The 67,824-nt window shown below is 37.6% G+C and overlaps 2 protein-coding genes across 7 annotated transcripts; one reads left to right on the top strand and one right to left on the bottom strand.

The window, feature by feature from the left end:
- Positions 1-7,820: 7,820 nt before the first annotated feature.
- Positions 7,821-8,952, top strand: LOC120079968 (uncharacterized). The gene has a single exon (XM_039034459.2). The coding sequence runs from the start codon at positions 7,821-7,823 to the stop codon at positions 8,433-8,435; it is 615 nt and encodes a 204-aa protein (XP_038890387.1). The 3' UTR covers positions 8,436-8,952.
- On the bottom strand, positions 8,868-17,764 carry LOC120079966 (adenylate kinase family protein). 6 transcript variants are annotated; one of them, XR_016530017.1, is made up of 20 exons: positions 17,396-17,764; positions 17,209-17,310; positions 15,664-15,792; positions 15,443-15,577; positions 14,577-14,723; positions 14,369-14,443; positions 14,145-14,232; positions 13,864-13,901; positions 13,532-13,660; positions 12,946-12,981; positions 12,801-12,881; positions 12,596-12,734; positions 10,512-10,636; positions 10,338-10,403; positions 10,023-10,196; positions 9,922-9,951; positions 9,740-9,849; positions 9,278-9,415; positions 9,143-9,172; positions 8,868-9,056 (listed from the first exon to the last, which is right to left on the bottom strand). XR_016530017.1 is itself a non-coding variant. In XM_039034456.2 (19 exons), the coding sequence occupies exons 1-19, from the start codon at positions 17,600-17,602 to the stop codon at positions 9,032-9,034; spliced, it is 1,830 nt and encodes a 609-aa protein (XP_038890384.1). In that variant the 5' UTR covers positions 17,603-17,764; the 3' UTR covers positions 8,868-9,031. The 6 variants fall into 6 exon arrangements, 3 of the variants coding, with proteins under 3 accessions (XP_038890384.1, XP_038890385.1, XP_038890386.1); XR_016530018.1 differs by having other exon boundaries at positions 10,512-10,591; XM_039034456.2 differs by lacking the exon at positions 10,023-10,196.
- Positions 17,765-67,824: the final 50,060 nt, after the last annotated feature.

The raw sequence follows: 67,824 nt of genomic DNA, 5'->3' as shown, positions 1-67,824 counted from the left end.
CCATTGGATAAAACCAATCATCAGTACGATAACCCTTCACAAATACTCGTAATTACAGTAGGCCAATTTACCGTTTTCCCTTGTAATTACATCTTACTCCTTAAGTACTACTGATCCCTATAATGAACAATACAACATAGTCCTGCTATGTGTGAACACCTCTTGGCCATGAGAAGGTGTGTGGCGCCACATCTTTCAAGCCCCGAGACCATCCCTTAAGAGAGCAATCTATCTACTTACCCCTGCTTCGAGGAAGGAGTGAACTCCATCTTGTGAAGTTGAGTTCCCAACTCCCAAATGGGACGAATTCCCAAAGTGGTAGGTTTGAGTCGGCGCTCTGGCCACTCGCACCCATGCAAATCAAAGGACCTCCCTCAATGGCAGGAGTTCCCAACTCACTCAAGATTGAGGTCATGTTACCTATGTCATCCTAGTGAAGTGAATTCTCAGCCATGAATGGAGTTATATGACGAGATATTAACACTACGAGGTCAGGTCTTATACAAACTCTTTCTAATAGGACGCCCCCGCTCGCATGCTCACTACACGAATGATCAGGATCAGACCATCTGTGACAAGTCACAACACTTGTAACAATTCCACAAAGCGTACCACGCCCGTAGTGTTACTAAGATAAGGTTTCTCTCCTTTATCCATATACTATAGACTCTTTTGCTTATCACTTAAGACATGATCTACTTGTATGTCACTACATACATGCTTAAGTTACATAAAGACAACTAGGGATATTAAGTTTATTGATTTGTGATAAAATAAAAACATTTAAATGTGCAAAGTCAAGCAGTGAAGTAAATATCATATATATTATACATCACAAGTGTTCTTACAAAGTTTTTTACAAACTACAGGACATGAGACTTTAGGGCACATACCCCAACACTTTCCTCTCTCATTGTGAAGCTTGTGGTTGACTCGTGCCCAAAAAGTTTCTTTTTCTCGTCCATTTCCAGACCATCCTATTTGTTCTAAGGTAATTTTTAATTTCTATTAGTTGACTTTGATCGAATCAAGCATCAATTCCCATATATTTTTCTAGTTTTTTATAATGGGTTCGTTTCAATTTTATGAAATTTGTAGTGATTTCAGTTTCTGAAGATGATTTTTAGTTGTTTTTGGTTTATGGGTTGGGTCTAAAACTGTAAGTTTCGATTTGTTTGATTTATGTTTCATAATCACCATGGTAAAGTGATACCCTGTTGTGAGTGAGAAATATCAGAAAGCCATCAAAAAGGGCAAGAGGAAGCTTAGAGAATTCATCGTGGAGAAGCAATGTGCTCCTCTAATTTTTTGTCTTGCGTATGTCCTTCTCTAAATCTGGAAGAGAGATGAAGGGGCGAAAGAGAAGAATGTGGTTGATGGATTGGAAGAGAATAATGAGAAGGCCAAAAAGTTGAAGAAGAAAAAGAATTAGCAGTAACAAAATAAGAAAAGTAATAAGAAGGCAAGAATGGCGATGAGGAGAAGGAGAAGTAGGGAGATGTAGGTGGGAATGAAGTGAAAAGGCAGATGGAAGCAACTTAATATAATAGGCAGGTAGTTCATTTAACCATTTGCCTCAGTTGTTATATATCTCAGTAGCTTAACATTTTCTTTTGAACTTTTAGATTGAATGATATTGATGAATTATGATTAATTGCTTGTGGAATTTTCTCTGAAGGACTATGCTTCTGATTGTTTTAGTCTGTTCATGTTTAACATTGATCTGAAAATTGTTTGCCTTTGATTATTTTCTATCAATGCTTGAGGAGGGATAAACTGCATTACTAATATCGTGTAGATCTAATAGTGTTTGATATATTGATCTGAGGAATTTTTAATGGTATTGCCCTAGTTCAATCTATATCATCTAAATTGATAGATGCTTTAGTGTTGCCCTCTCCCTCCCTATCTCTAAACCCTAAACCCTAAACCCTTTCCCTCCATTTTGATTGCTTACCAACAAAATATAGACTTTTTATTGGTAAAAGCCAACACATTTCAGGTTTTCAAAAGATGGACTCGTGGTGCTGCATGTCGTGTATGATCTACCACCTTTCCTGTCGTTCAATTTGTTGCTAGAAGATGCTGAATTTTCCTTTCTTCAGCTGTTATTTGTGGCATATTTTAAACTACTTTTGTGTTCTGTGCTTCACTCCTGGCATGCTACAAATATGTTTTTCTTGCAAGATCAAGGAAACATTCCTTCTTTAAATGGACATATTTCTTTCCATAGGTCTCTAGTTTTTGTATCAGTGTCGTGGTTTTGATTGCAAATATTCTGTCAGATGTACCTGATCTAGCCTTTGACTTGTCTCAGGGTAAGTTGAGTTCATTGTATTTTAATAATGAAATGATTTTGAGTGAAGTTTTTCATTTTGTTAGGTTCAAGTTTGACGTTTAAGGCTAAATTTTGATTCTTGCGGATTTGGAAGGAAGATAAGAAGATTGCATTGGACATGTTTTAAGAAGGTTGACAAGTGGAGAAGGTGTACCCAACACAAAAAGGACTTTATAACAACATTAATAACAAGTACAAGGTAATATTTATAAGATGCTTATCTTAAAAGTCTATTTGTTTTAAAGTTTTGAATTAGATTCAGTGTTGGAATGTTGTGACTATCCTGCAGTTATGTTAGTCATAGCTTAGTTGTTTATGACTTCCATTGAGTGGTTTATGGTAGTGGAACTTCTTAGGCATCCTTTGGTAGTTTATATTTATGCATTATTTGTCTAAATGAATCCGGTTGACATCCTTTGGTAGAATGTCATGATAATCTAGGATTGACCCTCGATAGCATCTTTTAGTTGGAGACATTTTTTGTGGTTTCATTTGATTGAATTATTGTATCCGTTTAGTGTGCTTTTTAGTTGATTGAAGTTTTGGTGTTGATTAGCATAGATAGGTTCAAGATTGTATGTGACTTGGGACATCTTATGGAGTTTCCCTAAGGTCGGATCCCTTTTGTTTTTTTTCCTTATTTCAATTAATCATAAAATAGTGTTTATATTGTGCTGTTAATTGATCATAAACTGATTAGTGCTTGATTATGGTAAGTGAGGAGACATATACTTGTTATCTCCTTGTTCATCAGCTGGTCTATCACTGAGGCAAGTACCCAAAACCCCATAGCTTGTCATCTTTCTTTGATTCCGAACTTTATCTATTCACTTTTTCTTTTAGTAATTATTGAGCTATTGTAACTTTGAGCATTTGTCTGAGATCTATTCAATATTTTTCTAAAAAGATATTTGCATATCATCTTTATGCGATTCAAATGGTGGATGATTTGTGATATGTTTCCATCTGTTAGATATTTTGTTCATTGTTAGCTTGTTTTTTTTCTTGTTAAGTGTGCCATTCATTTTGTGTTTTGTATCATAAAGCTTTATTTAATAGATGGTTTTGATAAATGGTTGTGGACTTATTCAACTTAACAAACTTAGATTGAGTTTGACGTGATTTGTAGAATAGTAAAAACTGCTTTTCTTGAAGTATTTATAGAAAGAGTCTAACTCTAAGGACATGTGTCTCAAAATATTCTCGAAATTAATCTTTAGAGTTCTACTTTCTTATTTGATAGATGGTTGTTAAGATTTCTCCTTTCTTATGCTAACTACTTGTGTTTGTTGGCTTTTGAAATCACTTCTTTATGTAGATTTTGTGGTTTATTGTGATATTTATTTGGATTGATGGAATTTTAAACATTGTTTAGTTATTGTTTTTTGGCTTTTCATTTCATTGATAGGAACTGAGTCCATGAATCTGGAGGTATAAGATCGAATGCCCATGTGACAACTTTTGAGATTTGAAGTCAAGTTAGTAATTAGATTTGAGTTTTTGTAAATTATTGTTGTTTATGTTGTTTGTTATGTTGAGAGAAGATTGTTGTTTGAATATTATTGGAAGTGTATTTCTTTGAACAAGTGTTAAAGTAAACTTTTTTTGTATTGTTGTGGTAGTGCTATCATGTTGCCGAAATTTTTCTAAAACATAAGAGTTATAAAGTTAGTTGTAGGTTAAAATATGGTAATGTTCCTTAGTTTAACATTGAAATTTGGGATCATTACAATGGCTATTGTGCAGCTATGGTAGTCGTTTATGGGTTGAGTTCATTTCTTTCGTTATTTATAAATTGTTTATATTGAGGCAACTTATATTTGTTTGTTTACACACTCTCATATGACATTGCTAGCACAAATACGGGGAGATTCTGGATAGAGGGCATAACAAACTCATCCATAGAATAGAGAAAAGAATAGCAAGTTTTACATTCATTCCTTTTGGTAAGTTTGTATAAATATAGTTTCTATACTTCATATAATTTCTTTTAGTATGATTCATTTATTTTTAAATTATTCTTGATTTTATATACTTAAGCAAGCATGTCTTCTTTGCAGATTTTTCGGGATAGTAATGACACTTCAAAGTAGACAACCAGCTCTCTCTCAATCTTTAGTTAATTTTTTGAATTTGTTGAAAGTTAAGTTATATATACAAAAGCAATTAATATTTTATCTTGGGACTTTTTTTATATGTAAGCAGCCAACTATTGCTTTGTAAGTATAAATTTTGTTATTCTCTTTGGGAGCTAACTATTATTCGTACTTTTTGAGCAAGACTTATATTTAAATTTTTGTGTTTGTTGAGATCTTAATATATACAAACAATTCTTGTTTGTGGATGAATTATTATAATGTTGTTTTTAACTTTTTAACCGACATTAAAAATGGATTGGACAATGACATTTAAAAAAAGGGACAAGAATTGAAAACATGGATAATAATTTTGAGCTTTAATGTCGGTTTAAAACTGACATTAAAAGGCTTTAATGTCAGTTGACAACGGACATTGAAGATCGTGTTATAAAAGGTCTTAAAACTGACATTGTACATCATCTTCAATGTCGGTTTAAAACCAACATTAAAGACAACCGACATTAAAGACCTTTTATAACACGATCTTTAATATCGATTGTCAACTGACATTAAAGCCTTTTAATGTTAGTTTTAAACTGACATTAAAACTCATAATTCTTGTAGTGAAATTATTACATATTAAAGTTCGAGAATTAAATTGTTATACAATTGAAAATATAGAGACTAATTCGTTACAAATCAAAGTTTATGGACTAAATTATTATTTTCATGAAAGTGAGAAGCCAAAAATATTTTTAACCTAAAAATAATATTTTTATTTCAAAATTTCAAAATCAATATTTTATGTTAAAAAACATCACAGCTACCTCTTTTAAGTACACCAAAGAAAAATTAAAAGAAAAAAACTAGAACTAAAACACAAAACTTAAGAATAAAATTATCTGAGTTTAAAAATAGGAACTCAAGTACAATCCAACTCAAAGTATAATTTTTTAATTAAAAATAATTAATAGGTGTTTCACCCATGAACTTCATAAGTCGTTATTAAATAACTCAATCACACCAATTTCAATAGTGTTCACTATCATTCATTAAATTTTGTACATTTATCCACGAATATCATCTTCTCCTCTTTCTTTCAGTTACATATTTATTCAATAACTTTATCTTCCAAATAAATTTTTTTAACTCCAACGTATTAAACTAATATTTATATCTCAAACTCGATTTAATATCATAAACTATCACCCATAATATCTCGTGGGGCGCTTGAAGTAAGGAATTAGTTATTATAGTAGGGTTTATAATAATTTATGTCTGAGATGTAGATTATTTTAATTTGAGATATAATAATATGTATTTGAGGTGTAAACTATTTTATTTTGAGAAGAAAATAATAAATACTGTAATAAAAATTAAGAAAATGATGAATATAAAATAATAAAAACTGTAGTAAATAGAAATACCGTAACAAATAAAGATTTAAAAATAGTATTGACTATAAAATAATATTTATTACAAAAAATGTATTTATTTTAATTTTAAGATAATTATTGTCCTAAAAGCCTAAGTAAAAGAAAGCCATCGGGTATGGAAAAAGCCAAGTCGGTTGACACACTCAACACGTGTCAAAATGAGGAGCTTTTTACAAAGATAAAAACATGCGAGGTTCTTTCCTTGCGCGTCGCTTTGTCTTGTTTCTCCATTTTGCAAATTGCCCTTCAATTTGCCCCTAAATTACACATGAGCCACACAATTACCACTGTCGACACGTTTGTAATCTTTTCTTTTTAGGCGTTGTAAAATAATCGCATTCTTTAAAACCCTCGTAATGATGCCAAGAATCAAGATTATGTGATTTAATTTTAATTTTAATTTCCGTCTTTATTCTATTTTACATTATTTTTAAACAATCGTTTTAATCTTTAAATATTATTTTAATTTATAAAATTATAAATTTGTTATATTAAAAATATTTAATAACTCATAAATTTTTAGTTTTACGACTAATATCTTTAAAAAAACTCTAGATTTTTTTTGTTATGGAACATGTTAGATTTTATTTATTTATTATAATGATTGATTGAACATAAATTTAAATTCTATGTTTAATAATCAACAAACTTACTTTTATGTCTAGTAGATCACAGCATTTAAAAGTTAAAATAGACCTAAAACACTAGGTTTGTGATTTTAACTTATTTTAATTTAAAACATCAATGCCACTCTTTCTTTTTTTAAAATAACTATTTTAATATTTTCATAATTTGCTTAGTTAAATGTGCAATACGCCTTTCTATATTTTAGTTTTAAATATTAAAGATTAAGAGTAAGATATTCATTAACTTTTTTTATTGTTTAATAAGAAGTATCAATTCCAATCCATAAATTTAAAAAAGAAAAGGAATAATTAATGTCAAATTTTGATAATTTACTTAACTAAATAAATATATATTTTTATTCAAGATAAATGGAATCGGATTTTTTTTCCTTTTTTTAAAGACAAAATTCAAGATAAAATAAAAGGAAATAGAATTTTTTTTCCTTTCTAATACAACAATTACAAAAATGGGGAGTCGAGCCTCCTACTACAAGATGAAAAGTGCATACCAATTATCACCCATGTCTAAGTTTAATAAAGAAAGTAAAACTCGAAGTACCAACATTTTAGAGAAAAGTAATTTTTTTTATTTGAGGTATGATGGATCATTTACCCACCTTGTAATATAGCCATATCGGTCATCAAGGCAAATATTACGTGGCCAACCTATGCATAGCTTTACAAGTAAACTTATTCTTAACCAAAAGGTAAAAAATGCCAATTCTCATCCCCCACATTTTATTGACCTAAAAAAAAAATGCAAAAAGATGAACAACAAAGTAGTAATAAGGATAAAAAACATTATAATATTTTAAAATTTTAAATTCTAAAAATAAATATTGTGATTTTTCCCTTATCAAAAAATGGGCGATTTTCTCTCATATTAGTATAATATTAGAATAAAATAGTGTTCTAAAGGGAAAAAAAAATTTACATTCTAAAATATACCATTTTGGAAAGTTAAAAATACAAATAAAAAAGAAAGAAAGAAAGCCGCCTAGAAAAAGGAATTTCCAAAAGAAAATATCATAAATTACGGAGCAAGTAAAACGATCATGTAACTCCACCAATCAAATTCGTCCGTGACATGTTTTATATCAACAACGGGTAACCCACGTCATACCCCATGAGGCGGTTCACGATCACACGTGTGGTACGTGTGAAAACCCACCCGCGAAATCTCTATATAAACTCCCATTACAATCCTCAATTATTCATCCCTTAAAATTCTCCGTAGAAGAAAGAAGGCGACATTTTTTTTGTCTCTCTTCATCCTTTTATTCTCTCTCTTCATCTTTTTCTTCCTTTTTTTTCGTGTTCTGGCTTTTGTGAGGTTGAATCGATGGCAACCGTGATTCTTCCGCCGCAGGACTGCCTTGGTAAAGGCTTTCGCCACCAAGGTCTGGTTCTATCGCCTCCGTTGAAATCGCGGCGAAATTCTAACCCTAGTAGTACTAGTTCTTCTACAAACCCTAACTTCAATCACGATGATACGACTTGTTCCGGCAGACGGAGGAGGAGTGCAGCGGTGGGAGTCAAGGCTAACCGTCAAGTCAATAGAGGTCGGAGCCGGGCGGAAGAGCCGTCTACGTTGGCGAAGATTTCATCGAAGAATTTGATTATGGGACAGGTTAAGATCCTGAAGCGTGGAGAGACTTTGACTCCCGATCAAGGAGTTGGTGATGGTAATGATTCTTGTGGTAAGAGGAGATTGGAATCGAAGGGTGATGATGTGGATTTGGTTTTGGGATCCACTGATCGGTTGGGTCCAGACCCCGATTTGATGCAGAAGCAGGTTGTGTTAACGGAGTTCAAGGTTGTTGATGGTATCTATGCCGGATCGGGTGCGTTCTTCGCTTCGCCGCCTCCGAGTTCAGTGCCCTTGCCGTCTTTTCTAGGTAAGAACGGTACTGCAACAAGCGATCTTCGGCGGCTACTGCGACTTGATCTAGGCTGATCATGTCGATTCAAGTCAAAGAAATGAGCAGTCCTTATACGATTTGGGATGGACGATTGGGAGATTGGTTTGATTTGGTTGGTTTATCCAGAATTTAGTGATGAATGGAATACGATGTTGATGTTGGTGTGTTCTTACTTTTGATGGTGATTGTTCGGTTTTACCTCAGCATCTTCCTTTATTTTTTCAACAGGAAGATGTTTTGAGTTTGCGAGCAGATGAGCTGGCTGAAGTGAAGCAACATGACAGTTCTTCTAGGTTTCTATTACTCAGAACTATTAGGGTTTATAGGTGGGTTTTCTATATAGCTGTTTCAGTGTTTCATTGTAGTGGGTCTTTGTTGGTGGTGGCTTGGTGTGGGTTTTCCTTAGAAAGATGAGATAGCATTTACATTTGGGTGTGGGTATTAAAATTTAGGAGTTAGATATGATATAGTGTAATACTTTGCCATTCAGAATTTGAAGTTGTCTGTACCTTTATTGTGTCAATGTATAAATACATACAGAATTTGCTTTCATTCTCTGTCCATGATTGTGCCTATGAATTTGTGTTGTTTGCTTGCAGCTGATCTCTTGTCCCAACTGTTCATCATATGCTCAAAAGATTCCACTTAGGAAGCCCCTGATTTTGCATAAAAACTGAATGTGACTTGGCCTTCTCAACAAAGGCTATTAGTAAATTTGAGATTGGCGGGTTATTGTTCTTACCATATTCCTGACGATTTCTTCACTTCGTTTCTGCAAAAATAATTTCGAACGAAGAACAGCAGAAGATTTGAATCAGACGACAGATTTTGTAAATAAAAAGGTGAAGAATGAAAGTTTCGTTTTCTTCTATTTTACCTTTTGATTCCTTGAAAAGCATCATTAATATCATCTGTGGATGGCCTGTTGGGATACTTGGATAGTTCAATATATCTTTCCTTTCCCGAAGGTTCATCTACCCTTTTGTAGAGTTCATACCCATATGGGTAAGACATCCTAAAAACAAACAGTGGGAGGAAATCAATTCGAATACTGCTAGTAAATGTCATTTTTTTTCTTTCCATTGTAGATTCCAATGAGGAAGCCTTAAAAAACCACCTCCTAATATATAGGTCAAAATCAATCCTGATGTGAAAGAACATCATAGGGAACATCTTTGCATTAACCAGGTTCAATACATTCTAACTGATCCCGCATTTTCTTTGGGAATGCATACATTTGTGTTCCACACGAGTTATGCTACAGCAGTTGTCAGGTTCATGCTCTCATCTTGTTTTCGAAAGAAATGAAAAGAAAAGAACACTTTGTTTTTATTTTTACCTGAGTGCCCCCATGATTGGATACTGTGTTCCCGCATAATAGAGAAGCCGGAAGAAGTAGCAGATTTCAAATGATGCTGCATACTCCAGCCTTTTTTCACGCCCCATTGTCTAATAAGAATGTGAATCATCAGACATATATTCTGCTCAAAACTCATTCCGAACGATGTTTTTAATACTCACTTGCATTATTCCACTCGAACCAGGTAAGTCCTGAAAAATTCAAAGAAGTTTATCAAATTACACTATCAAAAAATACGGTGTAGCAGGGTCGATGAACTAACTCATAATGAATGTCTGCTCAAAACAGATACACCATGCCTTATTTTTTCTCCCCATTATTTCGTAACCTCAGGTGACGTTTCAAATGGCCTGCTACAATTCACCTAGATCCCCAGTGACTTCTTGCTCACAAATCATTGGTAGTAATAAAGCTTAATCACCCAACACTTTATATACTGTTTGGCAAGATGATCCCAATATAAATGAACAAGTACTGATGGATTCTAATTTCTAGTTCATTACCAAATGTACGATGTAGATCCCAATACAGATGAACAAAAATTGATGGATTCTAATTTTGGTCACTTAAAACAAACCTTGAGCCTGGGATTTACAAGAATAACAGGTCGGTCGCCAGCTGCATCTGTCATCGCTTTCATATCCTGCATTTACTTAACAAAGTGATCTTTACAGTTTACAAAGCTTCATACTAAATCAAAGAGTTCCATTTTCATATTAAATAGAGTTGAGAATGCCATTGTGTCGCTTACATCAATGATACAATTTCCAACAGCGTTTTGAGGGGCTACTAAGATAAACATGTCATCTTGCTGGTCAACTTCTTTTGCACCTTCAATTTCAAAATGAGCATGAATCAATTTGAAAGTCAAGTCTTCTGCAAACAGAATGAAATCCCGCAGTGGCTTGATTAATATTTGAATTAATGTACCGGGCTTGATTAATATTTGAATTAATGTACCCATAGTGTGTAGGGTTGGCAGACAGGGGTCAAACCAGGGAAATTTTTCGGGGCCCCGTCCCGGGATGGTATCCCCACCTCGACTCCGACCCCGATTTTATATATTTATAATATATAAAATAACTTATTTATATGTATGTTTATAATGTATACTATAGACTTATAGTGTTGTGAGTCTAATATTGAATATATAAATTCTAAATTTAAGCCCAAAGTCAAGCCCAAACTTAAAAAATTAAAAGAAAAAAAAGGGGAATCTCCACAGAGAAACGGGGAATGGGGCCCGCGGGGACCCCGTTTCCCCGACGGGGAATCCCCACCCCCGTCCCCGCCTTTCAATGGCAGGGATGGGGCGAATTTCCCCACGGGGCCGGGGATGGGGGACCCTCCCGGCCTCAGTGCATTAACCATTAAGTTGGGCCAGATAGTGTAAAATCGATATCAAATACAAAATCTTATAAAGAAGGATGAGGTAACGACCTTATACATTAAAGAATATTAAAGGTAAAGTTCTCAATTGGCTCATAGTTTCCGCGGGACATTTTAGTTCCAGTTTGTTCTTTGAATTGCTCACTTGGATCATCAGGGTATTTCAAACGGTTGGATGGGTTAACTACTGCAATGGCTTTATAAATGAGAAGAGAATTGCTTTCATAAATTTTTTGTTGGGAAGAGTGAGGTAGTGTGAGAGTACTTGTTAGGGGGTATATGAGAACGATTAGTAGTATATTAGTCAATTATGGGCAAGCAATTAGTGGACAAGTTTGGCACCTTAGGGGATGTGGATCATTCAGGCGAGAGTTTATATTATATTATAATTTCTTTAGTTTACTAGTATTTTTGGTGTTTGGGTACCTAAAAGATGGGTCCATCGTATCATCATTTTTGATAACCTCAGATCATGACAACCAAATAACAGAGCTGGGTTTCCTTGGAGAGGCTTTACACAAAGGATTCTGCAACAAAATTTATCCTAAAGGATCTCCTGGAATCCCATCCATTGTGCAGTCTTTGACTTGAAAAACCTTTTGAATCATAGGGAATTCACGAGGCTGTGAAAGATTTGGTTATTTTCTTCAAATGCATACGTCTTTTTGGGTTCTTAGCTGGATTGTTCAAGTTTAATAAGAACCTGCTTAATTCTAACCTCCTTAAGGTCTTGATTTTCACGAAATTTTCACGAGTTGTCTCTTTTCAGAGAAGGTGAGGTAAGAAATCTCCCTTTTCAAACTCTGTTGAGAAAGGGACTTACCAAGAAATATGGCACAGCCTTCCTACATAGTTCCCTCAACGATTTTCCTTTACAACTCCTCCACATTACATATTCATGTTGATTCTTGCCTACAAGAATTAAAAACTACCCTTACTACGCTTCTCAAGTTTTAGAATTTCACCAAAAAGAGACCTCTTTCTACTGGCTCTTGGAATCAAAAAAACATAAAGGAGGTTTGTCCAAAGAACTCAAAGAGGAAGAAAGGGAGTTTAAGCGAAACCAAAGACAGAATGCCTATGTTCTACTGATGGCTTTATTCCTGTTGAACTTAGAAAGTTTCGCCATACTTCTAAAAACAGAAAAAATCTTAGATTTTTCCTAACCTTCACAACTCAAATGATGGATGGAATACAGCTAAAAGAAACTGATGAGGGAGAACGAAATATGGAATTGAGAGAGAATCACGAAGCCTAGAATAGAAAATGAATAACGGAGTCGAAGCCACCCGACCTCTTTGTAGATCATTTTGTCATCGTCCTTGTGTTTTGACTTACCTTTCCATTGATGAAGGTCACAAAAGCACACACTCCAATCCTATGAGATTAACGTGCAGGTGCAAACTAAACTGCATAAACTAATCTTTCATATATTGAGTTCAGTACCAATTGAACCAATCTTGACAAAGGTCCCCAGAGCCCCATAGTCTCCCCAGTCCATGTATTCTAAGATTCTCCGAGTCCCAGCAAGCTGCAGTGGCATTCCAGAAAGTGCACCTTCCCCCATGGATCCTTGTATGCATACCTTGGAGATAAAATATCAGATGGTGGGTACCTGCACTCTGGTCTTGAGAGAAATCAGAGAAATTACCTTGATACGTCTTCCATCATCAGCAAATGAAAGGGCAATGGTCCGAATAAGTTCCATAAGTGTACCTATTCGATAAACATCCTGTGCATTGCAGAAGCGGTTAACTCAGATCATTTTTAGGGGAATCAGGAGGAAGGCTTCCTACCATTTCAGGATTAAGCTCAGGAATATTAATCTCCACCTGTTGATAAAGATTCAAAACAAACAAAAATGATCAGCCTCTGAAGGTATACATTTTGATGTCAAAGTGAAAGTCTGGTAAATCTGCAACTTATGGATGTCCAATATCATCTTTCAATTTCCTATAGTTTGGCACTTGCCGAAGTATACCATTTAAGACTTCCCGTCCTAGAGTCACACAATTTTATGAAATACATCCACTTCTTTCATATTGCTAAACTTGCAGTTAAGCATGCGATGCAATTCAAGCCCTTGAACTCCACCCACCAGAAACACAGAAAAGATATATTTCAGTACTGTAGACTACAAGACATGGAAAAAATAACAGGATCCAACTATAATTCAAAGAAACAATGAACTTGTTATGGCTAAAACGGTAAAGTCAAATTGCAACGTCAGAATTGACTCATTTAGAGCTTATGGGCAGGATATTACCTCAAATTTTACTACATAAGTCATATCTCTAATATTTCATTCAAAAGAATCCAAAGACGAAATCTATAACATAGGAAGATAAACTTGTCTGAATAAAAATAAGGTTAACACGAAACCTTTAATCTAGTTCTACCGCCTTGAACAGCACGTTTGGTGGCTTCAAGCACATCATCGTAAAAGTATTTCCTGATTTCTCTAGAATGAGGAATGTTATTCAATCTAGTTGGTATCCCTCTCCAGCTATCCTGTAAAAAGAGAATAGATAAATACGTACACATATATATCTATGTTAGAGAGATTCTTATTATGATATCAAATATAAGCTTATATGTTTTTTATAATTTTTTTTCCCTAATGAGAGAATCTTATTTTGATGTCTATAACAAACACATATTTCCGGAAAATATTGAACATTTCAAGTTTCATATTCTTAATCATACAGACATACCTGAGTTGAAGTACTTTTGAATCCGAGGGTTGATTTCCCTAATACACAGAAAACGTAGGGTGCGATTTGATAAATGTACAAATAATTAGCTTAGACATGTGACCATAAATGGCTTATCATATGAGGAAAAAATGTCCGAGTAAGATCAGATTAACATTTCAAAGAATCAGTGTCGACTGAATATCATTAAATATAAAATTGTAAATACAGGCTACCCTGCAGACGATTCCTCAATTATCTGGTAAAAGATGTAATGAAGTCCAAAGAACACAAAGAATTACCCGATTTTGTAGCCTTTTCTGTTTGTATCTGTGATAACAATGATGATATTTCTTCAAAAATTTCTTCTTTAGGACGGCTTCCATCAATCTGTATTCACAGGATTGTTAAGAAAGATCACTAAAACTTATATGCATGGAAGAAACAAAGTTCGGAAACAAACGCTGAAATTAAACAGAAGACACAGGCATGCATAAGTACGACAAGCACACACACAATTAACTACCTTCTTTGTAATATTTAAGTACACTGGGGCTATTGCTTCTGCATTACGCTTATAAATTTCCAAACGCTGCTTCACCTAAACAGAAATCACATCAAATAAATGTTAGAATGCCTAAAACGAGTGCATGATCAGTCACTTAGACATACGAAAACAAGCACACAGGACCGCATTCTAGAAACATTTAAACAATTTCTTAGAAGTAACTAACCTTTTCCTCACTGTCATCAGGCCGAATGACAAGTCTCCCTTTAATTTCCTCCGTTTCTGGGGGAAAATATTTCAGATGATAAATCTTCCCTGTCTCTGGGTCAAGCCTTCGACCAATGCATCTGTCGATTAGAATTTCATCAGGAACCTGAATATTAGAAATGTAAAATAAAACATAAATACGGAAACGGTTATCTAAACACCAAAACAAAATGTTCACTGGCATACTGATCACAAAGTTTCCATTTGCTCAAAATGAGAGCCGAACTATTGTGATTAACGTATAAAACATCCACCTCAAATACACTTGTGGCAAATTCACAATTTTATTGGGACAAGCATTCAACACCAAACACCCCCCCCCCCCCCCCCCCCCCCCCCAATAGGGGAAAAATATAAACACACATATACACAGTGAGAAGAGAGAGAGAGAGAAGGAACGTTTCCAGGTCCTATTATAATCAAGGCCCATGAGGCATCAAACTGAAATACAGATAGAGTACATTGTTGATAAAAATCAAAAGGTATGTATTTTGCTTTAAGAGGTTATCTTAAATGCTCTTTCTAGGTAGTATCACAATTTAAATGACAGGTTGTAAAAATGACCAAAAAGTACAATGGTTAGATCCACAAGTAGTATTATAAATGGGCAGCTATAGATATACACATGTTCTAAATTCTCTCCTAACTTTAAGATAGAACCATGATTGGAATACCATGATTGGAATACCAAGCCTGATAAAGATGATGATGATAATATTTAGAAGTCTTCGATATTTAGTTTAATTATTATTTCAAATGATGATGATGATGATGATGATCAAATGGATGCCCCAACAAATGGAGATTGGTACGTGAAGTACATACCTCTAAAATAAGATAAATATCTGGTCTAATCTGCAACTTCTGCAAACTTTCCGCTTGCAAAAGGGTCCGCGGATATCCATCTAAAAGCCATCCCTTTTCTGTTGCATCGTCACATGACAATCGTGTTGTCACCATCTATAAACCAAAAAAGCTCACATCATGAATACCATAAAGACAAAAACGTCCACTTAAGCTAGAAAGAGCTTATATTCACGTCTTACAGCAGTTACAATTTCATCAGGAACTAGCCGTCCAGAATTCATGAATTCTTTTGCTCTGTTTCCAATTTCTGACCCAGCTGAAATTTCTGCTCTTAATATGTCACCAGTTGATATGTGCACGAGACCAAACTGAAGAATGAGTAGAAAAAAATCAGTCAAGGAAGTAAATTTGATGCTATATAGAAACTTAGGGACTACGGTGGAATAGCTTTTTGACATTTTCATTAAGATAAATTAAGAATGATATAAACCAGTTTTCTGAACGAGTATTTTCCTTTTTCCTCTCCTTTCTCCTGTACTTGTATAAGTAATTGCTGAATTGCTAATAATCTCAGTTCTCAATACCCAGTTTGAATTATGCCAACATTATTGCGTAATAATAATTGCAACCTTTTACTCTCCACCAAAATATGAGAATATGGAAATATCATGCTTGTGCTAACACTAACATTATCAGCAATATAATTTTCAACCTAAAGAACAGAAATTCAACAAGACAACTCAGTCATCAATCAAACGTAATCAGACCAAGGCACAAATACGGAACACTGATAGAACACAACAGCCTGGCCTGAAAAAAAAGTGCATGTGCTTACCTCACTGCATTTAGTTGCCACGCTCACTTGTAGGATATGAAATTCTAAGTGCTGGGTTCTTGGCAAAATATTGAAATAGTGGTTGTCCCACAGCAGAAAGAAGGAAGTGATAGACTACCAACACTATAAAAAGACCCTGTGACTTTGGTTTCAAATTATCTCAGTTGGAAACACTTTAAACTTTGGTGAGCTAATTCTAGTTAAAACTTTCTTTTTTATTCTCTAATTTGAGAATGAGAATAAAGAGTGTAAGTAGTATAAAAGTTTTGAGTTTTATACTACTTATGTTTTAGAGTAGTATAAAACTGGGTTTGGAGTTTTCCACCTAAATTCTTGTGTTTCTTATTTTATTGCTTTATTTTAAATTTTCTGTTATTTTCTACTTAATTTTAGGTAGAGGTGTGAGTTCTTTCCCCCAACACTAAGTAGATGACCATGGCAACTTAAACTCCTTTCCTCCGAGCCCTTTATTATCACATTACATGGTCCTTATTGACCACTGGACCAACTCAATGGTGGTTGTATTTTTGTAAGTCAACAAATCATAATGGTGGTTGTACTTTTAAGTCTAACAAATCATAAAATCGATCGTGCCATAATTTATAACTTTCTCGTTAATTAATTTACTTGAAATTGGAATATCTTATTTGAATATTTTATATAGCTAACATACAAGCTTTAGACTACGTGAATAAAGATCGATCTAAAACATGGTTAACTAGAAGACAAATTGCACATGCAAGTTAGAACTACCATTTGCTTCAGATTCTACAACAAGATCCTCAGTGCAACTTTAACTTGTTTGTTCCAAATTAAGGGAAAACCCAAGCATTAAGTTTTCATTGTTCACATTGCGGAATACATATACTAAAACAAAGCATTTTTTAGTATGTTCTAGCAACTGATAGGATTTCCTTCTTGTCGGTTTATTCATGTGAATTCCGATTACCTTCTGAACTATCAACTCACACTGAGTTCCTTTACCGGATGCCGGCGCACCCGATATCATCACCTTCAGCGGCTCCCCAGATGCACAATTCACCTTCAGCCCCTAACAAACACAGAAGCTCAAATCACAAAACGAAACACACGAAGAACAACTATAATTCAGAAATCCGAAAACCCAGAAACCGAACCTTCAATTTAGGGCTTCGAGTCAAATGGGGGTGGGCAGAGATAGAGGAAGAGCGAAGGCGAGTAGGCCGAAGTGAGGATAATTGAAGAGAAAGAGACGAAGATGATGTTGAAGAAGAAGAAGATAGACAAGATATGGAAAGCGGCGAGATGGAGGGTGTGGAAGAGACATTGGTGGATTGTACGGAAGAAAGTGAAGTTGTCACCATTGTTGCTTGGGTTGAGCTCAGCAGATGGAAGTGGCTGAAGCTGAGGATAATGGTGGAAGGATTTTTAGTGGTCTATACTAAAAAGGACGAAGGATTGAGAAAATTCAACAAAACAAATTCCAAACGAAATTTTGAATTGAATTATTATTATCTTTTTTGGACAAATATCAGTTTACACTTTTTCAACTTGGGGTATAATATCAATTTAAATCATAAATCAATAGTTGTATTATTTAAAGTCTAAATTTGGAGATTGTATCAATTTAAATCCCAAACTAATATGGTATAATTTAACTCTAAACTTTTATAAATGTATCAATTTAAACCCTAAACTAACTAATAATTGTATTATTTAAAGGCTGAATTTGGAGATTGTATCAATTTAAATCTCAAACTAATATTAAACCAATTTAAACCCTAAACTTTTATAAATGTATCAATTCAGGGTTTAAATTGATATAATCTCTAAAATTTGAGGTTTAAATTGATACAATTCTTAGTTTAGGGTTTAAAAATTGATACAATCCCCAAAATTTAAAGACATAAATTGGTATTTGTCCCTTTTTTATTATTTAGATTAAAATAATATTTTGATCTCTATACTTCTTGTAATGTCCGAAATTTAGTTAAATTTAAATTAGTTTTCTAAAATTATTGGATTTTTTTATTTTATTTTGAGGCCAACACTTTGATAAGTGAATGATTTGATTGGTTTGGTTTTAATTTAGATTTTGTTTGGAGAAGATTTGAATTTTTTTTTATTTAAGTGAACCTTGGAATTTAATTTTGTTGGGATTGGTGTCCTAAATCTCCTGCAGTATCGTAGTTTGTAAACATTCTGTAAACATATTGTTATTAATAAAACAAAAGTTATTTTATAAGCTTTTACTTAATCCAATAAACTTAGATCCGAGGTTATTTTATATAATTTAAGCATATATGTGGAGATATAGAAGTGGATCATGTCTTAAGTAATAACCTAAATGGTCTATAGTAGATGGATAAAGGAGGGATACCTTATCCTTGTGACACTACGGATACGACATGCTTTGTAGATGTTACAGTATTGTAAAGTGCTATAAATGGTCAGATCCTAATCATTCATGTGGAGACATGTGAGTGAGGTATCCTATACAAAGAGTTTGTATAAGATCGGACCACAAAATGATTAGTCTCTTTATATAACACCATTCATAAATAAGACTTACATTTCATTAGAATGACCATAGGTGACATGACCTTAATCCTGAGTGAGCTGGGAACTCCTGCCTATGAGGGCGGTCCTTTGATTTGTATGGGTGAGAGTGGCCAGATTGCCAACTCAACAAGCCTACCATTTTGAGGATTCGTCTGATTGGGGAGCTGGGAACTCAGCTACACAAGATGAAATTCACTCCTTCCTCGAAGCTGGGGTAAATAGATAAATTGTTCCCATAAAGGCAAATACCGGGTCCTGAACATAGTGGCCACACCCTCTCTTGGGAAGAGAGAACTTAGTCATAGTAGGACTATAACTTATTGTTCATTAGAGGAACTAGTGGTATTTAAGGAGTTAGATGTAACTATAGGGGCAAAATGGTAAAATGGTCTAACTGTACTTACGAGCGATTTGTGAAGGGTCAACACACTATTGGTTGGTTGTATAGACACAAAAATATATCCGTATCGTGAAGAGTGCAACTATCGGTCTTTAGTGGAGTGCTGGGTAATTAACGGATGGTGAATATCGTGATTAAAGAGTTTAGTCAGTTATTCACGTACCGTTGGAGCTTCAAGCTACAGGTCCATAAGGTCTCCTTGGTAGCTCAATGGGTTCAATTTGAGAATCATATTTTTGGTTAGTTTGAATTGTTCAAATTAACAAGAGGAAATTTGATTATATGTGATATAATTAAATTGATTCAATTATATTTGATATAATTGATATGATATATTTGATGCATTATTAACTGGAAGAATTAATATAAATGTGATTTATATTAAATGCCATAAAAGAGAAAAAGAACTATGGTTTATATGTTGCATATGATGCAATATTGAAACTATAAGTTATAAATATAAGATGATAAGTTAGTTATTATATTTATTTATAATATATTAATTATATCATAATTAATTTTTTTTCTTTAACAACCGACTTGAGTAGGAGGTTATGCACGGTTTATGGTAACCTTGAGATAAAAAGGAAAATGGTTTTCCAAAATCAAAGGATGATTTATTATTATATCGTTTCACAAAAAGAAAAACTATCGAGTAAAAAAGTTTTACTAAACGATAGTATCGCACAAAACGATTAAGTACCGAGTTTACTACAATAGTTACTCGTTGCTACACGATTGAATAGCAAGTCTATACGATGGGCTTCTTCTTCTCACGATCGAGTATCAAGTCTACATGATAGACTTCCTTCCTCTGTCCCATACTCGATCGTATACCTCCTTCATTCCTCTATCCAAAGTCATATAGAGCCCATAACTCTTGGATTCTCACACCGAGAATACCAAGGTAACTCTTGTGGTGGTGTTCTTGTTCCGTTCGAGGGTCAAGGATCAAGTTGCACTCGATGGTGATCGAGGATTCTTCAGTTCATGTTGTTGGTTGTTCTGATTGTTGCGTTCAAGCTCTTATTTGGATGCGTTGCTGATTGATCAAGGGAATACTAGAAGAAGGAGTTCTTCAAAGGTATCATATACTCGATCCTTTATGTTTAATTAAAGAAGCATGCTTGTAATTTATTGTTTATGCATAATCTCTTCTGTTAGACTATAATGTTTTGTGTTCTTTTTCAATGGATTTTGGAAAGATCCGCTTCCGCTTACTGGTTCTCTATTTAGAGTTTCTTTAATTGGTATCAAAACCAGGTTGTTCTGATATTCCAAATTCCATTGTTGTATTGAACTTTATTTTACAGTCTTGTGGGTTTTAAGTGTTTTCTACAATGCATTTAAGTGTTAAGTGCGTTTGTGGATGGTTTGTTGGATGTTTCAGGATGATAAGCCTCTGTATTAAAGTTTTCTTTACATTTCAAGTATTAATTTGTAAGAGCCCCTGCGTGGGCATAATTAACTAGCAATCAAGTTTGTATTCAAGTTTTGTTTTTTTTGGTTGTTTGAGTTGTTCGTGATGAAGTTTCAAAGACACATGGAGATGCTGTTCACTTCGAGGAAGAAGACCAAAGGTTGGTCGCATTATGTAGCCTAGGCTAAACGATCGTTTAGATTTGACTAAATGATCGTGTAGAAAAGTTTTACTCGATCATATAGTATTTACTAAACGATTGCATGGCTGATGCTAAACGATCGAGTAAAGAGTTTACTTGGCCGTGTTGCATTGGCTACTCGATCGCATAGACACTTAAGGTAAACGATCGTATAGAGCATATGATACTCGATGCATGGTGAGCGCGACACTAAACGATCATATAAGACAGCATGCTTAATCACATAGTCACTAGCTACTTGATCACTCGGTATGAGATGCTCATCGCTTGCTCCTCAATCGTCTAGACGATCATGCTTTATCGCATAATTATCGTCTACTCGATCGTTTAAGCATGCATTACTCGATGTGCGTTGCACGATCGTGTGGCCTTTATGCTTCATCGCATAGTTAAAAGGCACACAATCCATGCTACACGATCATATATACTCGTTCAACGTCACTCAACGATCACAAGGAGTTGTTACACGATGACTTGAAGAGACTTCACCCGAGCGGTTCAAGACCCAATTCGTCTATTTGAACCGGATGACTCGATGATCTATGTAATAGTTAGCTTTATTTTCGGTTTATGAGGCATATTATCCCCGTTCATCAATTTTGTTTAATGTACATGTGATGTATGTTAGTTTATATGCCATAATGTATGACATATAGATGTAAAACCCACCTTAGGTTATGCATTTTATTCATGCATCATCTTTATATTATAAGTGTTATAATATAGTAGATTGCATGATTAAATTACATTAAAACATGCTCATGCATCATATAATATAAGAGTTATATTTATGCATGCATTAAGCATATTCATGCATCATCTTTATATTATAAATGTTATAATATGAGGGTGTATGAAAGTATGTATGCTTGGTTCATTACTTTGTTTTATAAGTGTTATATAAAGTAGTAATGAACGAACGTTGTATAGAGCATGACACTTAGGTTTATTTATAAGAGTTATAAATGCTTTATGGATGTGTCGCTTCATTTTATGGTTGATTTTGATTGTTTCATTTTTTATAAGAGTTATAATTAATGAAATTAAAATTAAAATCAATAACCAAGAGTTGCATGCAAACTTAGGTAAGTTCATGTTTTAAAAGCATTTTAAAATTTGATTGGGATGAACCTAAGTTCACAGTTCTAATGAGATTAGATACCTAGGTTTAATCTTTTAAATCGGTTTAACAGGATTCAATTTATTTGAATAAAGATTAAATTTGTAATAAATCTATCTATAAAGGACCTTTTGTCTAAGGCGAGTTCTGGCTAGGCTGAGGTATTTAAGCTGACGGAAATAGAGCACCCCTACTTGGGAGCCTACCTGAAAAAGTGAATTAGATAGATTTGCTACAAGCATGCAATAGTTGATTAAAGTTCGTTAAAGTGTTTAATGAATGATGATCAAAAGTTGTTTAACTTTCCAAAGTAAGTGTTACTTTTGGGCAAACCTAAACAGTCACTTAGCAAAAATATTTAGCCCTGTTTTTTCTAAGTCAACTAAACCCTAGATTCTAAAAATACTTAGTGAGAGGAAAAGATATATATGATATGTCAATTCCACTCACGTTTCTCCCTTAATGTTCACGTCGTGAGATTCATGCTTAGCCTCGTGGCGCTCTGGGAGCATCCCCCTTCGGATGGTATTTGCATGGGTCAATATCAAGGTGAGTGGAGAGAGTATTTATAGTAAGTGGGAGAAGGATGTGTGTCAACATGTCTTTTGGTCTCCTTCATTGGTTGCACCGTGAGACCTTCTTGCATGACCTCGAGGCGCCATGGGAGCGTCCCTCTTCGGATGGTTTGTATGGTTGGTCAATATTAAGGCGAACTCCAGAAATAGATAGGGTCACTTTAGTTTTTGCTCCAATTGGTTTTTTCCTTTCAGATTGGCTGCTTGGGGCGGAACTCTAGGATCTAAAATGAAGGGTCACACTTACAGGAAATTGTTAAGCAAGTTAATGATTTATTGACCAAATCAATGATGACTAGTTGTTATAGGAATAAGAGTTATTTTGGTGTAATGATTGGTTGAGAGTGTCTCAATTTAGAGGAGGGATAAATTGACTACCCTTCGGTGACTTTTGTCCTAAACCATTGAAGCATCATTGCAAAACTAGATGTGTTATGGGGGTTCATTTAGATTTTGCTAAACCTGATTGGAATTTTTTTAAAGCGTAATTGCTAAAATCTAACGTAGATTAATATATTTGTTTTTTCAGCAACATTTCAATGCTTGATTTTTCATTAGTTGCCTTTTCTAATTTGACCAATTACATACGTTGGAAAGAGTCTATTAATACATATTTCATGGTAAACGACATCGATTTTGTCATATTTAAGGAGTGTCCTCAAATCCCAACTCCTGATGCACTGCGACATGCTTGTAATGCATATGAGGTGTGGATGAAGGCTAATTCAATGGCCCGACTTCACATTTTGGCTAGCATACCTGATGCATTGGCTAAAAGGGTTGGGAACATGGTCATTGCACGTGAGACCATGAACTCGTTGCAAGAATTGTTTGAACGTAAGTTCTCACTTTTTGAGCAAAATGGGATTGATGACAAAGAAACTAGTGGTGTCAGTTTCTAACGTAATCTCCAGTCCTTCTCGAGTGTCAAGAGACTAAAAGAGAAAGCAATTGCTTTTTACTCTGATGAGGTTCATCGATGAGAATTGTTCTCTTAAATGGAACTTGAAGTTTATCTAGGTTATGATACTGATCCCACTACTCTTTAGAAAAGGAAGAAGTTCGAAGACGATAAATGTGATTTGTTTGTCTTGGAGACGTGCGTGGTAGAGAATGATGATTATGCCTAGATAATTGATTCAGGTGCAACTAACTACGTATGTTCTTCCTATCAGATTTAGTTCTTGGAAAACGTTGGAAGCAGTAAAGTTGACTCTTAGAGTCGGTACTGGTGAGGCCGTTTCAGCTGTTGTTATAGGCAGACTTAAGTTATTTTTGGACAAGAAACGTTATTTATTACTGGATAATGTTTATGTAGTTCCTCATATCAAGAGGAACTTAATCTCAGTTTTTTATCTGATTGAACAAAGTTATTCCATTTCCTTTTCTGATAATAAAGTGTTTATTTTTTAGAATGGTATGGAGATTGGTTTTGGTTCAATGGAAAATAACTTGTATGTACTAAGGCTATTAGTCATAAAAACCTTGGTTAATACTGAAATGTTCAAAACAACAACGCTGTAAAAAGACCAATGGTGTCTCTTAAGGAAAACACCCATCTTTGGCATCTAAGGTTAGATCACATCAATTTCAATAGGATTGAGAAGTTGATGAAATGTGGACTTCTAAATGGTTTAGAAGAAAACTCGTTGCCTGTGTGTGAATCTTGCCTTGAAGGCAAAATGAATCATTTTGGAAGAAACTACATAAGGGATCATAAGCTACAAAGTAAGCATATTTTAAATGAAATTTCTAATGAGACTACTGAGAGTTCAACAAGAGTTGTTGAATAGGCTGATAGATCAACAAGAGTTGTTGTTGTTGGTTCATCTCATCAACCGTTTCAAGATTTGAGACTGCCTCGACGTAGTGGGAGGGTTGTGAACCCACTTGAATGTTACATGGGTTTAACAGAAGCCAAAATATCATATCTGATGATCGGGTTGAAGATAGTTGTCTTATAAACAAGTAATGGAAGATGTTGACAGAGATGAGTGGATTAAAGCCATAAATAAGGAAATGGAGTCTATGTCTTTAATTCTGTTTGGGTGCTTGTGGATCAACTTGATGGGATAAGACTTATAGGTTGTAAATGGATCTACAAGAGGAAAAAAGGTGTAGATGGAAAGGTATAAACCTTTAAGGCAAGACTTGTGACAAAGGATTATACTCAGGTTGAGGAAGTAGACTATGGAGAAACTTTCTCACCCGTTGTCATGTTAAAGTCTATCCAGATTCTCCTGTCCATAGCCACATTTTATGATTATGAGATATGGAAAATGGATGTCAAGACTGCCTTTTTAAATGGTAATCTTGAGGAGACCATCTACATGGTTCAATCAAAAGGATTCATTGACCAAGATCAAGAGCAAAAGGTTTGCAAGCTTAATAGGTTCATTTATGGACTGAAACAAGCGTCTAGATCTTGGAACATTAGATTCGATAGTGCGATCAAATCTTATGGATTTGATCAAAATGTTGATGAGCCTTATGTTTATAAGAAAATCATCAACAACTCAGTAGCTTTCCTTGTGCTATATGTGGATGATATCCTACTCATGGGAAATGATGTAGATTTTCTGATTGACATGAAGCAATGACTAGCTGCCCAATTCCAAATGAAAGATTTGGGAGAGGCGCAGTTTGTTCTAAGGATCCAGATCATAAGGGATCGTAAGAACAAAAGGTTGGCCTTGTCTCAGGCATCGTACATTGATAAGATATTGATCAGGTACTCGATGCAGAGTTCCAAGAGGGGTTTATTACCTTTCAGGCATAGAATTGTTTTTTCTAAGGAATAGTGTCCTCATACACCTCAAGAGGTTGTGGAAATCAGATGGATTCCCTATGCATCGGCTGTTGGTAGCCTTATGTATGCAATGTTATGTATTAGACCTGACATTTTCTATACAGTAGGGATTGTCAGTCAATATTAGTCCAATCCAGGATTAGATCACTAGACGGCGGTCAAAACAATCCTCAAGTACCTTTAGAGAACGAGGGACTATATGCTCGTGCATGGAGATAAGGATTTGATCCTTACAGGATACACAAACTCTAACTTTCAGACTGATTAAGATTCTCGAAAATTGACATCAGGGTCAGTGTTCACTCTGAATGGAGGGGCTATAGTATGGTGAAGCATTAAGCAAGGATGCATCGTAGACTCCACTATGAAAGCCATATACGTAGCTGCTTGTGAAGCTACTAAAGAGGCTGTTTGGCTAGTTCCTTACTGATTTGGAAGTTGTTCCAAATATGTCTTTGCCAATCACACTCTATTGTGATAACAGCAAGGTTGTGACGAATTCTAAGTGTAACGACCCGACCTTTTGAGTACTCTAATAAGCGTCGTTACTCATAATTACACACTTACATTCAAAACATTTTGACCATTGAGGAAAATAAATTTTATTAAAATAATAAAGACAGTTTTCCAAAATAAATAACAAATAGGTAAAAACTTTGTTCGGGGCCCCTCAAATAATGAAGAAAAAAAAAAAACTTAAACCAATAAAATTTTGACTAACATTGAGTTTCAAATCAAAACTTTCAAATAGCTTAAAAACGTAAACTGAGCGGAAGCGATTTACATGTCCCATATGGCACGATCACAGGTCCTTCTCGTCACCCGCCGGTCCGTTCCTATCATTACCTGAAAAATATAAATTAAGAAAGATTGAGTATAAAATACTCAGTAAGTGATCCCATTACCGGGATCAAGATATGCATCCACGAGCAAAGAAAGATAGCCCGTGGCTCATACAGCTACATCGGTTTTTGATGATGAAAGGAAAACCAAAAGACATACTATCTTGCCTTGAAACACATGTCTAGCGGCCCGTAGGCACACCGTCAAACATGATAATAACATGAATGTAAACTCGTTGACTAACGCATGTCTAGCGGCCGTGGGCACACCGTCAAATAGGATAATAACATGAACGTAAACCTGTCGGTTCACGCATGTCTAGCGGCTCGTAGGCTCACCGTCAAAACATGAAACATGAAAATAAAAGTAACATGAACGTAAACCTGTCGGCTCACGCATGTCTAGCGGCTCGTAGGCACATCGTCAAACATGATAATAACATGAACGTAAACTTGTTGGTTCACACATGTCTAATGGCCCGTAAGCACACCGTCAAACATAGTAATAACATGCGTCAATGTGAGACAATAAACCGCTCTACTGGTCTATTCATGCATCACATACATAATATCAGTACTGATTAGAAATTTTAACATGCTCATAATACTTGTAACTGCCATGCAACTAGCAAAACATAATGACAAACAAAAATCATGCTCCAGAGTCCACCAAGGAACTTTATAGGTCTAATCTAGGTCGTCTGGCCCAAAGGCACCGGTAATAGTATCATTTACCTCAACTTGATAAAAAAAACGAAAAACAAAATCTCTTTAGAACTTCTTGAGCACACTTGAATCAATCTAAAGTTGTGGCTTGATCCACGACAAATTCCAAAACTTGATTCAATTAGCCAATCTGATCAAGAATTAAATCCAAAATCAATAACTTAATTTTCCACTATTACTCTCAATCCAAAAGAACAACCAACCAACAACTTACCCAAACTTACTGATCTTTATCAATTTTCTGCAAAACGAAAGATGGTCTCTAGTTTGATGATTAATGCCTCAAAACTTCCAAATCTTGAATCTAAGCTTCACACCAAAGAGAGGTTATTAATTTAACCCAAAATTAGATGAGTGAATTTCACCTCCCAAATTATAAGGAAAATAAGTCTTACCCAAGGTTTTTCTCAAGATTCCGGCAAAGATCGGGCAATAGTGGCTGATGGCGCGTCGGCTCGTGGCTACCATAGATAGGCAGCGGGTGTTGCTGTCGGACGACATAATTTGTTTAAGCTCGTGACTAGTAGTGAGGGTCTTGCATGAGGAGGGGTTGCGAGAGTGAGAGCGAAGGGGAACTTCTAGTTTTACAGATTTTATTCAGCTGCAATTACGAATAAATTATAGTTTCAAACAACGATCCAACCATTCAAAATGAAACTCTATATGTCTCGAACAGACTGACCAAATTTTAGCACAATCCAACGGTTCAAACTTCAGAAATCGACAGTTTTGTGAAAGTTGCCGCTGAAAAACCGAATTGCTCTCTCCCCAGTTTTTGGTCTCTTTTCACTCTCATTTAATTTCGAAAAAATTTCAATCCTTTTATTATTATTTTTTTTCAAATTTTGAAAAGATAAATAAAATATTTTATCACAATATCTCCAAAGATTCTATTCAATTTATAAATCAATTAACTTTTCAAATTATCTTAATTTAGGCTTCAAAAACCAAAATTAAAGGGTAGATCATCAATTTGATACAAATTAAATCCTTCCAAATATTTAAATCAATTCAAAATCACATGAAATTAATTATCTCTTTTATTTATTTATTTATTTTTAAGTTAGCCCTAAAATCCAAAATTAAAGGGAAGCAAAATTCAATATTTTCAAGATAATCAGTTCGAATATCTAATCAATTAAATTCAATTTAACCAATAAAAGTTTTTCAATCATTTCAATTTAATTTCAATTTTCCAAATGAAAGGAAAATTTAAACTCAATAATTTTAGATAATTAACTTAATTTTTTCTAAAATTCGGGATGTTACATTCTTCCCTCCTTAAGAAACTTTCGTCCCCGAAAGTTCAAGTCCTTAAAGGCTTGTGATACTTAGTACTTGTCTCATCTTCATGTTTCCAAATCGCTTCTTCAGACTGATAATACTACCAAATAACTTTTAATTAGTGCTAACTCCACGTTTCAGAAAGTTTTCACCTCCTACCATGAATTGTCTAACTTATCTGAGACAATATCATGTTACTCTTTAATCTTAAAACAAACATATATCACCATTTAGACCCTCCCGTCCACGAGTCTGAAAATCTCACATAGATGAAGCTCTTGAAGTTCCCATATACTGTAGAATTTGTCATTCCAAAATACATCACCATAACCTCATAATAGCTGTAACCATTACCTTATGTCAGTTTCTAAGATAAAGACCTTCATGATTGCATACATCTATATTGAGAATGTTCACACTCCATAGAGTAGGTCACTTCACTGTCTATGCAACAGAAAACATATCTCTCATGGCATCTCAAGTCTAGGATTCAGAATTCGGATTCGACACCCAATTGCCCTGACAATCCCCTGCAACTGAGATACGCTATCATAATCAATCCGTAATAGTTGATACAAAGTCGTGTGAATCATCTTTCTTTCCTAATAAACAAAGCTAATGTGCTACATATGAAACACTTTGCTAAATGGTTCTTGTATCAATGACTTAGGCCATTCCAACTCTACTAGAGTCCTTCTATAAAGAGCCTAAAGGATAGGAGTTTCCCTCAACTCAAGTTCATCTCTAGTGCTAAGGTCATTTTGGGAGATCAAATTTACTCAACCTTAATACTCATATAACTTGTTTTTTACTTGGAGCTAGATTACTTTCACCTTCAAATCAAATCGATGGCTTCATTAATTCCTTGTTCTAGATATTTGTGTCCACAATCAAAACCTCTAAACCTTGCTAATACCTTTCAATGTCTTTCCCCTCTTTAACGAGGCCTTACTCTTTCCATTTCCATAGTTTCTAGCAACTATTGCTACAAAACATTAACGTTATTTCCTCCAACTCCACTATAATTTGAAGAAGATTGCTAAGCACTCTTCCAACGCGTGATAGTTTAGCTTAATCAAATTCTCATGCTAAAACTGTGTTCCATGACCAATAGCTTAGGGAGGATATCCATTCAACCAACAAATACTAAGATCCATAGTTCCAAATAGTAACGAGATTGTTCATACCAACTCTAAAGGTTCGTAAATCCATATTTCCTATCTTGGAAACCAAACCAAACCTTTGTTCTTAATCTCAAAACAACAAAATATTTCTCAAATCCTTTCATCTTCCCTTATCTTTTCCAAGACCAATAAATCCAAGAGGCTCTTTTTTCACTTTCCTAGTGAAATATATCTATACCAAAACGTGTGACTATTTGAATCTCCTTTCATAGTCTACAATCCAACAACCTAAGCAGGCTATATATATATATATATATACATATACATATTTCGAATAATGCCTACTGCAGTCCAAAGTTCAAATGGTAATAAGAAATTCCTCCTTTACATTAAAACCAATGCCTTGTATCCACCCATATCATGTCTTAAAATCCAAACCTTTCTTAATTATTTGAGAATCTTGAACACATTAATTTCCATTTATCTCCCCAAATTAAAAAAAAACCCTTTTCTTAAATACTTTTATTTTTTTTCATATTTATCCTTGCTTAACCCAACAACTTGAAGGTGCACTTTTCACTTCAAGAGGGAAACATAATCTCTAAACCAAGACGTATGACCCTTTATAACCTTTTCCAGAAATCTAAAATTTCATTCCAAACTTGAAACTTTAGTAGGGTATCCCCACGAGATAACATTGCTTTTAAACTTCAAAATGTTTATCCTTCCTCTTGGTATGGTTAGTTAAACTTGAACCTTTTCATTGCAACAAACACAGTTCAAACCCAAGCACCTTAAGAATTTTCAATCCAATAACTCATTTTCTCCCATCTAAAGGCAACTATAATTGCCTTGGAGCACATTAGCTTTGTTTATTAGGAAAGAAAGATGATTCACGCGACTTTGTATCAACTATTACGAATTGAATATGATAGCGTATCTCGGTTGCAGGGGATTGTCAGGGCAATTGGGTGTCAAATCTAAATTTTGAATCCTGGACTTAAGATGCCATGAGAGATATGTTTTCTGTTGCATGGACAGTGAACCAAAACACAATTGCGATTGTTTCCAGGGAAATTGAAGTCTCGCTGGTCTGAGCCGTTCAAAATCAAGACTATCTTTCCCCACGGCGTAGTGGAACTAACAACTTTAGATGGGAACAACGCGTTTAAAGTCAATGGTCAACGGATTAAGCCTTACTACGGAGGTGACATAGATCGACGCATGGATACCATTGACTTGGGCAAGGAAGATTAACCGCTTGCGGGGTAAGCGATTGCGGTAATTCTGAGAATTTCTTACAATCCGCATCCCTACCTATGTTTACTTGCTTTCTTTATAGCTTTCTTTTACTGCTTTCTAAATTACGTTATTTACTGCTTCATAGAACTAGCCTTTAATGCTTTCTATATTTGCCTTCAATTTAATTCATTTGTGTATTTCCATGACATGTTTAAATTGTTTGCATTAGTAGCGCTGTTCTTCAATTTTTGTGAATGACTAGATGAAACGATGAACACCGCAAAGTGTTTTCGACTTGCGTTTTTGATGAATTAAAAAGAAAAAAAAATAAAAATTGGTATGTAACGCAATGATGGGTTATTGTGTGCTAACAAGATACACCTTACGTCCATTACACCCAAACCCATTGCGTTGAGGGGTGTGTTGCGCGCGTATGTGTTCTTTGCCCGTCCTTAGTGAAAAGGCACTATGTGGAGGTAGCGATGTGCTGGTAGCAATACCGTGTGCCCGATCCTCCAGAAATGCTTTGAATTAAGGGGCGTGCTGCTTGAATACATGTGTTGTTGCCCGTCCTCAACAAAAATGTATTTGCGTTAATGGAAGCACGGTATTAATTTGTTATCGTGCACCCGCCTGAATTCAATTCATTAGTAATGAAATTCTTTGATTCTTTGTATCGGCCAACAATTTTTGTATTGCGTTAATTTTTAATTATTTGTATACTTAGTTAATATTCAATACAACTAAGTAGCAATTCTCTCTATGTGCCTGTGCCTCTTCTTTATCATCCTTTGTTAACTATGCGATATTCTTAATCTTTCTTTTTGCATTATTCATTGCGCTGCCATGATGTATAATATGCATTCACTTAGAAGCATTTCCGACACTTTGTAAATTCTAACTATCATTTAGTTAATTCGTAGCTTAGCAATACTTTACCTTTTGCCTTTCAAAATTCTGCTCAAACCTTTTTTTTAAATTTTTTTTAAGTGTTTGTCTATTCTATCCAAACAACGCAATAAAGACCTTGCACATTTCTAAATTTGGGGGTGGGGAAGGTCTAAGAAGATGAGATCAAGAGTATACGGTTATTAAGAAAAATGCGTTCATTTTCATACAAAAAAAAAAAAACATACAAAACTCCAATGTCATAGTTGGATGTTCCCAACCTGATATGAGTAAGTTGTGAAAGGAACCTGCTCATAGTTGGATGTTCGTATGACACCCGTGGGAGTAAGCCAAAGCAAAGGTGGGTTTCCAAGAACAACGCAATATGAAATGAGAAAAAAAAAATAAAAGAATGCAACAGACAACTCCTCTGAATATCATGAGTTAAAGTTGAAATTGGCACACAACCGTGGTTAGATGTTCGCATGACACCCGTGGGAACAAGCCAAAACGAAGAGTGTAACCATGACCAACAGTCTCTAATAAATGACGCAAAGTTCGACCACCGCATAAAGACGCATTAAGTTGTTTTGATAAAGAAGAGGTAAACATTCTTTTTTAAACTTGAAAAGTATTTTTGAGCAGAAATTTGTAGTATAGAAGAATAAAGTAGGGCTTTGATACGACTTAGCAAGGATAGAAGGAAATTGTATTGTCAAGTAATGTGCCTAAGTAGAGCATTCGGAGCAACCAATCAATGCAAAAATATAGGATAAGAATTGTGCTTTATTGCCTTAGTCAAAGATATGCTTGAGGACAAGCATATATTTAAATTTGGGGGTGTGATAACTTGTAGAAATACAAGTTATTTATACTACTTTATTTAGATATTGTGGTTAAAAGAGGGAGGAAAGTTGCATCAATTGTATGGAAATGGGCTAAAAAATGCAAGAATTATAAATTGTCATCAATACACCCACTAACACCAGTGCGATGGTAGATAAGAATATTTCAAGTATGTTTTGCAGGAAATCCAGTCACCATATGCATTCATGGCTCAAGAGAAAAAGATTAACGCATCTACGTCGCATTGCGCCCATTATTCAGGAATGAATAGATGATCAACGCAATGATGGCGCATGCGACAATTGATCCAGAGCTGAACTTCAATCGCATGCGGTAATAAAAACAATACTGCATGTGAGCACGCGATCGAAAGATGCAAATGAGCAACGCAATCCCGGAGGATTTTGACACGTGTACAACTAACCGTTGTGCATTTTCAACGGAATGATTGTATAACAGAAGGAATATTTATTCCACCATTTTTGGAATTTCCATAATAATAAAGTGGGGTCCACAAGTCAAATAGTCAAAGCTTTCATCTATAAATACCCTCAAATAATTCTCTGAAAATATACTTGATACGGGGGATAATTGATACGAGATTATTGAGAGAAAGGTTGACCTGGGTACTGATTGGAGAAGATCCGGGAAGAAAAGAGGCAAGGCCGAGAGGTGAGTCTCAGGGCGAATCATTCCAAATCCCCGCCGTGAAGCTCTGTACCTAGATCAACTCTACCGGTTGAGCAAGCCTGAGAGGGAAGCTCATCCTTCCATTCACTCCATCTACGCCGGCAAGCAATCTCTCCATCCAGATCGGTGTCAAGACATTGGCATTCTTCTGTATCTGTTTCTAACTCTTATTCATCAATTGTATTTCATCTTCTTAGTCTAAATCATTCACAACCATGTATCAGACGCTTGATTTTATAATTAATTGTCGTGATCATTTATATTTCCACATTTCTGTCTATTTTCGTTCCTCCATTAATCACTTTCTCCACAATGTTTTCTTAATCCCTTGGTGATTAATATGAATTAAGCAAGTAATTTAATTTGTACTAAAGAAATAAGGATGTTTAGCTAAAACATGCTAGACAGCATCTTCACCTGTGAGAGCAGAAGTGAAGATGCCGTTATGATCTGTCGAGAGAAGGTTAGAAGAATGCGTTAACTAAAGCAAGAAGTACTTCCAGAGATGGAAGCAACCTTGTGTTCACTACGTTCGTCCTTGTTTCACCACAGAGATGTGGGAAACGCGACCGATCACCGAGAGGTGTACACCAAAGGAAAGCGGAACCGTACTTATATCTTTAACGCAATTAAGGAACTTGCGATGTTTATGTTAATTATCCTTTCTCTTTCTGCTTCGCACATAAGCCTTGCCACTGCACAATACGAAATTTGTATAATCTTCACAGTTAGTCTCAACCTGGGTATCTTGTATCATATAACCTGTATTTTGTATCACCATAGCTTAGATTTATTTTTCGCACTTTACTTTTATCGCGATTTACTTTATTATCGCATTTTTATCACTTATCTTTACTTTACTGCACAATTTACTTTATCGCATGTACAAACCTCACTTTTATTAAATTGAAAAAACCCTCGGTCACATATATCACAATTGTAACACAATTAACCTAAAACAATCCCTGTGTTCGACCTCGGATCACACCAAGAAACTTGAGGTGGAATTATACTTCGTTCCAATGCAAGGAAACTTGTGACAACGCATAGTATACTACAAGATTCTCATAAATAACGCATAATCTAGAAGTGGTATCGCATAAATAAAGTGTGTCTAAATAAGCATAACACAGCATCCACATTCCATTCCAAGTCATTGAGTTTATGGTAACATGAGCTTGTATGATCTATCATTCATCACCATCCATATGCCTATTTAGAATCACCGCATCTTAAGCGTTATATGACATAAAAAGATAAATTTTATTCATTCATATTCATATTTGTCCACATGCTTAAAGACAATCAATTTTATGTCAACAAAGGTTATTCATTTTTTTTAGCAACCGTTTTTTAGTGGCATCAACCACTATCAATTTGCTTAGCGCCGAAAAACTGAATGGCCAAAACTATTCAAGTTGGAAACATATGCCACGACGATACTCATCATCGAGGATTTGAAGTTTGTTCTTATGGAGGAATGTCCTCCTATTCCACCTTAGGATGTTACTCGAAATTTTCGGACAACGTACGAGCGTTGGACACGGGCAAATGAGAAGGCCCGAGCCTATATTCTAGCCAATCTTAGTGACGTCTCTGCCAAGAAACACGAGTCCAAGGTCTCAGCTTGTGAGATCATGGAATCCCTGCGAGGAATGTTCAGACAGCCGTCTGGACAGCTCAAGCATGAGGCTCTGAAACACATATTCAACTCCAAAATGGAGGAAGACACCTCTGTTCATGAACACGTGCTGAATATGATGGTCCACTTTAACATGGCGAAGATGAATGGGTCTAAAATCGATGAGGGTAGTCAGGTTAGCATTATCCTATATTCATTGCCGGAGAGCTTCCTCCACTTTGTCAGCAATACGATTCTTAACAAAGTGAAATACTCCCTTACCACTCTCCTCAACGAGTTGCAGACTTACCAATCCTTACTGAAAAGTTTGAAGAAAAAGGGAGGTGAGGAAAAAGGTTCAATCGAGGTCCGACCTCAGGAACAAAGTTTGCACCTTCCACTTCTAACTCTAGAATGGGGAAGAAGAAGAAGGGTGGTAAAGGAAAAGGAAATGTGCCTGCTAACCCGCCACCTGTCGTCCAGAAGAAACGTCCACTGCTGGTTAAAATGAAAAATGTTTCCACTAAAACCAGTATGGACACTGAAAGTGGAATTGTCCTCATTATCTGAAGGAAAAGAAGGTTGCTAAGGCTAAGGCCAAGGCAAATAGAGAGGATTAGATCCTGGTGACAGTTGGAGGCTGGGGAGATGACGTTGCGAGTCGACACTAGGCACGTCATCTCAGCTGTGGCAGTGGGAGACATCCAGTTTACTTTACAAAATAGGTTTCTTATATTAAAAGATGTCTTTGTTGTTTCTGAACTATAAATGAACCATATTTCTGTAAAATGTATGTTACAATACAATTACACTATTTCTTGTAAATTGAATAAAGTGTTTATTCGTAAGGATGGTGTTGAAATTTATACAGCTAAACTAGAAAATAACTTGTATGTGCTAAGACCTTAGACGTAAATTTCTTTCATAACATAGAGATTTTTAAATCTGCCATAACTCTTAAATCTGCCGTAACTCAATCTAAATGCCAACGAATTTCTCCAGAACCTTGTTGGACATGGTTCGTTTGATGATGAGTTATGCTTCCTTACCAGACTCGTTTTGGGGTTTCGCAGTGGGGACTGCAGTATACATTCTTAACTGTGTTCCTTCTAAGAGTGTTGCAAGAACACCTCTGAAGTTGTGGAACGGGCGTAAAACTAGTTTACGTCACTTCCGCATATGAGGTTACCCAGCACATATGCTTAAGGCAAATCTGAAGAAGTTGGAATCACGATCAAGGTTGTGCCTCTTTGTAGGCTACCCTAAAGGTACACGAGGAGGTAACTTTTATGATCCATCCGAAATCAAGGTGTTTGTTTCCATGAATGCTACTTTCCTGGAGAAGGGTCATATCAGGGAGCACAGTCCATGTAGTAAAGTCGTGTTAAGTGAGCTTTCCAAAGAAACTACTGAAGCTTCAATAAGAGTTATTGAAGGGCCTACTTAATCAACCAGAATTGTTGATGATAGTTCATTTGGTAGGTCGGTTCCACCTCAAGAGTTGAGGGAACCTCGACGCAGTGGGAGGGTTACGAACCTGCCTGATCGCTATCTGGGTTTCATGGAAATCCTAGCTATGGTGACAGATGGCGACGTTGAGGATCCATTGTCCTATGAAAAGGCAATGGAGGTTGTTGACTGGGATGAATGGGTCAAAGCCATGAATCTCAAGATGGAGTCGATGTACTTCAACTTGGTATGGGATCTTGTAGATTAGCCTGATGGGGTAAGACCTATAGATTGTAAGTGGATCTATAAGTGCAAACGGGGTGCTGATGAGAAGGTGCAAACCTTCAAGGCTCGACTTGTGGCAAAGGGTTATACCAGGTGGAGGAAGTCGACTATGAGGAGACTTTCTCACTTGTTGCCATGTTAAAGTCGATTTGCATGATAGTGCATCGAGGTGACGTGATTGTCACAAAGATTGGCTCGGAGAAAAACGTTGCTGGTTCATTTACGAATACTCTCACGACTACAGTGTTTGAGGGTCACCTTCAGGGCATGGTCTACGAGACTGCCCGCAGCTGGACTAGGGCAAGTGAGAGATTTTGTTGCACTGGGTTTTTATGCCCCAGTTTATTGTTTTTTGTCTGTTACTTGTACTCCCCACTTCGCTTTAGGACAAGTGGGAGATTGTTGGGGTTTGTGCTCTAAAGTCTCGTGTCTAGTAGTTTGTAAACAACTTTGTACGAACACTTGTGATGTATAATATAAATGATATTTACTTCACTACTTGACTTTGCATATTTAGATTTTACCACAAACCAATAAACTTAATATCCCTAGTTATCTGTATGTAATTTAAGCATGTATGTGGTGACATACAAGTAGATCATGTCTTGAGTGATAACCAAAATGGTCTGTAGTATATGGATATAGGAGGGAAACCTTATCCTGGTAACGCTATGGATGCGGCTCGCTTTGTGGAATGGTCACAAGTATTGTGACTTGTCACAGATGGTATGATCCTGATCATTCGTGTAGGGGACATGCGAGCGGGGGTGTCCTATACAAAAAGTTTGTATAAGACCTGACCACGAAGTGTTAACGTCTCATTATATAACACCATTCATAACTGAGACTTCACTTCACTTCACTAGGATGACCATAGGTAACATGACCTCAATCCTGAGTGAGTTGGGAACTCCTGTCATTGAGGGCGGTCCTTTGATTCTCATGGGTGCGAGTGGCCAGAATGCCGACTCAAACCTACCATTTTGGGGATTCGTCTGATTTGGGAGTTAGGAACTTAGCTACACAAGATGGAATTCACTCCTTCCCCGAGGCAGGGGCAAGTAGATAGATAGCTCCCTTAAGGGTTGATTCTAGGGCTTGAACGATGTGGCGCCACGCACCTTCTCATGGCTCAAGAGGTGTTCACACATAGTAGGACTATGTTGTATTGTTCATTAGAGGGATCGGTGGTACTTAAGGAGGAAGATGTAATTACAGGGGCAAAACAGTAAATTGGCCTGTTATAATTACGAGCATCTGTGAAGGGTCATCGTACTGATTATTAGTTATATCCAATGGACATAGAAATATATCTATGGCAAGAAGAGTTCAATTGTCGGTCTTTAGTGGAATGTCTGGCAGTTAACGAATGGTGGATATCGTGACTTAAGAGTTTAGTCAGCTATTCACGTACTGTTGGAGCTTCGAGCCATAGGTCCATAAGGTCCCCTTGGTAGCTTAGATACAAACTGAGAGTTAATTTTTTGGCCAATTTGAAATGTTCAAATTGAAAAGAGGGATTTCGATTATATATGATATAATTGAACGAGTTAACTAAATATGATATAATTAACTCTATGTAAGAGATACATTAATTTGGAGAAAATTAGATATAAATATGATTTATATCTAGTAGAGGAAAAATACTATAATTAATATATGATATTAATTTATAAGTTATGAATGTGACAAGATCACATTTATTGGACGGTTATAAAGAAAATGGGAAGGCGACTCTTTGTTGTAAATAACAGATGAGTGCATTATAAATAGCAGACAATGTGTTGATCTCGGGGTGCGTGAGTATTGTGAAAAAGATAGTGTCATCGTTTAGAAAATCAGTGTCTATACGATAGTGACTGCACGATCACTTACATATACGATATTGTTAAGTGATCACATACCGATTACACTGTCGCGCACTATTATCTAAACGATCGTTTACCTTTCTCCTAAGCGATCGTTTAGCTCCCGATATTTACTAAACGATCGTATAGACGATTGCTTAGTTTTTCCTACGCGATCGTTCGGACGATCGCTCACCCTTTTCCTACATGATCGTTTGGACGATCGTTTACCTTTTTCTACTCGATCGTATAGACGATCGCTTACTTTTACTAGACGATCGTATACTTCACCTAAACGATCAAGCATATTGTCTATGCGATAGACGACCGCATCTCCCCATTGCTTGATCATTGTGTACGGTCTCTCTTCTTCCTTCCCTTTACCAAATCCGAACAAAGCCCACACTTTGGATTCTCACTCCAAGAATACTGAGGGCTCTAATGGTGTTTTCTTCTCCGTTTCCTTCTGCCCGAGTGATGATTGTTTGAGGTAGACGGTTGGACTTCAAACTCGCTGTAAAGAAGAGATCTTCATCTGGTATGATTTCTTGATCCCTTTAGCATTATGAAAGTATGTTTAAATGTATATGCGGTAATTCTATCACAATGAATTGGAAAGATTCGCTTTCGCTCTTAGGTACTCTTGAAAAAGAGTTCCTTCAGTAATTGTTGACCGTTTTATATATGCTAACACTGAGATGTATGATTGATGATGTTCTATACTCGTAATGATGCGATACTACCGCTAGATATGCGTTAATTATGGATGTTCACGTAGTATGCCATGCATTGTTACATTTGATAAAACCAAGTGTAACTCCACCGCAAGTTTCTCGGTGTGATCCGAGGTCAAACACGGGGACTGATTTAGGTTATTGTGGTATGTTCATGATATATGTGACTAGCTTTTCAATCTTTAAAAGTTTGGTTTGTACATGTATATAAATTGCAATAAAGTAAAGTAAAGCAATAAAGGTGCGATGATAAAATAAAAATACAATAAACCTAAGCTAGATGATACAAGATACAGGCTTCATGTTACAAGATGCTGGGGTCAAGCTGGCTGTGAAAGTTATGCAAAAAACGTGGAATGCGACGGCAAGTCTGATGAACAGAATAGAAAGAGAAAGACAAAGAAATAACAACGCAAGTTCTCAATTGTGTTGAAGCTACAAATGTTGTTCCGCTCTTCTCTTGGCATACATCTTTCAGTGATCGGCCGTGCTCCCACATGTCTGTGGTGAAATAGAGACTAACGTAATGAACGCAAGGTTGCTTTCATGTCTGGAAGTACTACTCGCTTTAGTTAAGGCATTTTTCTGACCTTCTCTCGATAGGTCAGAATGGCATCTTCACTTCTGCTCTCATAGGTGAAGATGCCGTCTAACATGCCTTAGCTAAACACATTTTATATCTTTAACACAGATTAAGTACTTGGTTAATTTATATTGCTTACCAGGGGATTAAGAAGACATCATGAAGAAAGTGATTGACGGGTGAACGGAAATAGATAGAAAATGGTAAATGAAAGCTATCGCAACATTTAATATCTCTATTAAGCATTTGATACATAGTGTGAATGAAGAGGTAAAGAAACAATGAAATACAACGATGAAAGAGATAGAATAAATACAAAAAAGTGCCAATGTCTTGGCATTGATTCGATGGAGATCTGCTTGCTGGATAGGATGGATTTGATGGTAGGAAGAGCTTCCCTCTCAGGCTTGCTCCACTAGTAGCAGAGATCTTTGCACAGAGCTTTTAATTGGGTGTTTGGCAGATTAGATCTGAGATTCACCTCTCGGCCTTATCTCGTCTTCTTCCCGGATTTCTTCACTTAAGCACTCAGCTCAGCCTTTTCTCTCAACAGTTTTTGCAGCACTTACCTCGTATCCCATAGCATCCATTCTCTCTGAAATCTATGGGGTATTTATAGGTGCAGGTCTTTGACTCCGGCCTTATGATCCCCACTGATTGTTATGGAAATTTTGAAGATGGAGGGATATTATTCCTTCTGTTATGCAATCAGATCGTCAATTCTGCACAACCATTAGTTGTACACATGTCTCAATCCTCCGCTTTTGCGTTGCTCAGTTGCATCTTTCGATCATGGGTTCGCATGCGGTGTTGTTTTTATTACCACATGCGGTTGCAACACAGCTCTGGATCGATTGTCGCATTGTGCCGTCATTGCGGTAATCATCTCTTCATTGTTGATTGATGGGACAATGTGACAGAGATGCGTTGATCAGTTTCTTGTGGGCCTTGAGCACAAACGGTGACTTGGTCTCCTGCAAAATAGAGTAAAATTCGGCTTGTCTTCCATCTTTATGGTGTTAGTGGGTGTAATTGCAAACATTTATAATTATTGTAATACTAGGCTAATTTTCATACAATAGTGCATATTTACTAACTTTTGGCCGCAATATCTAGATAAGGTGACATAAATAACTTGTATTTCTACAAGTTATCAGTAATATGGGGGTAAAACAACATATTGACCTAACTGTTATTATGAACTACCAGTGAAGGGTCGACTTACTGATTATGGTTAAATCAAGTGGATACAAACATATCTACAATGAGGAGAGTACAACTATCCAACTATAGTGGTGTGACTTGATAGTTAACGAATACTGATTAATTGGTCTAAAGAGTTTTAGTCAATCAATCTTAAATCGTTGGAGCTCATGATCTGTAGGTCTATAAGGTCCCTCTACTATCTCGTAAAACATGAATACCTTGAATTAATAAATTGAGTGAATTTGGATTGATATCAATTTGAAGTGTTCAAATTGAGTTTCAAATTGAAATGTTCAATTTAAAGTTAGGGTTTGAATTTGAAGTTCAAATTCAAATTAGGGTTTAGACAATTATATTCACTATAATTAATCAATGTTTATTTTATCGAAATTAAATGAAATTGGAGAGTTTAATATTTAAATATTGGTTTAAATATTAATTACGTGAATAGGATTCATGTTTTAAATTAGATGTGTGATTAATTTAATATTTGATATTAAATTATTATTTAATTAAATAAATATATGATATTAATTTATAAGTTATAATATTAAATTAGTCGAAATTAAATGAAATGGTTAAACTTGCGGTCCTTAAATTTTAGAAATATTTTGAGAAGAGACCTGGATAAAAATTAAAGAGATTTTGGTGCATAGGATTTGAATAAGGCATCCTTGAGAAATCAAGGAAAGAGAAGGTGGTCGACTTTTAAAGAAAATCTTTAGCTTATGCTTGAGAACAAACATTGTTTCAAATTTGGGGGTGTGATAACTGGTAGAGATGCACGTTATTATAGCGCAAAGTTATAAAACAATGCAGGATTGCGATGGTAAAAATATACAATATTACGTCCAAAAGCATTAAATTTACAATGTTGCGATCGCATGCGTCCATCGCATTAAAACAGCTAACTTATGTATTTTATGCAGGAAAATGCATTGACGCAAGGCAGAAATACGATCTGAAGAAATTAACATTCGAATGCATAAGAGATTGTGACCGCAAGGCTATGTGATCGTTTGCGTTCGAAAATATGCTCGAGAAGGTGGCCGCATAGAGTCGGCGCATCAAGGTGGGCGCATCTGGGTGAAAGCTTAATAAATCACGATGGGACAGAAAGCTGACGACGGTTGATTCCGAATTAAGTTGACAAGCCGTTAACGACCTACTGTAGAAAGTACACTCAACATTTCGATGAAAAATATTCAGTGCATCAAACAGAGAATTAATGCCATCCCATCAGTGCAATCATAAGAGAGAAAAAGCCTCTCACCCTGAAGCTCTATAAATACCGAAGGCCATTTTCAGTGAAGGAGTTTGCCAAGTTTACAAAATTTTCCCCATAGATAGAAGTAGCCTTGTTCATAGTTTTTCTTTTACTTAGAAGATGGAAGCGAGTGAAGGGAGATTACTCTGAGAGATCATCCTGGTGAGCTCGGAAGAGTGCCAGGAGCATTGAAATCAGAGAGAGGGCCAACTTTTATGGAAGCAGGAACATCTTTTTGGCAGAATAGAGATAACAGTGTAAAAGCCTTGGGAAGCAAGATATTGTTACCAGACTCTCTACCCTTATTTTCTATTGTCATTTTGTACTTTGAACTTATTTATAGAAATGGAAATTGCACTTTATATCTGTTCACTTCTGTACATTACGCATGAGTAGTTAAATCTGTCGAATGGGTTGAGAAGCACTTAGCTAGCATAACCTGGGATCTTCATTCTATGCGATTATCTTGTATTATGTATGCGTCATTCGTCCATTAGAGATACTCGGGAGGGTAGTCTAAGGATAGAATCTAGGCTTGGGAGAGTCAGATTAGAACCGCATAATCAAGAGATAGAAGCTTAGAAATAAGCTCTGTTTGCTATTAATGCATCGCATGCACCCTAGAGATAGGTTATGATTGTATGCGGTCACCTTGTCCTTGTGTGCATCTTACGTCATCGCATAGGCAAGGAGTAGAGACTTAGGAATAAGCTCTATAGACATTATCGCATTTATCGCATGCATCCTAAAATTAAGAGCCATCGCATTTGCATTGGAAAATGATTTGCTGTTGCACGAGTGTAGCATGATCGCATAGCTTGAACGCATTCTCGGGAAACACTAGCTAAAGACCTTTTCAACCCGTTCCCCCGCATATTCATCGCATCTTTTGTATTATTAACTCTTTTCTCAACTTTGCGGCATACATTTTATACTGTAAACAACAAACCAACCAACCACTTGATTTATTTGTTACCGCAAAGTGATTTAAAAATTACCATCGCATATTGTTATACTTAGTCCCTGAGTTCAACCCTGGGATTACCAGGCAACTCAGTAGGGTTTATACTTGGACCTAGCTGAGAAAACTTGCATGCACAACGCATTTTCCACCAACGCATCCTTTACCATTATTTTATCGCATAACAACACGTATCAAGTTTTTGGCGCCGTTGCTGGGGACTTCGACAATACAGTGTGCTAATGGTAATTTTCTGATTTTCTTTGCAGCTTTCAATCTCTGGCGAATTACGACCCAGATATTGAAAGAACGTTCCGATGAAGATTGAGAGATAGCCGTCAACAACAACAACAAGAGAAAGATAGCATGGCGGAATAACCAGAAAATGGAGCACCAAATGAAAATAATGTCATGGCGAATCCCATCCTATTGGCGAACGATCGCAGTAGGCCCATTTGGGACTATGCATCACCCAACCTCTACGATTTATCCCCAGGAATCATAAGGCCCGCTCTTGACTGATCGAGATTCGAAATGAAACCAGTGATGCTGCAGATGATCCAAACTGTCGGACATTTTGGTGGTAGGCGTGGTGAGGATCCACACGCCCACCTCTAGAGTTTCATCGAGATCTGCAACACTTTTGTGTTCCCTAACATATCCACTGAGGAGATTCGACTAACTTTGTTTCCATTTTCGTTGTGTGACAAGGCACAAAAATGGGCTTATTCTCTCGAGCCAGGGGAGATTACCTCATAGAAGCAAGTAGTAGAGAAGTTTATGAAGAAGTACTTCCCTCCGACGGAGAATGCCAGAAGAAGGAAGTTGATCACCAATTTCGAAAAGGATATTGACGAATCGCTCAGTGAAGCTTGGGCGAAGTTTAAGAGGCTGGTAAGAGATTGGCCTCATAATGGCTTACCAGACTGCTTACAAATGGAGATTTTTTATCACAGATTAAACCTCACATCGCAGACGGCTGCCAATGCGGCAGCAGCTGGAGGTCTGCTGGGTAAAACTTATGATGAGGCCCAAAATATCTTTGATCGCATTTATAAAAATCAAGAAGACTGGAGAGAAAACGATCAAAGATTGAGAATCAAGGACAGTGACGCGAATAACGAGGCCATCGCATCCCTTCAAAGTCAAATGACTACGATGATGAACTTAATACAGGGAATCGCAATCAACAGCCCAGCAATACATAGTCGGCAAGTGAACGCAATCAACTAGACGACCACAAGTTATGCTACTTGCGGTGAAGGACACTTAATGGAGGAACGCCCGCGAAACCCACAGTCAGTCTACTTTGTGAAGAATAATCCGTTTTCTAACACGTACAACCCTGGGTGAAGAAACTACCCTAATTTCGCGTGGAAAAATCTACAGCAAAATTTTCAATCAGTGGCGCAAAAAGAAGGGCCACCTGGATTTTTCCCGCGAACCAATGGCCAAACGAATAATCAAGCCAGTAGTTCGCAGGCATCACAATGCTCCTCTTTGGAAAGTTTTTTGAAGCAATATATTGAAAAGAACAAAATAGTGCTTCAAAACCAAGTGACATCTTTCCGTAACCTGGAAATTCAGATAGGCCAGATTGCAGGAGAACTCAAGAATAGACCGCAAGGGGCCTTGCCGAGTTCAACGGAACTCCCACGCAACCCAGGGGGTACGGGGAAAGAGCAATGTCAAGTGGTGACGTTGCGGAGCGGAAAGACTATGGCAAGGGAGAAAAAGGAGCCTAGTCGAAATGCTCCAATTGCGTTGGAACCAGAGATTACAATGACTCGAAGAGATGGAACATGCGATGCCCATGAACATCATTTTAGAACTAGAATTGTTCGATATCTGGGGCATTGATTTCATGGGACCATTTCCACCATCGAATGGTAATAAATATATTCTGTTAGCCGTCGACTATGTTTCCAAGTGGGTAGAAGTGGTAGTATGCGCCGCAAGCATGCGGCGGTAGTCTCCAAATTCTTGAAGAAAAATATTTTCACTCGTTTTGGCACTCCACGTGCCATATAAGTGATGAAGGCTCCCACTTTTTCAATTACATCGTCAAAAATCTGCTGCTCAAATATAATATCCTCCATAAAGTGGTCGCCGCATACCATCTACAGACGAATGGTTGAGCGTTGTTAATCAGTTTTATGAGCAAAACATGAGCGATGTGAGGTTTTAAAACTTGTTTATCACCTAGACATCATAGGTTAAATCCAAATATAAACTTTATACTTTGATAAACACCTAGACTTAGGTTGTTTAATTAGCCGGAACAAACCTGAGTAAAAATATACCCAAACAAATAATAGGACACTTCAGTGAGAGTTTAATAACATATATGATATGTTATTTGAACACTTCAGTGGGAATTTATTATAATGCTTCAGTGAGAGATTAATAATGTATAAGATATATTTAGCTCTCGCGTCCTTAAGAGTTCACATTGAGATTCATGCTTTGCTTCGTGTTGATTATGAACCTTGATTGCTCCATTCGGAAAGTATTGGCATGAATCAAGATCAGGTGAATAGGGGAAGTTGTTCACAGTAAAATCAAAAGTGGTTTTGATTTTAAATCTCATGTCCTAAGATGTTCACACCATGACGTGCAACGCTTCATGTCAATTATGAACCTCGACTGCTCCATTTGGAAAGTATACGCTTCATATAAATGAAGGGTAGTCGTTCAATGTAAAATCAAATATACGATATATTGATTTCAACTCTCACGGCCTTGAAAGTTCACACCGAGAGATCCGTGCAACGCTTCGTGTTGATGAACCTTTACTACTCCATTCGAAAAGTGTTTGCATAGGGTCAAGATCAAGGTGAATAGGGGAAGTAGTTCATAGTAAGTGGGTGAAGGATATGTGTCAACACATCCTACGATCTCTTCTGTTTGTTTGGACCGTGAGATTCCTAGTAGTTCATACTAGGCCTTACTAGTCATTTAACTTAAACTCCAAAAATGGATAGGATTTCTTAGGTCGTTTTCTAACCTTAAATTTCCCATTCGGTAGCATATGGGGCCGACCTCTAACGTCTAAAAATTGAGGGTTACACTTATGGAATTACTAAAGTGTTAGTAAGTTCTGACAAAAAACGGTAGCTAAATGATTATCGGAATATGAGTTATTCTAAAGATAGTATTTAGTCAAGAATGTCTTGATTTAGTGAAGAGGTATTTAACTACCCCTCGGTAGCACTTATTCTGACTTACTATAGTATCGTTGCAAAATAAATAATTTTTATGGGTACATTATTACTTTTTGCTAAAACTTGATTTGGATTTAGTTGCAATTTACTAATAAGAATATGTTTAAATTTTCAACATGTCGAATTCTTCTGAAATACTCCTGCTTTAATTAACGGGAATAACAATTCAACATGCAAATCACTAGCAAATAATGATTCAAAACAAGTTTTAACAGAGGATTGTTCTTTATCTCCCAACTCATCTAAAGTTTTGAACAATATAGATGAGAATGAAAAATCTGAACAACAAGATAAATATGATTTACTTGTCATCGAAACATGCTTAATGGTAAACGATAAAAAGACCTGGATAATAGATTCAAATGTCGCTAATCATATTTGTTTTTTCTCTCAAGAAACTAGTTCCTAGAGACAACTTACAGAAAGCAAAGCAACTTTTAAGGTAGGGACTAAAGAGGTTGTTTCAGCTAAAGTAGTGGGAGATATGAAGTTATAGGAGATAGGCACATTTTACTTGAAAGTGTTTATTATATTCCTTCTATGAAAAGGAATTTACTATCCATCTCATGTTTGCTGGAACGAAATTACAAAGTTTCTTTTGAAAATAATGAAGTGTTCATTACTTTGAAAGAAACTTTGTTCATTACTTTGAAAGAAACTTTCCGCAAAATTAGAAAATAATTTGTACATGTTAAAACCGACTGAGGTAAAAGCCGTTTTGAACATAGAGATGTTTAAAACAGTTGAGACTCAAAATAAGAAAAGGAAAGTTTCTCCAAATTCCTATCTTTGCCACTTGCGACATGGTCACATAAATCTCAACAGGATTAAGAGATTGGTGAAGAACGGTTATCTAAATCAATTAGAAGATAGTTCATTACGGCCGTGTGAATCATGTCTTAAGGGTAAAATGACAAAAAGATATTTTTCTGGAAAAGGTTTTAGAGCCAAAGAGCCCTTAAGGCTGGTACATTCAGACCTTTGTGGTCCTATGTATGTTAGAGCTAGAGGAGGGTATGAATATTTTATCAGCTTTGTTGATACTATTCAAGTATGGGTAGATTTACCTAATGCATCATAAATTTGAAACATTTGAAAAGTTCAAAGAATATAAAGCCGAGTTTGAGAACCAATTAGGTAAAAAGTTTAAAACACTTCGACTAGATCGAGGTGGTGGGTATATGGACTTGGAATTCCAGGACTATTTGATAGAGCATGGAATCTAGTTCCAACTCATAGCCCTTGGCACTCCTCAACAAAATGGTGTGACAGAAAGGCGAAACAGACGAATCCTCAAAATAGTAGGTTTGAGTCGGCGTTCTGGCCACTCGCACCCATACAGATCAAAGGACCACCCTCAATGGCAGGAGTTCCTAACTCACTCAGGATTGAGGTCATTTTTTCTATGGTCATCTTAGTGAAGTGAAGTCTCAGTCATGAACGGTGTTATATGACAAGACATTAACACTTCCAAGTCAAGTCTTATAAAAACTCTTTATATAGGATGCCCCCACTCGCATGTCCACTACACGAATGATCAGGATCAGACCATCTGTGACAAGTCACAACATTTGTAACAATTCCACAAAGCGGGCCGTGTCCGTAGTGTTACCGGAATAAGGTTTCCCTCCTATATCCATATACTACAGACTATTTTAGTTGTCATTTAAGACATGATCCACTTGTATGTCACTACATACATGCTTAAGTTACATAAAGACAATCAGGGATATTAAGTTTATTGCTTTGTGGTAAAATGAAAAACATCCAAATGTGCAAAGTCAAGTAGTGAAGTAAATATCATTTATATTATACATCACAAGTGTTCGTACAAAGTTATTTACAAACTACTGGACACGAGACTTTAGGGCACAAACCCCAAAAATCTCCCACTTGTTCTAAAGCGAAGTGGGGAGTACAAATAAACTGATACAAAACAATAAAATAGGGCATAAAAACCTAGTGCAACAAAATCTCCCACTTGCCCTAGTCCAGCCGCGGCCGGTCCTCTAGACCCATGCTTTAAAGGTGACTCTCAAACACTGTAGCTATGAGAGCCTTCATAAACGAATTAACAACATTGTGCTCCAAGGCGATCTTCGTGACGATTGATAACGGGCAGAAATGTACGTTATTACAATGCAAAGATGTATAACAATGTGGGTATGCGACGATAAAAAGTATACAAAATCATGTCCAAAAGCGTTAGACTTAGAATATTCCGATCCATACACCCATCGCATAAAAGCAGCTAATTTACTTATTTTGTGAAGGAAAATGTGTTGGCGTAAAGAAAAATGCGATCCAAGGAATTCGGCGACCGCGCGCATTAAAAGATTGTAACCGCAAAGCCATGCGATTCTATGCACTCGCGAAGATTTGCTCAAGAAGGTGGCCGCATAAAGATGATGCATCAAGGTGAAAGCATAATAAATCATGATGGGACGGAAAGCTGATGACAGTCGAATCTGAATTTAGTTGATAAGCCGTTTAATGACACACTGTAACAAGTACATTCAACTTTTCAGTGACCATTAATCGGCGCATCAAACAGAGATTTAATGACCTCCCATCATTACAATCATTTAAGAGAAAAGCTTTTTCACCTTGAGCTCTTTAAATACCGAAGGCCACCATCGTTAAAGGAGTTCAAATTCTACACAGTTTGCCTATACATAGAAGATAGAATATACAATTAGTTAGCCATAGTCTGTAGTTGTTCATATACTTAGAGGCGGAGGCGAGCGAAGAGAAGAAGATGTCGAGAGATCATTCCTGGTTAGCTCGAAAGACTACCGAGAAGTGATGACACTTGCAAAAGCAAGGATATTTGTAATGAAAAAGATTAATGTTTTGCTATATTGCTATGCACACTATTGATGTATGAATGTAATGCAAGTTCATGTCCCCGACAACGGCGCCATAAACTTGTAACGATAGAGATTATCTCCATATCATTATGAATACACTGTGGTTATGAAATGAATGATGCGCTAAATGTGCTCAAGTGCTTTGCGATAAAGATAATTTATGAGATACTACGTTCTAAGAGTATGCGTTGATAGTGATATGCTCGTAGTATGCGATGAAGTAGTGCATGTCATAAGTTTCCTTGCGCTGAAACTAAGTATAATTCTAACACAAGTTTCTTAGATTGATCCGAGGTCGAACACAGGGATTGTTGTTGTTAATGCAATACTTATGTGATACATGCAATCGATTTTAATAATGAATAAAGAATGTTGGTTTGTACAGAAATATAAATTGCGATGAAGTAAAAATGTGTTGTAAAGTAAATATGCATAGATAAAGTAAAGTCCTAAACTACTATGATACATGATACATGATACTGAGGTCGAGGACTGACTGTGAAGTTGTACAAAAGAATTGACGTATGTGATGGCAAGTCTTATGAATGAAGCAGAAAGAGAAAGAGTAAAGAGTAAAAACATCGCAAGTTTGTCAATCGCGTTAAGGATGCAACTAAGGTTTCACTTTCCCTTGGTGTACACCTCTCGGTGAAACGCGCGTTCCCATATGTCTATGGTGAAATAGAGATGAGCGTGATGAACGCAAGGTTGTTTCCATCTCTTGAAATACTTCTTTCTTTACTTAGCGCATTCTTCCAACCTTCTCTCGATAGGCGAAATAACATCTTCACTTTTGCTCTCACAGGTGAAGATGCCGTCGAGCATGCTTTAGCTAAACTTAATTAATTCTGTAACACAAATTAACTCACTCGCTTAATTCTCGCTTTTTACCCCGAGGATTAAGACACATCATGGAGAAAATGGATGATAAAAGCATGGAAAGAGACAGAAAGATGATAATGGTGTCGATGATAACATTTAATTATAAAATTAAGCGTTTAATACATGTCTGTGAATGGAGGAATAAAGAAGATGAATACAGAAGATGAAATAGAGAATAGAAACAAATACGGAAAGAGTGTCAACGTCTTGACACAGATCACGATCAGAGGTTTGCACTTGCCGGCGTATGAAAGTGGCAGAGAGGAAAGATTCCCTCCCAGGCTTGCTTTCCCCGTAGAATTGACCTTTGCACAAAGCTTCAGCTTCGGGAATTGGAAGAATTCTCTGCTCGAAGTTCTCCTAAATTTACTCTATAGTCGCTTCAGACCAGCCTTTTTCCCAATATTAGTATATGCACGTCTCTATGTATACATGTATATGTTTCAGTGAATTTGAGGAAGCTATTTATTGGCGAGGCCTTGGCTCTTTGAATTTGTGGTCCCCATTGTATAGTTATGGTAGTTCCTGAAATGGCGGAATGGAAAACTCCTTTCTGTTATGCAATTTGTCAGAAATGCACAACTAAAAGCTGTACACTTGTCAAAATCTTCTGCGAATGCGTTGCTCTTCACATCTTCGATTGATCGCTGCATGAGGTGTTGTTTTTTATTACCACATGCGGTTGAGATTGCGTTGATCGCTAAAGATCAGGATCGATTGTCGCATATGCCGTAATTGCGTTGATCATCTCTTCATTCTTGATTGATGGGCGCAATGCGACGTAGATGCGTTGTTTATTTTGTCTTCGAGCCATGAACACATGCGGTAACCCATTTCCTGCAAAATAGAGATTGAAACATTCTATTCGCCATCGCAATGGTGTTAGTAGGTGTATTTACGACTTTTCATAATTTTTGTATTTCTTAGCCAATTTCTATACTATCGATGCAACTTTCCTCTTTTTTTGCCGCAATATCTAAATAAAACAGTATAGATAACTTGTATTTCTACAAGTTATCAATATTCTGTCGACACTTGCGAAAGTAAGGATATTCTCTGGATAGAGTAGAGTAAAAGATAGTGTACAAGCCTTGAGAAGCAAGACATTGCTATCAGGCTTCTTATCCCTACTTTCCATTGTTATTTTGTATTATGACTTTATTTATAAAATGGAATTTGCATCTCAACATCTGTTCAATCTCTTCACATTTCGCATGAGTAACTAAATTTCTGAATGGGTTGAGAAGCACTTAGCTAGCATGACCTAAGATCTTCATTTTATGCGATCATCTTGTCTTATGTATGCGTCCTTCACCCTTTAGAGATACTTGAGAGAGTAGTCTAAAGAAAGAATCTAGATTCGAGAGAGTCAGGTTAGAATCTAGGCTTGAGAGAGTCAAATTAGAACCGCATAAGCAAGAGATAGAAACTTAGAGATAAGTATTGTTTGCTATTATGCATCGCATGCACCCTAGAAATAGGGTATGATAGTATGCGGTCACCTTGTGTATGTGTGTATCATTCATCATCTCATAGACAAGAATAGAGGCTTAGACATAAGTCCTATCGACATTATCGCATACATCCCATGCATCCTAGAATTAGGAACTACGACATTTGCATTGAGAGATGACATGCTGTTGTATGTGTGTAGCATGATCGCATAACCTGAACGCAATCTTAGGAAGTGTTAGCTAAATCCCTTCTCAACTCGTTCCTCGCATACTCATTGTAACTTTCACTGTCATCAACTCTTTACTCAATTCCGCTGCATAGGATCTATACGTAAAACAACACATCAACCACTTATTTGTTTTTGTCACTGCAAAGGAATAAAAAATTTACCAACACATAGTATCTCAGTAGTCCCTGTGTTCGACCCTGGACTTACCATGAAACCTAGTAAGATTTATACTTGGGTTTTACTAGGAAAACTTCTATGTGCAATGCATAAACCATCATCGCAATTAGACACCATTATTTCATCACATTCACAACGCATCAAGTTTTTGGCGCCGTTGTCGGGGACTACGATAATACATATTGCACTAATAGTAACTTTTTGATTTTCTTTGCAGCTTTCAACCTCTGTGCACTACCTCTTCTTTGGTAAGGGAAGAAGCAGGTGTCATATGAGCGAAAGACAAGTTCCTGATCCCAATTATGACCAGAGATTGAAAGAACGTTCAAAAGAAGACAGTGAGACAACCGTCGACAACAACAAGAGTGAAATACAAACATAGCGGAATAACCAGAAGACGGACCAGTAAACACAAATAATATCATGGCAAACCCTTTTCTTCTTGCAAACGACCGCAATAGACCCATCTGGGACTATGCGTCGCCCAACCTCTATGATTTCTCACCAGGAGTCATGAGGCCAGCCCTGGACGGATCAGGGTTTGAGATGAAGCCGATTATGTTGCAGATGATTCAGACGGCTGGACAATTTGGTGGAAGGCATGGCGAGGATCCGCATGCCCATCTTCAGAGTTTTATTAAAATCTGCAATACTTTTGTTTTTCCAAACATCTCAACTGAGAAAGTTCGACTAACGTTGTTCACATTTTCACTATGCGACCAAGCAAGGAAATGGGCCTATTCTCTTGAACCAAGGGAGATAACATCTTGGGAACAAGTAGTGGAAAAGTTCATGAAGAAATACGTCCCCCCGACAGAGAACGCAAGAAGGAGGAAGTTGATTACAAATTTTGAATAGGATATTGACGAATCGCTTAGCGATGCCTGGGCGAGGTTTAAAAGATTGGTACGAGAATGTCCGCATAATGGCTTACCTGACTGTCTCCAAATGGAAATCTTTTATCATGGTTTGAACCCTGCATCGTAGATGGCTGCCAATGCAGCAGCAGCTGGAGGTCTGCTTGACAAAACATTTGACAAAGCTAAAAATATCCTTGATCGCATTTCGAAGAATCACGGAGACTAGAGGGAAAGCGACCAACGACTTAAAATTAGAGAAGCTAATGCAAACAATGGGGCCATCACATCCCTACAAAATCAAATGAAAGAAATGATGAATCTGATACAGGGAATTGCAATTAACAGCCCGGGAACGCAAAGGGGGCAGGTCAACGCAATCGATCAGACAAGCGCAAGTTGTGCCACTTATGGAGAAGCCCATCCGATGGAAGAATGTCCGAGGAATCCGCAATCTGTATATTTCGTAAAGAACAATCCTTTCTCCAACGCTTACAATCCTGGGTGGAGAAACCACCCCAATTTTCTTTGAAAAAATCAACAACAAAATTTTCAACCCATGGCGCAAAAAGATTCGTCGGGATTTTTCCCGCAAACAAATGGTCAATCGCAAAATCAAGCTAGCAGCTCACAGGCGCCGCAATTTTCATCTCTGGAGAGCCTATTAAAGTAATATATTGAGAAGAATGAAATAGTGCTCCAAAATCAGGCGACTTCAATCTGCAATCTCGAAATTCAAATAGGACAGATTGCATGCGAGCTCAAACGTAGACCGCAAGGGTCATTGCCGAGTTCAACTGAGCTCCCGTGCAACTCGGGGAATACAGGAAAGAAGCAATGTCAAGCTGTGACTTTGCGAAGCGGAAAAACAGTAGCGAAAGAGAAGAAGGAGCCAAGTCGGACTAATCCATTTGCGATGGAACCCCAGACCCCGTTGACACAAGATGAACCAAAAGGAATTGAGACGATGGAACCAGAAGTTACGTCCACTTCTAAGGCTATGGAACAAGGAACCGTGAAGATACAACTGCCACCATTTCCTTAGAGACTTAAAAAGAAGAAAAATGATGAAGTGCAGTATCATTGCCTCATGGACATGCTGAAACAGTGATAACTTGTAGAAATACAAGTTTCTTATACTGCTTTATTTAGATATTACAGTTAAAAGAGAGGAAAGTTACGTCGATTGTATGGAAATTAGCTAAGAAATACAATAATTATAAATTGTTGTCAATACACCCACTAACATCATCAAGATGGTAGAAAAAGAATATTTCAAGTCTATTTTGCAGGAAATCCAGTCACCGTATGCGTTCTTGGCTCAAGAGAAAAAGATTAACGCATCTACTTCGCATTGCGCCCATCATTTAGGAATGAATAGACAATCAACGTAATGACGGCCATGTGACAATCGATCTAGAGCTGAACTTCAACCGCATGCGGTAATAAAAACAACACCACATGCGAGCACACGATCGAAAGATGCAAATGAGCAACGCAATCACAGAGGATTTTGACACGTGTACAACTAACAGTTGTGCATTTTCGACGGACTGATTGTATAACAGAAGGAATATTTATTCCACCATTTTCGATATTTCCATAACAATAAAGTGGGGACCACACAAGTCAAAGAGTCAAAGCTTTCATCTATAAATACCCTCAAAGAATTCACTGAAAGATATACTTGATACGGGGGATAATTGATACGAGGCTATTGAGAGAAAGGCTGATCTGAGTGTTGATCAGAGAAGATCGGAAGAAAAGAGGCAAGGCTGAGAGGTGAGTCTCAGGGTGAATCATTCCAAATCCCCATCGTGAAGCTCTGGACCTAGATCAGCTTTACCGGTTGAGCAAGCCTGAGAGGGAAGCTCATCTTTCCGTTCACTCCATCTATGCCGGCAAGCAATCTCTCCGTCCAGATCAGTGTCAAGACATTGACACTCTTCTGTATCTGTTTCTAACTCTTATTCATCAATTGTACTTCATCTTCTTAGTCTAAATCATTCACAACCATGTATCAGACGCTTGATTTTATAATTAATTGTCATGATCATTCTCATTTCCACATTTCTATCTATTTCCGTTCCTCCATTAATCACTTTCTCCACGATGTTTTCTTAATCCCTTGGTGATTAATATGAATTAAACAAGTAACTTAATATGTGCTAAAGAAATAAAGATGTTTAGCTAAAGCATGCTAGACGTCATCTTCACCTGTGAGAGCAGAAGTGAAGATGTCATTCTGATCTGCTGAGAGAAGGTTAGAAGAATGCGTTAACTAAAGCAAGAAGTACTTTGAAATGGAAGCAACCTTGTGTTCACTATGTTTTTCCCTGTTTCACCACGAGATGTGGGAAGCGCGGCTGATCACCGAGAGGTGTATGCCAAGGGAAAGTGGAACCGTAATTATATCTTTAACGCAATTAAAGAACTTTCGATGTTTATATTCATTACCCTTTCTATTTCTGCTTCGCACTTAAGCCTTGCCACCGCGTAACACGATCTTTGTATAATCTTCACAGTTAGTCTCAACCTCAATATCTTGTATCATGTAGTATCTTGCATCATCATAGCTTAGGTTTGTTTTATCGCACTTTACTTTTAACGCAATTTACTTTATTATCGCATTTTTATCGCTTATCTTTACTTTACTACACAATTTACTTATCGCATTTTTAAAATACATGTACAACATACAACTTTTATTAAATTGAAAAATCCCCGGTCGCTTATATCACAAATATAACACAATTAATCTAAAACAATCCTTATGTTCGACCTCGGATCACACCGAGAAACTTGCAGTGTAATTATACTTGGTTCTAACGCAAGAAAACTTGTGACAATGTATAGTATACTACAAGATTATTATAAATAACGCATATCTAGAAGTAGTATCGCATAAAGAGAGTGTGTCTGAATATGCATCACAGAGCATCCACATCCATTCCCATTCCAAGTCATTGAGTTTATGGTAACATGAGCTTGTATGATTCATCTTTCATCACAATCCATATGCCTATTTAGAATCACCGCATCTTAAGCGTTGTATGACATAAGAAGATAAATTTTATGCATTACATATTATCATCGACACCATTATCATCTTAAGTGTATTACATCATTGTATAGCATATATGTCAACAAGTTTATGGCACCGTTGCCGAGGAACTGGTAACGGGGACATAGACTTGCATCATACATTACACATCATCGTTTTATGTCAATAAACAACTACATATTAACATCCCTTTTATTGAAGCGATTGAACAAATGCCAAAGTGTGCAAAGTTTTTTAAGGACATGGTGACAAAGAAAAGGAGCACAGGCAAGTTCACAATGGTGGCACTAACACAAAAGTCGAACACCATTGTTCCACAAAAAATGCGCGACCTCAGAAGTTTCACGATACTCTGCTCAATTGGCGGGATATATATAGGTCAAGCGTTTTGCGATCTCAGGGCCAGTATCAATTTAATGCCCCTTTCAATTTTTAAACATTTGAATGTGGGGCAACTGGCACCCATGACGGTGACTCTCCAGTTGGTAGATAGGTCCCTAGTTCATCTAGAGGGGAAGGTGAAGGATGTTCTGGTCTCAATTGACAAGTTTATTTTACTGGCAAACTTCATCATTCTCGATTATGAAGTGGACAAGGATGTACCCATCATATTGGGACGACGATTTTTATCCACTAGTCGTGCTCAAATTGATGTGTACAAGGGAGAGATCACCCGAAGTGTGAATGGAAAGAAGCTCAGGTTTGACATTATTAAAGCCATGAAGTATCCGAAAGAAGAAGACCTAACAGATTCCGACAATGAACCCAGTTGTAATAAAGAAGAAGAGTTCGAAGATGAAAATGAAAGAGAGGATGCGACCACATCCGTAGCAACCTGCAATGCGATTATGGAAATGACAACCAAAGAAGAAAAACTGAAGTTGAATGAAGAGAGAAAAGCACAACAACTTTCCTTGGAACAACCACCCACTGTGGAATTAAAAACCTTGCTAAGCCACCTGGAGTATGCTTTCTTGAGGCAAAATGAAACTCTACTAGTAATAGTTTCCTCTGCGCTTCAAGTAGAACAAGAGCATGCGTTGCTGAGCATCCTAAAGAAGTAGATAAAAGCAATAGGATGGACGCTAGCAGACATAAGAAGAATCAACTCTGCATATTGCATGCACATGATATGTCTCGAAGAAAAGCAAAAAGGGTCGATCGAACCTCAACGCAGACTAAACCCTACGATGAAGAAGTTGTGAAAAAGGAGATAATCAAATGGTTAGAAGTAGGCATTATTTATCCAATCACCGATAGCACGTGATCAGCCCCGTGCAGTGTATGCCCAAGAATGGAGGAATGACGGTAGTTCCCAATGCAAACAATGAATTAATACCAATGAGGACCGTCACTGGCTGGCAAATCTGCATGGACTACCGCATACTCAACGCAGCGACGAAGAAGGATCATTTCCCCTTGCTTTTTATTGACCAGATGCTAGACCGCCTAGCAGGAAATGATTACTTTTGTTTTTTGGACGGGTAAGTAGGCTACAACCAAATCATGATTGCTTCTTAAGACCAACAGAAAACCACATTCACCTGCCCCTACGGAATGTTTGCTTTTCGCCGCAGGTTGTTCGGATTATGTAATGCATTAAGCACATACCTCTTGCAGCACCTCGTCTCTAGAGACATCGTTAAAACATTACATTGAAAAGAGCGAGGCAATAAGACAATCGCAAGCAATAAGACAATTGCAAGCTGACTCCCTTAAAGAATTAGAAGAGCAGATTGATTAGCTTACTAGGTAATTAAAGAAGAAAGCGCCTAGTACGCGGAATTGCAGTTCAGGAGCATCGGGGCCACGAGGTAAATAACAATGTCATGTAGTGACATTGAGAAGTGGCAAAACAACAGCCCCTATGCCATTAGTACTAGATGTGACAACAACACCAGTAGATTTGACTGTTGATGATGACCAATCAACTAATAGTGGAAAAAGTACCAGTTCAGAAGTAAGTTCACCTACAAAAGATGAAGCTCCTCAAGACATGAATTCTAAATCAACGCAACCTCCAACTAATGAAACACGCAAGCACAAGTCCACATTGTGTTGTTTGGATAGATTAGACAAACACTTAGAAGAAAATTTCAGAAAGAAGGTTTGAGCAGAACTTTGAAAGATAAAAGGTAAAGTACTGGTAGATGAAGAACTAAGTGTTAGTCAGAATTTACTAAGTATGGGAAATGTTTCTAAGTATAAACATATAATACATCATAGCAACGCAATAAAGATCGTAAAATTAAAAGATTAAGAACATTACAAAAATTGACAAGTGAAAATAAAGAAAAAGGCACAGGCAAAAAAAGTAGAGTGGGCCATGTACTCTAATTGTATTGAATATTAACAAAGTGTACAAATAAGTATAATTGAACGCAATACAATTTTTTTTTTGTTGCCTATACAAGAGTCAAAGAATATGATTAACTTACAAAGAATAGATGAATTGAATACAAAGTATGGAATGGCTGCATAAAAGAAAAAAACTATTATTGGAAGAAGGTGTAAACATTAAGGTTGAGGAGTAGGGGGATCAGACGGAGGATGTTGAGATGGTGCAACAGAAGCGTCATCAACCAATAAGTGTTGCCTTAGATGCGGAGGCACTATCGAACCATGCAGATATGCGGTGAGGAAATTAAAATACTCTTGAATACGCTCTGTTATCTGTCTTTGGTGCAAGAAGATCCTATGCATACTGCGCTGCATATTGATAAGCGCCTACCTTGAAGTCGCAGCACTGCGTTAAATCTCATCAATGTGCTCCATTACTACCTCAAATCGCTGATTGAAGAAATGATGCTGTTGAAAGACAAGCTCTTGTTGTTGAAAGAAGAGGGTTCTCATTTCAACTAACTCAACAGCCATGGAGGTGAAGGATGGTCGTGCCTGCAATGTCTCGCCAGCATCGTTTTGGGGTTGGGTAGAGGTGCCTTCACTCAAATCGTATGGGTCATCAACATACGACGGTGGAATGGTGGGTTGCGATGATGAAGCTATTGGTAAAGGTAGGGCTGCTGGGTAAACAACAGAAGAGTTGGGGACAAGAAGAAGGGTTGTAAAATTTTCGTGTAAGGGGGAAGAGGGTTGCGCTGGTGGGCTCGGAGGGCTTGGAGGCCGGATGACAAAGGGAAGAAGGTCCATAGGTTCCGGATCTTACGTTGGTGATTCCTAGACCTTCTCTTTTCCCTTATCTTCTCTTTGTTGTCTTTTGGGCCTTGGTTCTTGAGGCACATTCAAATAGATCGCAGGCCTCTTTGCTGGCAGCTCGGGGCAGTGTGGAAAATCTTTGAGGAGCATCCTCAAGATTTTTATGTTGATGAGGCCGTGGAATTTTGGCATGGGCTCCTCATGAACGCCTACACCCATAGACAGATATAGACTTGAAATGATCCACGGGAAGAAGTATTGCCCCCGAACATGCCCCACTAATGCTCTGATCTACCTCGTGATCAACTGCTCTACATCGATATAATGCCGCGGGCTATGCAGTATGCAGCCATGACCCGATCCCTTGATATAGTTCTATCGTGCGTTGTTGGGATCAGCCGCTTCTTAACCAAGTAAACCCAGAGCCTCCCCACTAATAGCAAGGACTTGGACTCTAGGTACGGATGCCTTTGGGCGAGACTGACCACTTCGTGCCTGGTTGCATTAGTATCCTCAATGCGTCCTCCATTTGCTCTTCTGTGGGATCATCAATAATCTTGTTCCTTGGTGCATCAGGGTTGTCCTTCATCTGATAAATTTCATTGATGTCCCTTGTATTGAAGGATACTGTTTCTCCCTTAAAGTTCATTGCATCCTTATCTCCATATAGCCGCCCGCGGTAAAAGTTTCGTATTACCTGAGGAACTATGATGGATGGGCACTGACAGAATGTGTCCCACCCATGTTCCATAATTACACTCGTGATGAGGTCAGGTAATGGATTTGGCGCAGGAAAGAAAACCATCTCGATCAACATATCATCGTTTTCCTTTTTCTTTGATGAGCGCTTCTTGGCCGCCGCGGGTTCGCTGCTTTCTGCTATAGCCTTGCCTTTTGCCAGCGTAAGGCAGCCTGCTTGTCTTGCTTTCCTTTCTCGCTACTTGCGCTGTTCCTCTTTCTCGCGCTCTGCGAGTTCTTTTCTCTTGCTCTTATATAAGCGCCGCTTATTAGCTTCGCACTTCTTCCTCTTCTCCTCCAGCAACAATCTTTCCTCTTCTTCCTTCTTCCTCCTCTCCTCTTCTTCTTCTTCCCTCTCTTCTCTCGCAAACTCCTCTTCAAATTGCACAGAGGTCAGCAACAGACGTTATTCCTCTTCGCGCTTTCGGATCCCTTTTAAGTCTGGCAAGCTCATTGTTGCTTCGCATTTCTTCAAACTCCAATCTTCTTCTTCTATTCCCCTCTGTGATGATGAGCTTGCCCTGCTCCATCCTTTCTTGCTTCTCTTCCTCTTCTTTCCTTTTTCTCTCCTTCTCTTCCAATGCCAAAATTAATTTTTGAGGGACAATTGTGGACCCTTGCGGCACATTCTCCCTATGATGCTGCATTAAAGGGATTCCCTCTGCTTCTTCTCCTTCATCGATCACAACTATTTGCGTTGGTATGGGTTGCACTGATTCCATCAACTGTGTCGTTTCCTCTCTATCCTCCCTTACAGAGGTTGATTCTTCATCCTTCTAAAGGCTCGCAGCCCTCTATTTCGCTTCCTCTTCTTTTCTCAAGCACCTCTCTTCACGCCGGTGCATTTTCCTTTCTTCCTTCTCTTTCTTCTTTCTTTCTTTCCTGGCCTCCTCATCTTCACCATCATCCTTTTTCTCTCTATTCTTCTTTTCTTTGCGATGATGGGAGGATTCAGCCTCCCCAGGCTTCTTTCCCTTGGTCTGCTTCTTCTTCTTCTTCTCTTCAGCCACTTCTGGTTGCACTTCCCCCACAACCTCCTCCAACGCAATGTCAGGGGTCTCCAATGCAACCTCGCCCTCCTTGACCTCCTCCATCGCAATCTCTTCTTCTTCTCTTCTTGGAGGTCCGTCATAGGCTTCTGTGATGGCAGTCACCTTAGGAATCTCCGGGGCCAGAACACCTCTTCTCGTCTCTTCTTCTTCAACCACCACTTCCACCGCCACTACTACTCCATCCTTTACTCTCACCGTCTCCGCCTCCGTAGACAGTGGTTGATTTACAACCCCTGCCTCGGGCAGTCTACCTCCTTGCTCTAAGGTACTCAGGATGTTGCTAAACACCTCCGTATCATCGCGTCTCTTCCTTTCACTTTCAGTTGAGACGGCAGGTGTTGGTATAGGCATGATCTCGATGCTTCCTCCTCGCTTGAACAACGGAGGCCTAACGGCCAGAGGGTTTCTTTGGGCTCTCCCAGTGAGTTTGGGGATAGTGTGGGCTTGGGCGGTAGGCCTGTGACTGGCACCCAGGAATGCTGCCTCTCGCATGGCTACTTGGTCAAGGGTGGAAGGTGAAGCAGATTGGTTTGGAGTTTAGTCAGCCATGGATACGAGCTTAGAAAGGTCTGGTAAAAAGTTTGAGCTGCAGAGGAGAAAGAAAGTTCTGGGTGCAACGCACTTAGGGTTTCAAATTTGCCCAAAATGAGGTAAAGAACTTCCAACGAAGGAGAAAGCCTTATTTATGGGTTGTGGTGGGCCCAACACGATTTTTACGGCGATAGGCCTCGAGTAGTTCAACGGGCGCGTCGGTCCACCTCCCTCATTTATGGAATTTCAGATAAAGCTGTCCTTTCGTCTGCCAAGTCATAATTGCTTGGGGATACGAATCGATTGAACTTCCCCCTCAAATTTCCAAAAGAATTTTTCTTTAATATTTTATTTGAATGGACACAAGATAAAGATTAACGCATTGTGCTCACCAATGCAACTGCATTTTTCGTAGAGGACGGGCAACAACGATATATCCCCGCAACACACCCCTTAACCAACGCATTTCTGGAGGATACCTCAACATAGTGCATTTAGGTAAGAACGGACAAAGGACATATACGAGCGCAACACACCCCTCAACTCAATATAGTTGAGTTAGGTGAACACAAAGCATTCCTTATTGGTTTGAGATGCATCTATTGTCGCCTTGCATTCTTGTTAATTATTGTATTATTTCTATTATATATTTTTCATCAACGCAAGTGCTGTGACTTGCGGCAATAAATTTTCTCTTTATTATTCAATCATTCACCATTTAAAGTTCATCGCATTAAGACGAGATAGAATTAAATGTAAAGAAATAAATGAGGAAATAAATTCATAAGTCAAAATTGAATTAAATGAAGAATTGAAGACAAAATTCAGAATTCAAAGAGACAGCAATTTAATAAAGCATTAAACATAGTATTGAGATATGGACAGAAAATTGCATTGTCATGAGTGATCGCAATCCACATCTCCGCAGGCGATCAGACTTGCCTGCTCAATGTCTTAAGGACATTGCTCCTTTTCTATAGATCTCAAGGCTTCTGAATTGCTGGGCAATGTTCTCGGTGTTCGACCTCTTAGCTCAGAGGCCAGCTGGCCCACCTGGATCTCCAGATTCCTTATTGAAGACGCTTGTGCTTGCATCACTGCATCGCTTTTATCCATATATTGCTTCAACAGCGTCTCTAATGAGCTTCCCGAGGTGTTAGATAATGATGGTTGCTGGTTGTGCGATCTTGATTACCCTTGATTGTGGTGAAAAGGCTGATTCCCTCTACTACCCCCTTGATGGTTAACTGGCCCTCCTGGGTTGGGATTGCCTCCCCAACCGAAGTTAGGATGGCTCCTTCAGCCCGGATTATAGGTGTTGTTGAAGGGATTGTTCTAGATAGCACATACTTGCTGAAGGTTCAATGGGCACATGTCAGCTCTGTGAGCCCCTCCACAATTAACGCAACTGATTGCGGCCACTTGAGCCGGTGCAGCGGCTTGCGCTGATTGTGGAGCAATGGCTCCTTGGTTAATTGCCAGTGACTGGAGGATCGAGGTCACTGCGGCCATTTGAGCGGCTAACATGGTCATTGTCTCTGCAAGGATAGTGGCTGTTTCACTTTTCCTTCTCTCGGCGCCTTGGCCTCCATATCCATCGTCGATCCAGTCATCCATATTCTGCGAGATGCGGTCGAGGATGACTTTAGCTTCTGTGTATGTCTTATCCATAAAACCTCCTGCCGCGAAGGCATCAGCAACAACCTGCGTTGCTCTGTTCAGGCCATTATAAAATGTTTCCATCAAGACGCAATCGGGGATCCCGATATGCGGGCAGTTTTTCACCAGTCTCTTAAATCACACCTAGGCAGTGCTTAGGGTCTCATTCTCCATCTGTTCGAAGTTCACACATCCTTTCGTCGCCTTGCGTTGACGGCAGGTGGGAAGAACTTCTTCATGAACTGCTCTACCAGTTGATCCCATGAAGTGATTTCATTTGGCTTCAGTGAGTAAGCCCACCTCTTAGCCTCGTCCCTCAAGGTGTAAGGGAACAGATACAGTCTTATATTCTCTGGGGTCACACCAAGTAAGGAAAAATTGCCGCACATCTTGACAAAGCTGGTCGGATGGGCGTGTGGGTCTTCACCTTGCAAACCCCCAAACTGCCCGACATTTTAAATCATCTGCAGTATGACTGACTTAATCTCGAAACACGCATTCTCTTCCACAGTCGGCCTCAAGATTCCAGGCGAAAAATCATACAAATTGGGTGTCACATAATTACGCATTGGGATGTTGCAATCAGCCGCCAGGAAGATAGGATCTTGAGCCAGTCGAACAACCCCTTAGTTTACAACCGGTACCGCATTATCATTGTTGTCCGCCATGCTGGCTGCCTTCTTTCGCCTAATTCAGTTTTGACGTGCCCTTGTGCGAAAAGTACGCTCGATCTCAAGGTCAGCTTCAAATTTTGGTTTAGCACCAGGACTCATAAACCGTCAGGCTGCTCTCCACGTTGAATAGCCAGTACAATGAGATCTATCCTGCAAAATACTAAAAACACACTCAAACAATAAACTGTTAACCAGTTCCCCGGCAACGGCGCCATAAACTTGTTGTGGAAAAAACTTGATGTGTATGATTGGTGATGTTCTATGCTTGAAATGATGCGATACTACTGCTAGATATGCGTTAATTATGGATGTTTACGTACTATGCCAAGCGTTGTCACAAGTTTCCTTGCGATGGAACCAAGTGTAATTCCACCGCAAGTTTCTCAGTGTGATCCGAGGTCAAACACAGGGACTGTTTTAGGTTATTGCGGTATGTTCGTGATATATGCGACCAGGTTTTCAATATTTAAAAAGTGTGGTTTGTACAAGTAAATAAATTGCGGTAAAATAAAGTAGGCAGTAAAAATGCGATAATAAAATGAAATACAATAAACCTAAGCTAGATAATATAAGATACAGGCACATGATTCAAGGCTGGCTGCGAAGGTTATGCAAAGAACGTGAAATGCGGCAGCAAGTCTTATGAACAGAATAGAAAGAGAAAGATAAATAATATAAACAGCGCAAGTTCTCAATTGTGTTGAAGCTAGAAATACTGTTCCGCTCTTCTTTTGGCGTACACCTTTTAGTGATCAGCCACGCTCTCACATGTCTATCATGAAACGGAGAATAACGTAATGAACGCAAGGTTGCTTCCATGTCTGGAAGTACTACTCGCTTTAGTTCATGCATTCTTCTAACCCTCTCTCACAGGTGAAGATGTCGTCTAGCATGCCTTAGCTAAATGCATTTTATACCTTTAACACAGATTAAGTACTTTTTTTATTCATATTAACTATCAGAGGATTAAAAAGACATCATGGAGAAAGTGATTAATGGAGGAACGGAAATAGACAGAGAATGGTATATGAAAGCTATCGAAACATTTAATATGTCTATTAAGCATTTGATACATGGTTTGTGAATGGGGAGATAAAGAGAAAGTGAAATACAACAATGAAAGAGACAGAGCAGATACAAATAAGTGCCAATGTCTTGGCACCGATTCGATGGGGATCTGCTTGCCGGATAGGATGGATCTGATGGTAGGAAGAACTTCCCTCTCAGGCTTGCTCCACCGGTAGCAGGTTTCTGTACACAGAGCTTTGGATCGGGTATTCGGCAGATTAGATCTGAGACTCACCTTTCGGCCTTGTCTCGTCTTCTTCCCGAATTTCTTCACTTAAGCACTCAGCTCAACCTTTTCTCTCAACATTTTTGCAGCAATTAACCCCGTATCAAGTAGCATAAGTTTTCTTTGAAATCTATGGGGTATTTATAGGTGCAGGTCTTTAACGCCGACCTTGTGGTCCCCATTGATTGTTATGGTAATTCTAAAGATGGAGGGATATTATTCCTTCTGTTATGCAATCAGACCGTCAATTCTGCATAACCGTTAGTTGTACACGTGTCTCAATCCTCTGATTTTGCGTTGCTCAGCTACATCTTTCGATCGTGGGTTCGCATGCGATGTTGTTTTTATTACCCCATGCGGTTGAAAGTTAACTCTGGATCGACTGTCACCTTGTGCCGTCATTGCGGTAATCGTCTCTTCATTGTTGATTGACAAGCGCAATGTGACAGAGATGCGTTAATCAGCTTTTCTTGAGCCTTAAGCGCAAGCGGTGACTTGGTTTCCTACAAAACAGAGTAAAACTTGGCTTGTCTTCCATCCTTATGGTGTTAGTGGGTGTAATTGCGATCATTTATAATTATTGTAATTCTAAGCTAATTTTCATACAATCGGCGCATATTCACTAACTCTTGGCCGCAATATCTAGATAAGGTAGCATAAATAACTTGTATTTCTATAAGTTATCAAGAAGCACTAGAGAAAATGTCGAGTTATGTAAAATTTCTCAAGGATATCCTTGCCAATGAAAGAAAGATCGGGGAAAATGAAACAGTTGCGTTAACGTATGAATGTAGTGCACTGTTTCAAAACAATATCCCCACCAAAATGAAGGACCCTAGGAGTTTTACATTGCCCTACACAATAGAAGGGAAGATGGTTGGGAATGCGCTATGCGATTTAGGGGCAAGCATAAATCTAATGCCCTTGTCGATTTTTAAGAAGCTGGATATTGGCAACGCAAGACCAACCACGATCACATTACAGTTGGCCGATAGGTCAATAAAACATCCTGAGGGCAAGATAGAGGATGTACTCGTGCAAGTGGAGAAGTTTATCTTTTCGCAGATTTTGTTATTGGATTACGAAGCTGACAGAGAAGTCCCTATCATCTTGGGTCGCCCATTTCTTGCAACAGGGCGAGCACTGATCGATTTGCAAAAAGGAGAATTGACCATCAGGGTCGATGATCAGGAAGTAAAATTCAACATGTTCAATGTGTTGAAGTACCCAGGTGATATGGAAAACTACCAATATATTGAGGAACTGCGGGAAGAACATTGGCACGAACCCCTGAAGGAGCTGGAGGAAGAAGATTTTGAAATCGGTGCAATATTGGAGGAGGACTACGCCGCAATTCATGTTGAATCAAATTTTGAACCGCTCAAGTTATCTGAACGGACATCACAATGCATTAAGCCATCTTTGGAAGAACCACTTGTGCTAGAGTTAAAGCCGTTGCCCGTGCACCTTAAGTATGCTTACTTAGGAAGTAACAACACGTTACCAGTTATCATTTTTGCATCGCTGAGTAAAGTGAAAGAAGATGCACTCATTCAAATCCTAAGAAATAACGCAAAGGCCTTAGAAGGACCTTGGCAGACATTCGAGGAATCAGTCCCTCGTATTGTATGCACAAGATTCGTCTGGAAGAAGGAAAGACAGGATCAGTAGAAAGGCAACGTCGCTTGAACCCTACCATGAGGGAGGTCGTGAAGAAGAAGATAGTAAAGTGGCTAGACACAGGTGTCATCTACCCTATATCTGATAGCAGCTGGGTGAGCCCAATACAGTGTGTTCCAAAGACAGTGGGGATGACAGTCTTCACTAATGACAAAAATGAATTAATTCCCACAAGAACGACTACGAGGTGGAGAATTTGTATGGATTATCGCAAGTTAAATTTGGCCACTAAAAAGGACCACTTCCCACTCCCGTTCATTGATCAGATGCTAGACAGACTTGTGGGGAATGAATTTTTCTATTTTATTGACGGCTATTCAGGGTACAATCAAATAGTGATTGCACCGGAAGATCAGGATAAGACAACATTCACGTGTCCATTTGGTATGTTTGCATTCCGATGCATGCCATTTGGACTCTGCAATGCCCCAGGCAATTTCCAACATTGCATGATGGCGATATTCTCAGATTACTTGGAGGAGTCAGTCAAAGTATTCATGGATGATTTTTCAGTCTTCGGCAATAATTATGACTCCTGTCTATCTAACCTTGAAAAGGTCTTAAAGAGATGCGTGGAAAAAAAATATTATTTTGAACTGGGAAAAATGCCACTTTATGGTGAAAGAAGGTATAGTTCTGGTTCATAAAATCTCGAAAGCAGGATTGGAAGTTGATCAGGCGAAAATCAATGCAATTTCCAAGCTACCCTCACAAGTGAACGTGAAAACACTTAGGAGCTTTCTGAAACATGCTGGGTTTTATAGAAGATTTATTCGCAACTTCTCCTAGATCGCAAGGCCCCTAAGTGCACTCCTCGAAGCTGATAGAGAATATAATTTTGATGATGCGTGCACCAAAGCATTCAACACATTGAAAGATGCGCTCATCACCGCACCCATTCTGGTTGCGCCGAACTAGACACAACCATTTGCGTTGATGTGCGACGTTAGTGGATATGTCGTGGGCGCAGTATTAAGTCAGCACAAGGACAAGGTATTGCATCCTATTTATTATGCAAGTAAAACATTGAATGATGCGCAGGAGAACTATACAACTACAGAGAAGGAAATGCTTGAAGTGTTATTTGCACTGAAGAAATTTCGACAGTACTTAATCAGAACAAACGTTGTGGTGTATACGGATCACTCTGCGATCAAGTATTTGATGATAAAGAAGGATGCAAAACCAAAGCTTATACAGTGGGTGTTGCTAATACAAGAGTTTGACCGAGAGATCAAAGACCGGAAGGGCACCGAGAACCAAGTCAATGATCATTTGTCAAGATTGGAGAATTGTAAGGATCAAGGGAAAGAAAAAGATATTGAAGAATGATTCCCCAATGAGCTGCTGATGTCAGTAGG

This window comes from Benincasa hispida, chromosome 6 (genome assembly GCF_027475165.1).
Source record: "Benincasa hispida cultivar pf3 chromosome 6, pf3_genome.v1.1, whole genome shotgun sequence".
Taxonomy (NCBI): Eukaryota; Viridiplantae; Streptophyta; class Magnoliopsida; order Cucurbitales; family Cucurbitaceae; genus Benincasa; species Benincasa hispida.
The sequence above is the reverse complement of the archived record's forward strand: the minus strand, read 5'-3'. Positions and strand labels throughout refer to the sequence as shown.

What these genes read in the sequence shown, in the direction of transcription:
- LOC120079968 (XM_039034459.2), top strand. Translation starts at nt 7,821, where the DNA reads ATGGCAACCGTGATTCTTCCGCCGCAGGACTGCCTTGGTAAAGGCTTT.
- LOC120079966 (XM_039034456.2), bottom strand. Translation starts at nt 17,602, where the DNA reads ATGGTGACAACTTCACTTTCTTCCGTACAATCCACCAATGTCTCTTCC. An exon ending in AGAAAAGGCTACAAAATCGG is followed by an intron (nt 13,902 to 14,144) that starts GTAATTCTTTGT and finishes TCTGTGTATTAG; the next exon opens with GGAAATCAACCCTCGGATTC. An exon ending in TCAAAAGTACTTCAACTCAG is followed by an intron (nt 13,661 to 13,863) that starts GTATGTCTGTAT and finishes CTCTTTTTACAG; the next exon opens with GATAGCTGGAGAGGGATACC.